The sequence below is a fragment of the Tuber melanosporum genome, assembly GCF_000151645.1.
Source record: "Tuber melanosporum whole genome shotgun sequence assembly, scaffold_154, strain Mel28".
Lineage (NCBI taxonomy): Eukaryota > Fungi > Ascomycota > Pezizomycetes > Pezizales > Tuberaceae > Tuber > Tuber melanosporum.
This window is the reverse complement of record NW_003298813.1, coordinates 165,096-219,187: the sequence shown is the minus strand read 5'-3', so window position 1 is coordinate 219,187 and position 54,092 is coordinate 165,096. Positions and strand designations below refer to the sequence as shown.

The window sequence follows — 54,092 nt, the reverse complement described above, 5'->3', positions numbered from 1 at the left end:
CCCTCCCTTTGGTATGGTTAAGACAACTATTAGATCTAACAGTGTTAGTAATCACAATTTATGAGAAGAATCATAATTGTCAAAAGCCCTTCTTGATGTTACTACCTAATGCACATTTATCCTATAGTATAGTTAAATATAAGAGTTGTAAATAGAATCTTATTATGTTATATAAAAGCTCTAGATTACTGGTATTATAGTTAAACTATTTGAGGACTCAGTGAGGCGGTACCCTTAGCAAGGTGCTGCATGGCTTGGCATCAATACAGCTCTCTACTATCTTTTCTCTTACAGGACAATATATTTTTTTCTTTCTGTTCTACAAACAATCCACAATACCAACAGCCTCAACACAATTACCTCTAAAGAGTATACTATTATCCTGCTATTTCAGATTATACTGAACCAGATACCTTACTGTCCTGTACAAAACTCAGGTAGATACTGAATTTCTTTGCACCAAAAAGCTAACCTATTGATACAGATTACTGACTGTATTGGACAGTTTCTTCAGATTTTAGCCATCTGGGATAACAGGATATGAGTATAGATCTGCTTCAGAGGTACTAACTACAAACCAAGTGGCAGGTCCACCAGATTTCTAAAGGGAGCAGGGGCTGGTACAGTCCCTTCTCTCACTTCATAGTTCTCAGTGTCTCTGCCAAATTCATTTGGCTTTCTCTTATCAATCTCATGACTTGGCTCCTGTTAGGAGTACTAAGATCTAATACCTAGGAACCATCCTAAGTAGGGTAACCCCACTCAGAATCAGAATTTCTGGTCTCTAACACCCTCCTCTGGCCCCCTGATGGGACCTACATGTCATTATACATATTGATCTCAGTTGCATCCTGTGATAATAATGCTACAGAATTAAAGATATCAGGATAACGACATATACATTAGTGCTGTCTGTCTGACCAGATCCTGTTTGCAGAATCTATAAGAGGAGATCTTTGATTAGGTTTGGGAATTGCAATGGAGTAAATCCATCAACAACTCAGAAAGTTACTAGGCTTCAAAAATAGAACACCTTTGACATAGGCTGTAGGTAATGGGACATTTTCATACAAGGAATGTGGTATTAAATATTAAACAATCTCAATGAAGAGCCAATACATTCTCATCTATCCAACGATAATTAGAAGAGTCTAAAACTCCAAAGAATACTATTAAAAAAGGTAATAGACCTTGTAGAGTATTACAACTAGGTCAAAGGATGTATCGTAGTTGTGGGAATTAATCCCAATACTGATTAAGCAAAGAAAACCTGTTACCTAGAATAAGTAAGAGTTGCCAACCCAGAGTTTATCTGCCAATCTGGTAAAATATCCTCTTGCGAATTAGAAGGAAGTTATTCAGCAGAAGACATTTGTTAGTTAGATCAGGAGTTATGGAGGTTTGAAGTCGACAACTTAAGAAGGTTGTATTTATGACTACTCCTGCAGATACAACCCGCAGATGAAACTAATCATTTGTCATGAACGTGGCTTGGCACGAAAAAGGTTTTTACATAACTCATGATTATGAGTCATAGGTATGTTATTGTTTCACACATATGACTCATTTAGGTCATATGACTTATTATGTTATAATTTGTTATGTTTCGTACATGACTCGATTATGAGTCATGAGATGTGTGCCTGGCAAGTATGTCTTGCGAGTGTGCCTTGCGGGTATGCCTTACATATATGACTTCTGTTTTGCACATGACCTCATTATGAGGTTATGGGTTTCACTCATATGACTCAGTCGAGTCATATGACTTATTTATTGTGTTGTGATTGGTTTATGAGTTTTTGCACATGACCTTGCAATGAGGTCAAAGGTTTTAAGAGAGTGACTACTTTGGTTACATGATTAGTTTGTTATGATTTGGTTTCGCACATGTGACCACTTTGGATCACATGACTATGGGCGGGAAGAATACTATATAAGGAGGCCGATGCAGCTGATCAGGATAGGTTCTTTATACTTTGTTCTAAGTACTTTTCCTCGTCCTTGCTGTCGCTTCGTCCTAAGCGTTTCTTTCGTACCCACAGTGAGTCTTGATGCCTGTCACGAATGTGACTTAGCATGAAAAAGGTTTTCACGTGACACATGGTTATGAGTCAAAGGTATGTTATTGTTTTGCGCATATGACCTATTCGGGTTATATGATTTATTATGTGTGAGATTTGTGATGATTTCACACATGGCTCAAGTATGAGTCATGGGATGTGCACCTGATGAGTATGCCTTACGAGAGTGCCTTGCAGGTAAGCCTTGCACATATGATTTATGTTTCGCACATAATCTCATTATGAGGTCATGGGTTTCGCGCATATGACTCAGTCGAGTCATATGACCTGTTTATTGTGTTATGATTGGTTTATGAGTTTTGTACATGACCTTGCTATGAGGTCATGGATTTTGAGCATGTGATCACTTTGGTCACATGACTAGTTTGTTATGATTTGGTTTCGCATATGTGACCACTTTAGGTCACATGACTAAGGGCGGGAAGAATACTATATAAGGAGGTCAATGCGGCTGAGGAAGATACGTTCTTCATGCTTTGTTCTAAGTACCTTTCCTACTTATTACTTTAAACAAATATAAAACATCTTTACAATTTTTATCTTTATTGCAACGTTATTGTTACGCCAAGCAAAGTCCTTCACGAAGGTGAGTTAGAGAAAGCTTACGACAGGCATTCCCGATAGAAGACAAAGGTCTTGTACTATTGGTAACGTAGGCTGAGGCCTATAGCTATCATAAGATAAAGAAAGCAGAAGACAGGAAGAGAAGTATCGTTCCCCATCGCCAAGAACTATCTAGAGAGGAATCGTTACAATGCCTTGGATTCTGGAGGAGATATCTGAATTCGCTCAGTAGTTCCTGGCGTTCTTGGTGTTGAGATCTGCTGGCATTGCGTGGCGGATTACTTGTTTGCTTCTCGTTTTATTGCCTGACAGTTTCTCACAATTCTGTTACTTTGAGGACTTCATCATGGTCGCTTACAAGCCCCTTTCGGTAAAATGTCTTTGCCTTCCTGTTTATTGTCTACTCGCAGGTTTCGCGTTCAATTAGGGGAGAAAGAATATTGTGTTTGGGGGGATCACCCATGTCATTCTTTGGCCCAGCTCCTGGTTGTTGGGTTTTAATAGAGTTCTTAGTTTTCACAATACAAAACGCCCTTGGGTTAGACTAATGACCTTCCCAAGTTTCAACTCGTCATACCGGCCGTATCATTCCTCAGGTGGCAGGGCAGTACCCGTCCAGCCCCTCCTCATTACATTATGTTTCTACAGTCAGAATCCTACAATGTTGTTTATTGCCGTTCCCTTGAAGTTTTTATCCTTGTGGTATTTATGGTGATTCAGTCAGGTGTCTCCTCCTTGTCTCGGCAGGGATGGCTTTGACCCTGAAAAATCTTTAACCCTTGGTATGGTCTTCTGTTGCTACCTAGAGTGGTGTGGGACGATTGGCTGCCAGGCACTCGCATTGTCTGTACGTTTGGGTGGTTCAGTTGTGGATCGTAGTTGATGCTTCACCCATTGCAAGTGGGGCCTACCTTCTGTTCGTCTACATCTGTTTATTCGCCCTTTTCCTTCATGTCGCATCAGTAGTGGTTATCTCTTGCCCATCGTTTGGTTCGTGCCTGTTGCCGGACCTCTGGGGCTAGCTTTAGCTGGCTCTGCTTACTCTCTCCCGACTCGGTCAGACTTCGGTTCGGCTAGGTTGAATGGTGTGGCTGGTGCCGGCACCTTCGAATGTGGTGCTGCCTCCTTTGTAACTCCCAGCTGTAGCTGGTAGGCCCCCCTCGGCTATACGATGTTGAGGGTTAGGCCTCTGTTAGTGTGGCTAAGACCAATAGCTGCCTAATAGGTCTAGGTATAGGCTGTCCTGTGGCTGTCAGATGGTTGATCTGTCTGAGGGGCTGGGGGGGCTAGATGGACTCTATAAGGTCTGGTGTGTGGGGCATGAGGGGGGCTGATTAGGGGGGGAGAGGCATCTGCGAGTACCGGTCAAGCCTGTGTCAGGTTGGGCGAGGTCTAATTAAGTGTTTCCAGTCCGGCTTGGTCTGTTGGGCGAAGCTGTTAAGTGCTGCAAAGCTCCCTGACGGACCAGTTGGCTGATGGCCACTTGTGCTGATAGTGGGTTGCGACCACCTGGTTGGACTTGTTTGGGTCTTGCGTGCTGAGTCTTGTGGGGTTTGTTTGGTTTTCTTGGTTGGGTTTTGGGTACAGCGGGAGGAGGCAAGACACCACCAGTGGGAAATCGGCCCTACTGACCTTCTTGATCTGTCACTACCTCTATGTATTTTTTATGTTTGTGTTGTTTTTTGGAGGACAGGCAACAGGTACAGGTCTTCCTCACCAGTATGCTCTTTGGAGACAACTGGCAAAGTGGGTTTATAGGGTCGATGGCCTGGCATGCGGGTACGAGAGGTGGACATGTGGGTCGCCTTCTCCCTGCCATTGTACTGCCTGTAGGTTTAGTTTGATTTGGATTTTGTTGGTTTTCTACTATGTTGGAGGTTTTACAGGACGGTATTTAGACTGGGTGGCAGTGTTTTTGAGTTTGTTGGACGAGGAACCTGGTTGAGTTAGTCTTTTACTCAGCTTCAGCTATGCTTAGTGCTGGTGGCTTCATACCAGAGAGGCTATGGACTTGGACCGGGGTGGGCGCTGGGTTGTTTGATGGTCTTGTAATTAGTTTCCGTGCGGGTATGACTCGGGGATGGTAGGTGCGGGACCGTAGACTTAGTTAGCTTAGGGTTAGTGGTATACCAGTTAGCGGTATCCCTGTGCCGGCAGGGCTCATCCTATGCCAGTGTTGGCAGTACGAGTTTAAACAAAATTAGATTGAATTCTAAGTACTTTTTCTACTTATTACTTTAATAAATATAAAACGCCTTCATAATCTCCATCTTTATTTGCAATATTTATCGTTATGCTGAGGAATGCTATTCACGAAGAAGAGTTAGAGAAAGCTTACGACAGGCGTTCTCAATAGAATACAAGAGGTCTTGTACTATTGGTAACTTAGGCAGAGGCCTAGCACTATCGTGAGACTAAGGAAAGATAGAGAAGAAGAAGAGAAGTATCATTCCCCATTGCCAAGAACTAACTATCCAAGGAGGGATCGTTACATCATTTCATCAATAAGGGATACTGTTAAGGCTAACTCAGTTTGACTTTAGAATTAGGTTATCAGTCTAATAACTCTGAAGATCAGATAATTACTATTAGAAATAGTACAGTTCCCAATTGGCAAAATAGTAATTACCAAAAGAGGTATAATGGTTTTCAGAGTCTCCTAGTATTCGCACTTCAGAAGAATACCTGATATAGTGAGTTATAGTTAAAGGGGTATATAATTTATATGAGAAATAGATGTAGTCCACAAATACTCAGATATGGAATATAAATATTGAAGTGCCTCTTGAGCGTTTAGACATCATCAAGCAAGGAAGAAGTAATCTTAAAACTTTAATATTGTTTTTATGATTTAATTCTACATTTTTACACTCTTAGTAGTTATAAATGAAACAAGTAATATTCTGAGCCTTCTCAGATAAATCTCTGTCCACGAAATGAATCTTAATTGGCCTTGAGGATTGTGAGTTTATACAGATTGTTTCCACCTAACAGCTCTCCCCCTCAACTCATGTCACTCTGCCTTATCTCCAAAGTGTCCTCACCTTTTTCAATGCTCTAATCAAGTTCTTGGTAGTCAAATTGATTGTAGATTGTTACTCCTTGATCATATATTGCCTCCTCCTAATTACTAGCTTTTGGGACTTGGGTTTTGATAATACTTTGCACCCTCTACTCAGCTTCCAAGATCTGTTTAGTAAGAGACTCCTCTTCTTGTAGTAAGGCTGCTCTGATATTTCGATACTTTAGTAATTTTCCTCTTCCTCTAATACTTCTACATTCTTTCTCTTTGTAAGATATTGTACTAACTTCTCTTTTCTTATCTCAACTAGGTATCTTGCATTCTAGTACTTACACTGTGTACTTTCATATTCCTCTGTCAATTGATATTGGAAAAAATATGCAATATCCTCTCTGTCAATCCATGCCTTTTCCATAATAGGTATTCAAGTACAATTAACTGTTCGCTTATGTTGTATATCAACTAGCTGATTTTGCAAATTCTGAATCTCATAATCCTTCTCATTAAGGTCTATAAGTTTCCTCTTAGCGCTAATTGACAAATTACTGACAATTCTTTTCAGTTTCCAATCAAGTGGATCATTCCTTAGTAATAATACTATTGCTATAAGTTTCTGTTGCTCTATTTCAGATCTATTGTGAGGTATTTGAAGACTATTAATTTACTGTATTGTAAGGGAACTTAATGGCTGAGGATCAGATAATACAGGATTTACAGTTGAAGAATTTAGATTTGTTGAATCAGATTGAGGGTTTGGGGCTTTCGACCTCTCAGCTTGAATTTTTAATAGGATAATATTTCTGTTGACAGGAATAAGACCTATATTATAAAATCCACTTCGAATGTTGTCTGGTGTGAATGAGGCAGGTCGGGCAATCATGAGAATTTCATAAAAATTTTCTTTCTAACCTCCATACTCAGGTCTTTTGAATTGCCAAGTTAGCTCTATTTGGTATTGATATTTGTAAGGACTAAATATACAAACATCTAATAGTTATAGTTAGTAAGTTGTATGAGGAGGGAGGTAGTACAGAATAATTTTGTATAATATGCAGAATTCTAAAAATTGTATATTGACATGACTGTTATGTTCATTAAATAGCAGAAACCAATATTCACTTGTTGCCTTTTGTACAGATAAACTTATAGGTTTAAAGTTTTATTTCAAAAACTCTTTAGCCATAGTTTCATTTGTCCACACATTTTGTGAATGTCTAAATACAATATTCTCTGTATTGCCTTTTATCTTTTTAAACCATTCTGCAATAAATTGTTGAGCCTTTGAAATTATAGTTGGATTCGGAACTATTCCATCCGCTCATATTCCCTCAATAACACTTACAAATTCTCGTGTACTATTTATTTCATTAGAAGTAAATCTTTTGTAAATAATTTATTAAAAGTTTTGATATTTGAATATGGGAAACAAACTTTGTACACAATACTTCAATTCACTATTTTTTCTTGAATTTCTTTTCACTTCTACACTATTTCTGACTGATCTAAATCAAGTAAAAATCTAAGCTTATCAATATTATATATATTCTGAGGTTGAATATTATACTCATCAGTAATAGTTTCTAACTATTTATATATTATAATCCACATTAATTTAAATTACAACTATTCCATATCAAAAAACACTAAAAATAATAATTAATATTAAAAATACTAGAAAGAATAAAAAAAAAAAAATAAAAAAAAAACCTGGATGAAAAGTACCTTATTAAAGAAACTATTCATTAATTGTAAATCATTTCCAAGAATATTGTGAATGAAATCCAGTTGTTTGCTAAACTTGGACTTCACTTCAGGATAACGCTTTTTAAATCCTTGTTCCCACCTTTTTCGAAGGATCTTGTAGGGATTTCTTTTTTGAATGACGCAAGTGGCAATTTTACATAATTACCATATTGTTAGTGGAAATCTGAGACAGTAGCAGAAGTAACATCGATCTAGTACTAATTGCTCTTCTTCTGGATTACACTTCTGTCTTCACTGGCCCTCTTCATCACGGTTTTTATATCCTTGTCGCTTGTGTATCACTGTACTCGGTGCTTACTGTACATTGCCACTGCAATCATTAAACTTGGTGCTTCTCCAATGGTAGTCATCTCGATCGCCATTTGCTCTTAAACTCATACAGGAATTGGAGGCATGATCAAAGTAATTGGTATGACAGAGATATAATCTTTTGTTTCATATGCTTGAACAAGACTTTGATGATTATATCTACTTTACTAACTATTCTCCAATACAAAGAATGCCAAGGTTTGCTGCGCCTCGCTGAGCCCTCACATGGTTTAATCTTTGTTAAACTGTTATTTTACAGCATTTTGTAATGTAAACTGAAATTATATAAACAGGAAATCTAATCATAATAAAAGGCTATCTTGTTACTGGAGCATTTCATTTGTTATAGTAATGCCAGAAAGATACTTGCGTATTAAGAGGGATCAGATTGTAGAGACCTTCAGTGATATATACTTAAGTACGGTACATCATTTTCCAGAACTATCAGACTCATGAAATACTTATATGTACAGTTTGTGCTGTGACATTTTTATGCTCAGTGTGGTTCCCACACGGGTAATCACTTGTAGTATATATATTTCTCTCTCTCTCGCTGGTGGTTTGATGGGTGCGTTGGGATGCCGTTGTTTGCTTTACTGGGTCGTCGTGATGCGTACCGGCATTTTTCACTTTAGGGCCTGTCTTGCGACAGCGTGAATGTTCAAATGGTCGGGGTGGCGGGAATATGGTAAAGGTGTCCCTAGCATGATACTATACTCGGCGCCGTGGCGCGTCCGAGAGAGCAGATATTCCAACCACAGAAAAGTTGGTGCCTTCAGAAGGTAGGTAAAATTACCATAATATTAGAACTCAAGTACTGAGCTGAACAGTAATTTACAGTAAATAGGACCAAGCACTGACTTAACCGGACTTAACCTGGTGCTGTATGTAGTCTGCGATAAAAGTGATAAGTTACTTGATTAATGGCCCTGGTCGCCATACTTGTATTTCCCTCTCATTCCCTCTCTCTCTGAGGGGAATAAAATACCATATAGTGCAAAGTACACTCTTCGTAAAGGGAAAAAGAAAGAAAGTAAAAAAGAAGGGCCCTCACAGTCATAATAAGCAAACGGGAAATAATATGAAAAAGGAGGGGAAAAAAGTTGAAAACGCCAAAGGAGAGTAGTGTAGTACATCGCAGAAATATCCCGTCCAGCTAGAGGAGGTCTAGTCTCCACACACACAGCCGGGAGGAGGGGGAAAGGGAAACATGAGAAGGGGAACAAAAAATAATGAGAAATACTGTACAGGTAGGACACACAAGAACAACCTTCCAAATAAACAGATCCCGATGTTAGGAAAGTAGAGAGTTGAAAGAAACGAAAGCAATTGTCAATGGATCAATCCGCGCTTTCCCATTTCCCATTCCCATCCCCACCTACCACGATTCGACCCCGCAACCTTCACAAACTTGAGTACGATACTTAATTACTCCCCACAAACTAAAAACTCCGCCTCTTCAAACTCCTCCCTTTCACCCATAATGACATCCCCTTCCGCCTCCTTCCTACCAATCGCGGCATGGAATCTCCTGCGAAGGGACTTTGGTATGGCAATTTCCCCCCTAACAACCTCGACTGGGACATTCTCCTTTTCTTCCTTCCCTTCTACCTCCTCCGCGAATTCGCGCTTCTTGCTGGGGCTTCCGGGGGCGATGGTGATTAAAGATTTTAGTGGCTTCGCGAGAGTATTGTTGGACTTGGTAACTGTAAAGGTATTGAATTTGTAGGTTCCGGACTTGTACCCTTCGGGAACGCTCTTGCGGACTCGCATGCCCACGGTTAGGAGGGAGGACTTGATGGGTGTTGGGATGTCGGGGGGGGCGGTGGTAGCAGTGGTGGAGCGGGAGGAAGGGGCAAAGAATGAGGTAATGGTGGATTGGGAGGTGAGGTTTTGACGTTTGCGGGGAGTGGATGGGGTAGACATTTCGTTGAGATGTAGTACGATAGTTTATAAGAGGGTAGATATTTTATTTTTGGCGTAGTATGTTCGTGAGGCGCAGAAAACGGTCGACTGGGTTATGGTAGCGGTGGTGGTGATGGAAGGAAGTACCGTAAGGAAGAGAGTGGAAGGGGGCGGAAGTCAGATAGCAGTGAATGATTAATGAGATTAAAACAGCACGAAGCAGCCAGCTTTGTTTACCCAGCCAAGCCAAACACATGATACAAAGTCCAAGCTCGTTGTCCGGGGAACCTACCGCTATCCCCTGCCAAGGAAAGATGAAGTATCATAAGCGAGTTAGTTACCCGGCCCGGATACTGCTTTCTGGTCTTTTCGAATTGAACACCTAAAAACAAAAGAGCTACCGTACTAATCTTGGCGAAAGGGTTTTTGGCGCAAGCTGGCCTTTTTGCTTCCAGAGCCTCACCATAAATCCAAGTGAGCTTTCCCCAACCTTTCTTCTTAAAACGCGCCTCTCTCGTCCCCTCCCTCTCATTTTCTTGGTTTTTTTTTTTTTTTTCAAAAAAAAAACTAGTTCTCTCCCTTCCCCCCCTCACATACGTTACGTGCCCCACGTTGATCGTTCGCCCCACACTATAAGTACGGTAGTAGGAGACCTCGAAGTCCACTACTCGAAGAAGGATAGGAAGAAAAACGATATCAACCGTTCACATACCGGTATCCCATTCGTGGGAGTCCTGGTGACAGCCATGCGCCCAATATCTGCATCACCAGCAGCCCTAGCGGGTCTGCTCGTACTCTCTGTCTCCTCTTTAGCATCTGCCTCGGCCGCCGTACTGGGTATAGACTTCGGCCAGGAATTCATCAAAGCCGCGCTAGTCAAACCTGGAATCCCCCTCGAGATAGTCTTGACGAAGGACACCAAGCGCAAGGAAGCCGCGGCTGTAGGCTTCAAGCCAGCCAGCAACGGCAAAGAGGGGGAATTCGCATACCCGGAGCGACTATACGGCGCCGACGCGGTCAACCTCGCAGCTAGGTTTCCACACGATGTTTACCCGGGGTTGAAGAAGGTTATGGGTCAGCACATTACGGATGACTCGGTCATGGCGTATTGGGCGAGGAATCCTGCGCTCTCGGTTGTTCCCAATTTATTCCGGTCTACGGTTGCGTTCCAGAGCTCGTCGGCGCCGCCTGTGGATTCTGGAGAGGGGGAGTTTACGGTTGAGGAGCTTTTGGCTATGCAGTTCAAGTCAATTGTGTACAATGCAAAAGCTTTGGCGGGAGCGAACACCAGGATTAGGGATGTGGTGTTTACGGTTCCGGCGTTTTTGAAGGCTGAAGAAAGGAGCTCTCTTAAGCTCGCCGCTGAGCTTGCTGGATTAAAGGTTATGAGTTTTGTTTCGGACGGATTGGCCGTTGGGATCAATTACGCTACTACTCGTACCTTCAATGAGAGCTCGCCTGAGTATCACATTGTTTATGATATGGGTGCGGGGTCGACTACGGCTACTCTACTGAGGTTCCAAGGCAGGAGTGTAAAGGATGTTGGGAGGTTCAATAAGACAGTTCAGGAGGTCACAGTTCTTGGCATTGGTTACGACACTGAGCTCGGCGGAGATATCTTTAACCAGGAGATATTCGAAATTCTTCTAGATGACTTTGTCAACAACCCTAAGGCGAAGGGGCTCCTTGAGGAGGACCCGGACCTCAAGAACACTGTTCGCACCAATGGCCGTGCTGCATCTAAGCTCTGGAAGGAGGCAACCAGAGTCCGACAGATCCTCTCCGCTAACACTGACACTGTTGCTTCTATCGAGTCATTGTACAAGGATATTGATTTCCGCTCCAGCAAAATCACTCGCGCTACTTTTGAGAAGCTTCTCGCCCAGTACGAGGCTCGCATCACCAAACCGATCACTGATGCAATTAGCAACGCTAATGTTGCCTTGAGTGAAGTCAATACATTGATCGTCCACGGAGGTGCTGTCAGAACCCCATTCGTCGGAAAGAAGATTGAAGATATCATAGGAGGTGCTGAGAAGATCTCTAAGCAAGTCAATCCTGACGAGTCAGCTGTCCTTGGAGCTACCTTTAAAGGCGCGGCTGAGAGTGGTGCTTTCAAGGTCAAGGAGATCCGAACCCAGGATATTGGTGCTTTTGGCGTCTCTATCAAGTACAAAAAGGATGCAGAGGCAAAGAAAGGTATGTGATAGTGGGCGATCCTTATAAGGAAGATCAATTATCACTGACATCTCCTTATAGAAACCGTCCAACAAATCTTCCCCTTTTACTCCAAGATTGGCAGCGAAAAGGTCATCCCTTTCTCTCGGAACTCGGAGCTCACTTTTAACACTGTCCACAACCTCCCTCCTAGGATCAACGACCCCAACCAAAAGCCTAGGCAGGAACTGCTCGAGACTATCGAGACATCTAACCTTACCAGCTCTGTCAAGAAGCTTCAAGATGACTTTGGATGTGCGGAGAACGATATTGTTACTAAATTTGGTATTGTGCTCAACCCTAAGGACTCTCTTCCAAAGGTCATTAGATTTTGGGTCGAATGTGGCGTCGAGGTTGCTCCGGAAGCTCCAAAAAGGGATGCTGGTGGTGCCTTTGAGGATGTCAAGGGATTTTTCGGGTATGGAAAGAAGGATGGTGAGCAGAAAGTTTTAAAAGATGAAGATTCGTCGTCGTCGTCGTCGTCATCTACATCCACCAAGTCGTCATCAACTTCATCATCGGTAGCCTCGAAGTCGACTAAGTCAGCGGACTCACAGCCTAGGGCCATTAGGAGAATTGAAAAGATTCCTGTCAAGTATACTATTACCAAGGCCGGATTTCCCAACATTCCGGAAAAAGACATGACGTCTTTGATCCTGAAGTGACTCCCTCCATCTAACCTAGCAATGTTACTTGTTCACTAACATTCACATAGGATCCGCGGATTTGACAAGCATGACAAAGAGCGTAAGGATCTTGAGGAAGCTCGTAACAACCTTGAGGCATATACCTACCGTGCTAGAGGTTATTTGAGTGATGATGCATTCATCGCCGTCTCCACTGAAGAGCAACGTGAGAGATTGGACGCCATGATTAGCGAGGCTAGCGATTGGCTTTACGGTGATGGATATACTGCTGGCCTTAAAGAAGTCCACCAAAAAATCAAGCAGCTTGAGGCTCTTGAAGCCCCCATTTCTAAAAGAAGGACGGAGAAGGACAGTCTCCCGGAGGCCCTCAAAGGTCTTAACAATATCCTTATCTCCATGAAGGGTTTCATCGAGCGTGAGGAATCTCTTGCTGAGGCGCAGTCCGACGATTCCTACTCATTCGACTTGAAGCCGCTGAAGAAGGCCTATGAGAAGGAGAGAGCCTGGGTTGAAGAGAAGAGTGCCGCTCAGGAGAAGCTCCAGCCCCATGAAGGCCCCATATTAACCTCCGAGGAGGTTACTGCTAAGGCTACGGAACTTACCACGGAACTCATCACCTCGATTCATACAAAGAAGGAGCTTGAAGATATGAGGGAAAGGAGTCTGAGGAAGGCAGCAGCAGCAGCAGAGAAGGAGGCGAAGGAAGCCGAGGCAAAAGCGAAAGCTGAAGCTGAGGCAGCCGCGAAAGAGGGGGGCGAGACGGAGGAGGAGAAGACGGAGAAGGTTGAGAGTGAGACCGAGGTAGAGGAGACCGGGGAAGTTGAGGAGAAGGTGGAGAAGATTACGGAGGAGAAGACTACGGAGGGGGAGGAGGTTGAGGAGCGGAAACGTGACGAACTGTAGATGAAATTAGAGATACACGAAGTCTCCTTTTTTTTTGTATGTTTATGTTCATTACCTCATCGTTTGTTGAAAACTGCGGATAAATACATCGTGCTTGTTTTTGGAGCCGTAACCCCTTCATCATAGGATTCGGGAGCTCATTTTGTACCTCCCCAAAAGTAGAGAATCTGAAGAAAGAATGAAAAGTAGTGCAGATCTGGCGAATGATCGTGATGACCGGTTTCGGTGGTGAAGACTATAAAATAGGCTAGCCTACCCGGGTAAGATCCCGTTAGAACTTGGAAGGAATGGAGACCAGCTCACAGGCCTGTGAATCCGCCGAAACAGTTCTTCGGGGGTCTCTCATCACATTGATGAGGTGTATGATAACAGATCTTGGTATTTCGATACACCGAGTGAGAAGAGAAAGTCGTAATGCTTGCCGGATATCTCCAAGCCAAGTTTTATATCAACTCAACGAAACCAGCCCCATAGCGCCAGGGTGTACGAGCTACACTACGTGTGTTGAAATTGGATATGTTTGCTCCCCGGAGCCATACGTGCAGTATCATACAAGTAGCTGGACAAATCCCCCCAGCTGATATACAGTCATCCTTGAACCCCTCCAAAGTGCCTTGATCCACTTCGCCCTTTTCCTGCACGTCACACTCAAAGGAACCTTGATTGTCGAGATTGCCAATACCCGCAAGGGAACGCCCAACCAGAACTCTACCACGGTGGTTGGGATGTTACCTATGCGTTCTGGAGTGATGTGGGTTGATTTTCTTCGGTTGAGAGGAGGTCCTTCTGTGGTGATGCTTCCGGTGTTGTTGGCCACGGCATATATTAGACTACGACCGAAGTGTGTGAACTATGATATGATACTTGTGGGACATGACAGTGGACGCCGAGCTTGGATATTAGTAAGTCATTCGCTTTCCGTATAGTAGTTCTCAGAAGCAAGAGCACCCCTCTCAATACCTTACCTAAGCAGTTTCCCACAGTGCCGATCTAATCGAGTGTAGATCAAATTTAAATATCGGGTTAGGCTGCTTGTGGTTTCGCGGAATTCCCAGTGATGAGTTCTTGTGGCGCGCCCCCTCGGCACATAACTTAGGGACGTTATTTCTACAGCTAACTAGAATTATAATCTATCCATCAGAACATTTTATCGAGAAAACCCGGAGTTAAAGGATTTTAAACTGATATTTGTATCATAGTCGAACTACCGCGCTGACTGCTCAAATTCGACCAGCCGCTACCAAACCCTACCCTGTGAAAGGCTTAGTATGGCAGTTAGAGAACAATAAGGGAGTACTCGAGTACAAAGTTGGTACTGATACCGGTACCGGTATTTCTACACTAGTAGATAGGAGACTCTAAGCTTACTAGAGGCGAGCACTTGTTAGCGGAGCTAGTAGAGTTTGAGTAGTCAATGCGGTATCCCACGGGTCAGAGTTTGATGCCAGCTCAACGTCACCCTTATCCAAGCGACTCTGTAGAGCCAAAATGTCCATTTTGAGTAAATTTATGATAGCATTTTCAGGAAGCGAGAAGCTCTTTTTTAAGTTTATATCTGTGTTAGCCCTACCACAGAAGCAAGGAAGCCAAGAGACGTCCTAGAATTTCGACCCAGTCATACTCCGCCTTTCCTCCCAGTGCCGGAGGCAGTGACAAAATAACCATGAACGGCTCAACCCACCGGATGACCCCCAGCCTCAAGGGGCCATCACAGATACGGATAGACCCCCAAACTAGCAATCTTCCTAATTGCGGGTTTCCAGATGGTATGGCCACTACCAACGTCCCTTAAACATCATCATATAGATCAAACCGCAATATCCCTTATGGTCGGTTTAGAACTCTTAATAGTCTTACTTTACAAACGCTGTTTCCCGAACCACGTACTTGCGTAGCACCTGCACAAACTCCCCCTCTCTTAACCCCCCCACTCACCAACTGGTGATGTGCCAAGTGCTGCGAAACATCCTGACCCGGGATCCAGGCACTCACACACACACTCACCCTCACGCTCCAGACCCTCTGTGATGCATTTACCTCCTCATTCGCACCTCAGATCGGACCCTCCACCCACTCACCTTGGGCAAAACTAGGGGCCTACCTCAGCATCATGTCAGGTCCGGTTAAGCTAGAGGGTGTATTGTATTTTACCTGAAATGGTGAGTGGGGTACGACGCAAGAGTCGTATGCCAAACAGATCCTACTGCGCATACCGGCTATGCCTGGAAGCACCACTGGACTGCAAAACATCTGGCTGGCTACAACCATTGTTGGAGCATACTTCCGTATATGGTATAGTCAACCTCTTGTGTCAGCTCATGATGTGGCCGGTGGTGTGGATCATACCAAGGAAGTCGGTAGCTAGTGCCTTAGTGTATAAATAGAGGGGCGTATCCCCCCAGGTTTTTTCATCAATCAAGTCAGTCATTGCAACAACCACATGCGTCGTAGTTCCGAGTGATATTATATGACCAACCAACCGGCATGATATAAGTTAGAGCCGAAGGGTATAATGCCGGAGAAAGTGGTGGGGGGTGGTATTTTAACACTAAATCCTCGGCTTTGGGGGTCTTTGGGGGAAGGGGTGTGTTCTGTCCAGCTGGTATGGTATGATATGCTTATGGTATGCCAGATGCTTCTGACTGCTGGAAGTTTGTATAGTAGTATTGGACGCGTATATCGCCTACGAGTACATTACGACCAGCTGCGTTGACACCTTTTGTGACGCGGCCGAGGGGTCTCCGTCCCGCATTTATATGATAGTCCTTTTTGTTCCATGACACTCATCAAGGAGGAGCTATCCCTCGACATCTTATGGGAGCCGTCCCTCATAAGAGTGCATAACAATATGACAACGTCCAGCGAATTTTTTTTGACACCTAAATTGGCGGCCCCCCCAGCAAGTTATGCAACCGCCCGTTCTTGCCTCCATCTTCCAATAGGCCATTACACCAAAAGTTTTCGTCTGTCAAAGATAAGCATATGCACAGCCTCCCTCGTATGCAATAAGTAACCCGTACACAATAATACAGCAAATACGAGGAGTCAACTAGTACCACCACCACTGTAACTACCGCCATCACTACTACCATAGCCACTACCATCACTTCCAAAACACATTCACTCATTCATTCACTTCACCCAGCTATGATACCATAGCTCACAAGATGCTGACCGTGCCGCAATATATATGTACCCAATGCATTCATCGCAGTTCCCGTGACGCATACAGACACCTCCGACAGCGATGACTAGAGGGAGGGGGAAAAAAATTCAATCACATTCCAACAATACGAACCAGTTTTTTTCCCCCCATCTCTCCCATCCGCATTGGGATCATCAAGTTGGCTAGTTTAGTTGGTTAGTCGGTACTTGTATCTGTATTCTCTCTGTCTCTCTATACTCTCTTTGCGAATGCGTAAATCAGGCCATAATAGCTGTGAATAGGGTTTCGCGGAAATACGCGTTGGGGAATGGAAGCACAGCATGCGAGTATATATGATAGAAGGCAAGTTAGGTTATGCGGTAGGTACAGTATGCACAGCGTTGGGGGGATGGGGAGGGAAAATTATGCTGTGTTAGGGATGGGTAATGTAGGTTGGTTGGTTGGTTGGCTGGCTGGCTGGTTGGGTGTGTGAGTGAATGTGACGCCCCCGATCGGTGATTAGCGAGTGAGAGGGTGTGAATGTATTTTAAGGAAAAAGGGTTTATCGAGAGGTGGGGGGGGGGATTAAGGTATGATTATTAGTTTTTTGTTTGGTGTTTGTTTGTTTGCTCCGTGATACCTGCCTCTCTATGTTTTTCTTCTTCTTACCCCTCTCCCCCTTTCCTTTCTCACGGCTCTTTCGACCTCGTTAATCCTACCGAGGTGGAGTTTGCCATGCGGCGGAGAGGGGGGATATGCATTTTTGTCGGGAGGATAACTGGTTTTTCTCGAAGAAGTAGCCTCCCGAAATTTGCGGCACACATAGAAAGCATGCACGCACGAACGCACGAACGCTTTCGCAGGTTGTACAAAGCAAGTGAATTATCAATTTTCGGCAGGCCACATCTCCTCTCTCACCCCCTTGCTCTCGCTCTCCACGAGTATGATACTTTATTCTAGCAAAGGGAGGGACCCGCGCCGCTTTTGATGAAAGCAACATGGAATGGGCAAAACAATGGAGGAAAGAAAGAAAAGAAAAAAGCGGATAACAAAGACAGGAGTCTATCGATTGGTCGAGGGAGAGGGAAATGTTTGTCACGATGGAAGCGGCAGCAAGGCCTCCTCATCTCGCTCGAGGTCGCTATACGTGCCATACCATGACTAAAAATCAGAGATTTTGCATCACTATTCGTCGCATCCGTCTGGGTCGGATGGGTGGCCCGTGGGGGATCTGCTGCAAACGGATCTGTGATTTGCTGTGGCGAATCACGTAGGCCTCATATCGTAGAATGCTGTGTCTTCGTGTCTTATTATGGGCCACTCTGAGGCCGGCCGTCGATCCAATATCGTGGGGTTGTACAGCACAGTAGTTTTGACTATGGCTGGGATTGTATGGCTTTCAGGATAGTATCATATCGAACAGTACAAAAAAACTATGGTAGACGTGGCTAGGTTATCGTCCATTAGGTTCTATCTTATCGTAGATACTACGGTCTAACTTCCTCGGATTGCGCTTCGTGGGGTCCGTGAACTCGAGTAACGTGTTTTCCTGGCGTGATACAGGTTATGTAAACCATGACAACTTCATGGTGCACGATGGTAAGTTAGATGAAAACTGTTTGTATGGTCGAGTTGTTGCCAAGCGGGGGCACTAGATAGACAATATCGCATTGTGTTGGTCCATTTTTGGGGCTATCAAAGGCACCCTTTTTACTTGTAGCTCATCCGTCACTATCCTCATCATAATTTACATGTTTGTCTCGAGGCAAGCGTTGTGTCGTGGCTCTAAGTCAATGCTGGGGGGCAAAATTCGGTGTGCATGATCCTCTCGCACGGATGAGGGCAGCGCTAAGCCACACATGGGGCAGCGGTTGCCGGCCGTGCAAAGAAGGATTCTGGCGTCTATGTACGAGTGCGGTGGTCGCAAAGATAGCTTACCCTAACCCCTAGCCCACACCCTCTATCGAATGTGGGCCATGCTGCGCAAGCGGGGGCTGACTGACAAGTAGGAAGGGGTGGAGAGCAAAGCGAAAGTGAGTCTCAGGGAGAGGGAGAAGGGAGAGAAGGGGGGGAGGAGGTGTGGTATCATAGAGGGAGGACAGAGGACAAGCCCCTCAGCTCTGTACTCGTACTCGAGTACCCACCGCTTTTTCCTTTCTTATCCTTCTTCCCTTCCTTATTGAGTCTCTCCCTCTTCAGCTTCTCCTACCTTGATTGAATGGTTTTATATCATCCAGTAACCTGTGAACCAATACCGCACCATATCACCCGGGTATTAAGAGGGACAGTGGAGAGTGTGTACCGCACGCTTGCCCTGTTCTTTTCTCCATCCTATGGCCTTTCTCTGCCGCAAATGATTGTCCATCACTCACGCACCGGTCAGGGTCAGGTCAGCCTCTTATAGTCTTACTTTAAATAGCCCGGTATTTTCCATGTACGTATCATTCAAACATACTCGAGTACCGTACGAGTACATACATATTTTTCATCTCCCTTAATCTTTTCCCCCTTCCCCAATTATTCGTTACCTTGCTGCTAGCTCCCCTTCACTTCGACCTGATTGGCCGTGCTCACAACACCTGCTTCAGTTCCACAGTAGCAAATCACCATTCTTTTTTTTTTTCCTCTCCCTTTTTTTTCACTCTCCCTTGCAGCTCTGTAAGTAAACCTCTTACCCTTTGGGTTGTTAGGCGAGGGGGAAAAAAAAGGAAATTTGATTAATTGATTGATTGATTTGTTTTTTCAGTTGTATCATAGACAGGATCCGAAAAGAAGACAATAGAAAGAAGAGGGAAACAATTTGGAAGTTTTCTCGCCATATGTAAGTTTCGTTCTGTTTTGCGATGATACCTTTTTGTTGCACGGCACATTCCTTCTTTTTACTTTTCAACCGTTTCTCTTGCCCCCCCCCCCCCCCGTTCAGTCTGTCCACCCATCCATCCCCCCCCGCCCTCCACGCTTGCTTTACCCCTCCACGCTCTGCTCGCCGCCTCCCCCACATCTTTTCTCCCCTTTTTATCCTGTTTCCCACCTCGGTTGCCCGCCAACTCTCATCGATTTCTTGTTGCTGGGTGGTCTGTAGCGATCCTCACCCGTCGCTCCCACGAACGCAGGGGGTTTTGCCTGACCTTGTTTTTTTGTTTTTTGTTTTTTTCCTCCCTCTATCTCTTCCACTATTTTCTGAAATTTGAAGGGTTTGTGCGCCCCGAGAGTTCTGTCGGCCTTCAAGATTCGAAGCGCCCCGCAAAATTTATTCCCTGGCCCTAAAACTTTGCATCAATCATTCCTCTAGCATCTTTCCCTTACAAAGTTTCAACGGGGTCAATTATCTAACTAGAGGAAAAATAAATAGCCCTCTTCCCCTCTTCTTGCCCTAGGCCCCCGTCGTCATTGTCAACCTTTGGTACTACCCACTCAGACTGCTGGTTAAAACTACTGCACCACCACTACCGCCACCAGCACTACCACTACCATCACCCTCGCTAAATAACATCCACCGTCAAAGCTTTGCAACTTCAACTTCGCTAACCATTTGAAAGTGCCATCTTCCCCCGAATCGAGGTCACCGAATAATGGCGTGGCAACCGGAAGAGGCACCCATAAGGGAGTTGGCGGGCTATCTCAAAGATAGCTTGAACAGATACAATCAAGCTGCTCAACGGCATGCCAGCGAGGTTTGTGGCCATTTTCTCATTTTTTTCATTGTTATCTATTGATATGCATGCGGTGTGCGTTCTCCGTTCTCGCTGCAGCCCGTCTGATGATTGATGACAGATGCTACAACAAGCCAGTCAATCCCCAGATATCAACAACTACTTGTGCTACATCCTCGTCCACCCTAACCCGCCCCCAGATATGGCGGTTGCCGAGTATCATGTCGTTCGCTGCTCGGCTGGTGTTCTTCTAAAGAATAACATCTTGAGTTCGGGAAGAGCGCTAGCACCGGCATTCATTGACTATATAAAATCAGAGCTTCTGCTTGGACTGAGGGACCCTCATCACCAGATACGGAATTACACGGGCAATGTCATTACTGAGTTGTTGCGCATTGGGGGGGTCATGTCCTGGACAGACATGTTGGCCCAGTTGATTTCGCTTGTGGAGAATACGGATGGAAATACCACTCCGGAAACCCAAGAGGGGGCCATGGGAGCATTGCTGAAGGTTTGCCAGGATAGCAAGGACGAACTTGACGAGGAATACGATGGCTATAGGCCCCTCAATATACTCATCCCTAAGTTTCTATTATTTACGCAACACCCTGTCCCAAAAGTGCGCATGCAGGCCTTAGAGATTGTCAACATATATCTGCCCATGAAAACTCAGTCGATCCTTGTCCACATCGACACACTCATAGAGAGTTTGTTTCGCCTTGGAAACGACGCTGATACTGGAGTACGGAGAGAAGTCTGCCGGGCTCTGGTACATCTGGTTGACATTCGGGCGGACAAGATAGCGCCCCATATGCAAGGAATCGTGGACTATATGCTTGCTCAACAGAAAAATACGGAAGAGCAGGACTTGGCCCTAGATGCTGCTGAATTCTGGCTGACTGTTGGGGAACACGAGCATTTGAGGATCGGACTAGGGCCGTATCTGTCCGAAATTGTCCCTGTCTTGCTGGCATCTATGGTTTATTCTGAGGAGGATAGAGCTAGATTAGGGGGTGGAGGGGATGATGCAGATGTTGAGGATCGAGCAGAAGATATAAGGCCAAACTTTGCCAAGAGTAAGCAAAGGTTACCGAATGGTGAGAGTGTGGAGGTTTTCGACCAACGGAAAAAGTCAAATGGAAAGACCCCGGGGGAAGAGGCCTTGGATGATCTGAGCGATGGAGAAATCGACGAAGAGTACGATTCTGAAGATGATGCTTACGCCGGGATGGATGACCCTGAAGATCGTTGGAATTTAAGGAAGTGCTCGGCGGCAGCCCTGGATGTCTTGGCAACTGTGTTCCATCAGTCAGTCTTCCAGACCATCCTGCCCTATCTGAAGGAGAATATTCGACATCCGGAATGGCCATACCGGGAGGCGGCCGTCCTAGCACTCGGCGCAGTAGCTGATGGTTGTCTCGAAGGCGTCGTCCCGCATCTCCCCGATCTTATCCCCTATCTCATCTCTTTACTCGATGACCCTGAGCCGCTCGTGCGCCAAATCACGTGCTGGACCCTCGGTCGCTATTCCCGCTGGGCCTCTCACCTTGAAAACCCGGCTGATAAACAAAAATATTTTGAGCCCATGATGGGGGGAATATTGAATAAAATGTTGGATGGCAACAAGAGAGTGCAGGAGGCGGGCGCAAGTGCCTTTGCCAACCTAGAAGAGCAAAGCAAAGATCTGTTGAAGCCCTACATTGAACCGATTGTTCGGCAATTTGTGGTAGCAATGGGAAGATATAAGGATCGGAACATGTTCATTCTCTACGACTGTATCCAGACCCTTGCAGAGCACGTCGGAAGTATCTTAGCGGAGAAACCATTGGTAGATATCCTAATGCCCGCTCTTATTAACAGATGGAAGTTGGTCAAGGACGACTCAAGAGAGTTGTTTCCTCTCCTTGAGTGCTTATCTTATGTTGCTACAGCCCTTGGAAGGGAATTCGCACCATTCGCCGGCCCTATATTCCTCAGATGCATCAATATAATCCATCAAAACCTAGAGCTGCAGATGGCCTACAATAACGATCGTGCGCTGGATCAGCCTGACAAGGATTTCTTGGTCACAAGCTTGGATCTTCTTAGCGCAGTAATCCAAGCTTTGGATTCAACAAGTGCAGAGCTAGTCTCTGGGACAACACCTCCATTCTTTCAACTCCTTACTGTTTGCATGGCGGTAGGTCTTGTTTACCCACCGTTTTTAAGGAAAAATTGGCTAATAAACCACAGGATCCGAGCAACGATGTGAAGCAATCATCCTATGCCTTACTTGGAGATTGTGCCATCTATGTCTTCGAACAATTGCACCCATTCTTGCCCAACATCATGGATCTTCTGATTCAACAACTGGGAATTCAGTCCCTATCCGACGCTGAAAGCGATACAGGGTATAGCGTGGTTAATAATGCTTGTTGGAGTTGCGGCGAAATTGCTTTGAAACAAGGTAGATTCGCCAGCCATGGAGTTCAAGCCTTGTCGGCTAACTTTCAAGATTCAGGATCCGGAATGGCACCTTACGTCGAAAAACTATATAATAGGCTGGTAAAAATTATACAAAGACCTGAAATCCCCTCATCTGTAACCGAGAACGCCGCTGTGGCACTTGGCCGCATCGGAATAGGCTCTTGTGATGAGCTTGCCCCCCACCTTGAGTCGTTTGCATATCCATTCCTAGATGCTCTCCAGAAGGTGGCGGAAACGGACGAGAAAGACACCGCCTTGAAGGGGTTCTGTATGGTTGTTGGTCGAAACCCCGAGGCTATGGAAAGCTGCCTGGTGCCCTTCTTCCGAGCCATCGCTCGTTATAAGCATGCCAGCCCTGAATTGTCTGCATTGTTCCGACAGGTAAGATGCATTTGTCCTCCTCACATGATCATAATACCCTTGAACCCTTCTAACTAAATACCTCTAGACACTTATTGGATACAAATCGTTCATTACAGATTTTGACTTGTTTATGAGTGCTATCCCGGCACCGGATCGCGAAGCTCTAAAGTCTAGATACGCCATCTGAAAAGCATATTGGCACAGTTTGAAACTATAGAGTTTCATTGCTTGAAGCTCTCGTCTCATTGTGTTTCATCGCTTTTATCTTGTTGAAAACGAATGGGAAGGTGAAAGATAATAGTTGCAATTATTTTCTGATCTTACGACTATTAGTTGCTCTTCTTGTCATGTTCCTCTCTTGATCATTCGCTTAGCTAGTTTTTCTTGTTATACAATAGAACGGCCGTGACAAGAGGTGGAATAGTTTTCAAATCAAAGAAAAAAAGCTATTTTTTTCGTTTTTTTCGGGTGTTTCTCATGGTTTCGAAATGGACGGCGCGTTTTACAGATTTTCATTTATTCTTTCAAAAGAAACTTCTGGGGTATTTCTCTTTCCTGCATGAAGCAAAAAAAGGATTAAGCATCTGATGGCAAATATGGTACAGTACGGAGTACGTTGTTTCGATGATTTTTTTCCCATTTCTCCGCGTTTATCTCTCTTTTTTTTTTACCCCTTCCTTTCCGCAAAGTATTTCTTTATTGCATCTGCTCTGACACCTTGTTATGAAATCGTTGGGTGTGCAGAAGGATAAGTTAAGTGTAGGATGCCATATCTCTGGATTGAAAGCTTTACAAGGATTTAGAAGCATTTACCCTACCATAGTAGGACTGACGGATATTATACAGTACCTATTCCCTACACTTTGCCCGTATCACATGCTGGAATCATTGAATGAGTAGATGACTAAGGGAAAATACGGGACTTTCGCCTGGTATCAACGTTGGTTGTTTAATAAGAAGACAGTCCAAAAACACATCAAAGTTGGAGTTTCTCGATCCGGCGGAATCCAATGAACTTTATTAGGAAAAACTGCAAGAGAAGGTGGAAGAATAGATTACCCTCAGACCTTCCAGGACATACCATAACTTTCGGGATTTTTCTGCCCAACTAGGACGGAGCAGTGATCAATGCTCTCTTGGCCGCCCAGTGGTACAGTACTTGCCAAGACAAGAGTTTTTGTATGCAAAAGATACATTGCAAATATCTTGAATTATTTTAGATGCCTCTCACTTGCTGTATGTAGATAAAAATAGGCAAAAAATATACAGTACAGTGCATTTCAGACACTTAACTATTTCCTCAAGTCTCGTTGAGCAATAAGGGCAGCTTGAAACTCGCATTTCTAACGTGTTTTTAACCCGCGCCTCCTAACTGAAGAACCTGGATTGGTATATGCCGGAGAGTGAGAAGTCATGATTCCGCTGTGGCTATCGGGCCAGACGTTCGAAAGGCTCGGTATATTGGGAGGGTGACCTGGTTGGGGGGCAAAGCCACCAAGAGCACAGCACAAGTATGATACAGTATAACTTACCGGCTTGAACCCTCAGCCGAGGGCGGTGCTGGCCACGCCTCTTTACTGTTGGAACTGGGTGACGCCGCGTTAGACTGGGAAATGCCGTATCATATGTATGCTGCGCCGGTACTTGTTGTAAGCTGGAAAAAAAAAAAAGGAACGCCCTTGGCATTCATTACACAGTAGAGGCACAAACCGGCTGCGAGCAATTGAGTGTGTGCGCGTCAAATGTTATTTGTTGTTTCGACCAGTTGTAATGGGCGAGAAGACGAGCCCAACAGTTCTAGTGATGCGCAGCTTATGATACTATTGCCATCGGTATATAACATCAGCTGTGCGAACCATTTTGGGGGATGGGGCTTTTTTTTTCTCTTTGCGTGGGGAGATTCGATTGGTTGGGTTAGTAGTGGGCGTTAATGCCTGTTTCACAGGGCTGGATTTTTGATCAACTTTTTGATTTTTTTTTTTGTGGACACACCCGGCTGTTCTGGAATGAAGGTTTGTTCCTTTGTTCGCACTCCTTCCATGAGCAGCAATCGTACTCTCTGGATTGCTTCATCAACTTGTGAATGTTTGCAGAGCCAGAGGGGGATAATTAATAAGGAGCTATCCTGATGCTGTACAATTCTAATGATTATGAGAACCGTCTTTTTCCTTCCTCCAAACCCATTACCTGTTTTCAGCTGGGTGACGACACCAGAGCCTCATGTCACACTCTTCTAAAATGCATGTCTCACCTGCTCGTCGGTGGTCTCGCGGGATTAGCTTTCGTCTCAATCTTGGACGCCAGCTGAGTTCCTCAAAAAGGACTTGACATCTCCTTTTGGGCCCTTTCCTCACTGATTCATAGCATGCCTGTGACCAGCCTCCTATATAGTTGCTAGCGCACACCCCAGTTTGAAATTGCGGTTTGCTCGCAAAGCCGAAGGAGAGAGGGAGTTGCTTTAGGTGTGCGCTACCTTATCCGGATTCCTGGACGAGCTTATAACATGGCTTTCGCGTTCCGGCTGAGTGAGGCTTTATAAATCAAATCAAAACAGGGGAGAGACCAAGATAAGTACTTCCTCGTCCAGTTTTTTCCTTCTTTTGAGGTACGTTCGCCTCCCCCCTCCTCCTTCTGTTTTCCCTCCATCTCATGTTTGTTGCTTAGGATTCCTCCCTTCTCCATCTAGGATTTCAGTTGTTGTTATCACTATTAACTAATTGCTGCCAATGATTGTCCCCAGAATGCACCTGTCTTGGTACAATTGCCAATTAGTATCTACTGGCAATTGAATCGGAGCATAACGATTCGGCACAATGTTCGGAGATTTCGTTGAGCCCGAATTGGATTCCCTTCCTTCCCCTTTTTTCCCCCCTCGCCGCCCCACACTAGATCTTCCCTCAATCCCACGTGGGAAGCCTGTTGTTGGGGTAAAGAGGGAAGGACGGAAGCAAAAAATGGTACACGTTATGCACCGTTCCTGGATTTCGCTTCCAGAAGCTTATGCACGGACTTTCGGCTGTTTATCTTAGTTACAGTATTTTTTCTCTCCTCCGAAGCAGAGGTGTGGGATGACAAGGATTTTTCTTTTGGATTTTTTTGTTTTATCTGGGGAATCGGGATTGCTGGGGTTAGGCGGGTAAGTTGGTGAATCCTGGATTTCGGTAGTCCAGGATGAGGTTACGATCATTTTGCGAACATGACCCACCGAGACCCTTCGATAATGATAAAGTAAGTGACGAATCTGGTCATAAGTGCCTATCTAGTGGCTGGTTAACTCTCGCTTTCATTCGATCCCAAGTTAGACTAGTGATCGCATCACAAGACAGAACACTCACTATGGTCTCGGGGGGGCTTTTTTCCGGTTGCTCATCTCATTGCCCATTGCGAAGCTGAGGTTAAGTACCGGCAACTGAGTCCGTTTAGTCATGCGACCGATGGTTTCTTCCTATATATGGAGGAAGATGTCCTTTTCTGCATTTCCCCCCAAGACTCATTATCTGCTTGTATGGTATTTTCCGGTGTGGTATTCTACAGGCTTTGTGGGCATGCAGTGGTGATCCTTTCCTGAACGGCTTTTTTTTCACTTTCTCTTGGACTACTTTTTTACTAACGGATGGCAAAGTATCAAACAGGAATCATCAAGAAAACCTCCCCACAATATATCTTTTCCAAGTAAAGACTCTTAGAAACGAGCACCAGTATCTAGTTACAGATTTCTTTTACAAACCATCTCCCATGGATAACCATTACGACGCTCGTCATTGGTCGCTCCAGACAAGATACCCCTCTGGTTGGGTTTCTTTTTCTTCCAAATGAGTCACTAATAATCGGATATGAGAAGTTTGTTTTGCGCTTTATAATCATGTTTCTCACAATACCTGGGAATCTTCTGCACGAAGCGTCACGCAACAGGCGCGTCTTCCCGTGACTCACCATTCTGGATACAAAACATCGGGCTAACCATAAAGGTCACGGTCTCACGGATTCTAGGCACTTCGGCTCAAGTTTTCTCCGAAGCTTTACAGATCGATATGCTACCAGGTCTCGGAGACCCATCCATGTAGTCGGAATTGCCATTCAAGCCATATGACCCTGGTTTCCTAAATATGACACTGAGGCTCGAGTTTACCTGCAAGAGACCATTGCATCAGATGACCATATTGTGTTACTCTACCCGGATTGATTTGGCCGTTCAATCGTTAGGATATCGGAAAATGTGGACAAGACGACCGGGGACTTGGCCTCTTACGACAGCCCCATGTTTCTCCAAGCTTTTAAACCCCGCTTACTCAATTTGAGTCCGTCAGTCTGTAGCTTGACGCCAGGGGTCCCTCAGGTATCCCTGCTGCAATTATTCGAGTTCCGGCTGGAACGGGGTTCCTAAAGCCTTTTTATTTGATGAGATCCTATAAACGGAGCTCGATGTTACATTTCCTGATATAGGAGCGAAAGGGTAGGCCAGGAGAGGTCAGCATTTTAACCCCGCTCTCTCAAGTTACAGCGCATTGGATGTGCAGGAATAAAGTGTTGAGAGTTCTATACGGGTCGTCTCTGGTGCCTAGACTGGAGTCAGACAGGCTAACCAACAATCCGCACCAAAAAAAAAAGCCAACATTCGAACGTGTAACCAAGCTCAATGTTTCCGGGATTCCCGGGGTCTGGCATCTCGATCATCCCTAGTTGGGAACTAGGGAGTATCTTGCTCTTGTCTTATCTTGGTGTACACGAGTATCCCGGTATGCGTGACCTGGCAAGAATACACGATGGATAGGCAGAGGCCACTGCAGGTTCAAGTGGAAGTACATCACGACCTGCCGCAGCTAAAGAGGAGGGCCGAAAGGTGGGGGTTGGATAGGAAGATGGAAGCTCGCCGGTGACTTTCGAACCGCTGGTGATGAATGGCTGCATTAGCTTGTCACTATAGTTGGAATATGCCGCAGCAACAACCCAATAGACAGAGAAAGCTCAATGGCAGTCTCTCATTTGCGGGGTTGTTCCCACCGTATCAAGAGACAGCATATTCCCAGTGCCCTCTGGGACATCGGCATTTCCGATTGATCTTACATGACGGGATACCCGGGGCTCCCGGGAAAGCCGTTGAGCTTCCCAATTTTAACAAAATCAACGGCATTACCGAAAGTCTCCGGCACTACCCGCAAAGTACCTTTTATGCGTGAGGGGGTTCAAACAGTTCTGGTGTCGACTAGGCAGCCAGTGTCGCCCCGGGCTCGCATAGCACGGGCCCACTTCAATAACCTAGAGCCCAATATTTTGGGTTGCACGTGGATAAGCCCCGATCTCATCTCAAATGCACATTTAGCGAAAGTCTCTATCATCATTTCGTTACATAATAACGGGGGTGATTGTTAAAAGTCCTAAAGACGGTGTACCATAGCGTTGGGTCAGGACGCTACTACCGGTAGAATAGAGTCGCTTAGACATGGCGAGTATCTCGGTAAGCCTTGGAGTTTGTCAGGCATATCAAAAAGAGAAACCCACCGCAATAGCTTAACGCATTTTAGTCTCGGGCCAGGGAATACGAACTGGAGTCAGTACTGTACTGTACATACGAAGCTCACTATTGCTACAAATATTTTTGTTGCGGGCTAGTTGGGGTTTGTACCTGATTCTCTCCTATCTGGTACATACCTAATCGCTTTTCTGTAACTGTGTTACGTTCCATCATTTATCCGGCGGTCCTGGGAGATTTATTACACCCGGAGACGCCGGTGGGTGGGTGGGACGGCTTGCCGAAGCTCTGGCTCCCCAAACCCCTGTCCGATGCCCGGTCGTGGAGAGCATAAACTACTGTACCTGCTGGGACAAGGTTGGTCAAAAGTAGGCATACTGCTGGCGCGATGATACCTGTGCTAAAGAGATCGATGTTACCTCAGAGAAAAGAGCCCCTCCCTATTTTTCCGACGTCGGACATTTGTTATGGCAACTTCCGAGGAACGACATGGCTACGCTAGCGGAGAAATTTAAAGCGTTAAATTATTCCCATCGTCGGCGTCTCCGTTGTTGAGTTTGCCAGTACGAGCTTGAGGAGCCTACGCCGAAACTTTACTCCACAAGGCGACTTCAACCGCGACAAGGCTGAGAGCCTTATGGAGACTATATAAGGCTTGGACCTTAATTTTACACCCATGTTTCATCTAGTGAAAGATGAATATATCCCATAGTGAGTAACCAGTCGTGTTAACTCTTTCGAAAACTGTCTTTAGAATTCAATGCCGATGGCGTATCCGGAAAGGAATACGGAGTTACATAGCATTTTATGAACAATTTGGAACGAGCCCTTGGTGAGAAAGATCATCGGCTAAACCACGTGCAGAGTTAAAGGGATGAAGCGAATGACAGAAGGTCATTTCCAATGACGTTTTTCCCAGGCTTACGGGACACCCATTGTGCGACCGAACCCATCAAGAATGCCGCCATCGAACAGCCTAGGCACACTGGCCGATGTACCTTTGCGCAACTTTGGACACTGTAGAAATACGCGAGCGGGAACAATGTCACACCTTGTGAGTTAAATTAATAGATATTCTCACTCGATCAGTGACCCGACTGACCCCAAGGCTGAGCGGGAGGCATCCGATTTCTCATTATTTCCCTTCTGTCTCTCAGGAGAGAGGTCCAACGGCTATCGGCTGCAGTTACGGTAACCAACCATTACCCTGCATCGAGATGATGAACTTGCTTCTCGCCAAGGCATGTATGAATGCCTGCGTAAGAAAAGAAATGAGTGTGAAAAAGCAAAAGCAGAAAAGGGCACACTTTTTTAAGCTCATATTCGTTCTTGGTCACTCGTCACGATTCCCGGCCTTCAAACCCAAGAAGCGTACTTTTCCTTACTATTTCTATGGATTGTTGTTTTGAGGATTTTCAAGTCCGAGTTCTCCTTTAGCCTCCTATTAGTGAGACAAAAACTATAGTCAAAAAAAAGGTTACACGAGGCTGTGTGCGGACAGTACATGTGGAACCATTGCAGGCCCAGAGAGAGCCTTTTAGGTTGGTGCAACAAGAAACCCTTGAGCCAGCGTTCCCCGTTCTCACGTTTTTCTCTGCACAATTTACTATTACCGGTACGCGTCGTAGGAGAGAGGTATTCTGATCCCTTCTGTCTCTCCCTCCCTCTCTCTACCCTATAGACAAGAGGGATTCACGTAGCGCTTCAAATACGGCCTGAGACGCCATTTGCTTTTGGGGTTTGAGACAGGAGGAAAACCATCCATTCAAAGGATTCATTTGCACACTCTCTCCCTCACTTCCTATCGAACTCCGGGCGGGAGAGCGTTATCCAGTCGATTTGGTAATAGCCAGTGGTCCTTCACTTGCTCAACCTTAGATCGGAATTTTATTGTCCGTTGACTCTGAGTCACAACCTGTGCCGGTGCCATTCACGGACACCGACTTTTCTTGCATCTCTAGTCAGTGGCTGCTGGTTATGCTTAATTTGTCTGGCATCTAGAGTATATTCCAGAAGCCTTCTTTTATGTGGGTCCCGCTGGCCAGAAAACCAAATCAAACCAAATATTGTTGCGGGAACTGATCCCCATCTGCCTATCTCTATTATTCGTCCGCTACTCTCTCATTCTTTTTTTCCCTTACCTTGCACCACAACGATCAGGCTGCGCCTCTACCACCTTCAACTCAAAAACCCCTAAATACTGTAAACTCTACTAAAGCAATATTGACAACGGACCTCAAATACCTACTCTGAACACCACCGTGGTTTCTTTGAGCCGATAAATACATTTCTTCTTACTGTCACTGTCTGTGTGGCTTGACGCTAATCTGGGTTCTTACTATAATTATATCCAAAAGTTTTCCATCGTCCTTCAACCTCTATACAAAGATGCCTGGGCCAGGTGGGTCGCGGAAAAGCCATACCAAGTCGAGAAAAGGGTGTAAGACTTGCAAGAGGAGACATATTCGATGCGATGAAAGCTTTCCTCAATGGTATGTTAATAGGAGACGTTGAGTTTGGGTTATGTTGCCCTACTTTCGTCTAACTTTCCTGGTCTATATTTCCTTCAACCCCGCTGTTCTATCCCGCTGACAACTATCACTTGGATAAAGCCGTAACTGCACCAAGCACAACGTACGATGCGATTATATGGACACTCCCCATGATGTGGTGCCCCCTTTAGTGGCGGGGGATCCGGATCTCGGTACCTCTCCTCAAGATCAGCTTGAACTCGATCAGTGGGTTAGAAGTGGGGAATACCCGTTCCCGAGTCTAGGTATTGGGAACCAACTATCACCCTCACGATACACACCGACCGATCTTCGGTTGATACACCACATCTCATCTGTTGCGACACAGATGCAGAGTGCTGAGCCAGATAAGTATTCAATCTGGACGAAGCGAGTACCAATGTTTGCCACCCTAGTATCCTCATCAAGCTCTTTCACAGCTTCTTTATTCTATTCTTAACGCTTACAATTTGGCTGGGAGGTTCCTAAGAATTGCCGCGAATAATGACTATGTCATGCACTCGCTTTTGGCCTTGTCTGCTTCTCATCTTTCCTGGCTAACAACATGCTCGGCGACAATGCATCTTGCCTACCAGCATCGGGGGCTAGCCCTGAAAGGATTACAGGAGGCCATCGGGGCATTCTCCAAAGAAAACTCTGATGCCGTGCTTGCAGCGTCAATTCTTCTCTCATGGCAAGCGACTGATTGGTGAGTTCAGTCTGACCACGGGGCACCCGGCGACTCAGTGAACAGCTGACTGACATGTTTCAGGCGGATGTGGGCAAGTCTGATGCAGGGAACTTCGACTGTGATAAATGCCATGCAAGCATGGAAGCATGATAGCGAATTTGGTGAGTTTATGGAGGAAAAGAGGATATTTTCACGAACTCCTTTTCAACCTCAGATCGAGGATCCGGAACGCGACAAGCAGGTTTTAGAGCACGTCTACGAAGCTTTGAAACGCCTGGAACCTTATGTGAGCGGCAAGGTTGATGAGACAAGAGGGTTGAGTGATTTGATGAACTTTATCAAGAATTTACAGAGTTGGGTGCCTATTCACTCGGCCGAGGATCAGTTTGAGTTTATTCACCCGCTCCGCGCTTGGCTCTTTTTCCTTCCGATAGACTTCCTCAAGCGTGTTAAGAGGGATCCTAGTGTTATGATTCTTCTGGCTCACTTTTACGGTGTTGCCCTGGCTGTCGAACCCCTCTTCCCTGCTGTGGGTGCAGCATACTTTGGGACCATGTCGGTTGGGCCAGTTGAGGAGATTCACCGAAATCTGCTACGGCAGCGGGATCGCATGGACGCCGGCGAGCTTCGGTGGCCCATCAGTCTTATGGAATTCCCCCTCAACATGGTTCATGAATTCAGACAGAGGATGGGGTGGAGGAGGGTCTGGGACGCGGAAGATAGTGAGGGGGGTGATATCGATATGGAAGGTGGTGGTCAAAGCCCTAGGGTCTTACATGCACCACTTTGCACCAACTTAGATGGCTTTGATGTTAGTGCCTTTGCAGGTTTCGGCATGTCGCATAGCCCGACTTCAGCACCGCATTCAGGCACATCTACATCGGGCGGGAGAGGGAGTTGGGATGCCTGAGACTATGAGCTGGTCATAGTTGAGGGAAACTGTGTCTTTTTGAGGCATGCTTCGAGAGGGGAATGGTTTAAGGTGTTCGGTAGAGGATAGGTGGCGAACCAGTATAGCGTTAGAATTTTCGGATTTCTTTTTTGGTTTGGTGCTCCATTGGTATCGGAAGTTGGGAGAGCACCATGGATGGACGAGATACTAGGGTTATATTTTTATTGTTTTTACACTGGGAATACTCCCGGAGTGGAGACATTCCTCACGGCGAAAATGGGTTTTTTTTTCTTTTACGAGAGGGGGCTAGCTTCTTTTTAGAAGTTCTTTGCTTTCCTCGGGTGCTTTTTTCTTTCCATTTTTTATTTCCTCCCCCCCCTCCTCTCCCCACCCCCCTACTTCTTATTCGTCTCCTTTTTTCTCTCTCTTGGGTTTCTTGACTAAGTATGAATATCCTTTTGTTTGGTTGTCCGTTAATTGCTCAAACATCAATTGCCTAACGCATCTATCTCTGCGTGAGTGAAACATTGTCACGACCCAGCTTGGTTTTCAAGGACCCAAGAGGCTCAGATTTAGCCGATCGATTCCATAAACGCGGGCGATTTACCATCGAAGATCTTCTAGTGACCCTTACTGGTTTAGAAGTCCGTGTGCGCCGGCCAAGGTTTTCCCACTGGGGGGGAGGGGGGTTAGTGGGTGGGTGGGTGGGTGGGTGTTAAGCTTCTTTTGCCGACCACCCTCTACCGGTACCCTAATCTACAAGTATCGCAAGCACTCATACAAGTGCTCAGTACTCGAGTACGAGTACAAGTGCAAATAGAACGGCGCTATTGCACTCCTCAGTTGAGTGACCGAGGGGGAAGGGAGAGAGACGCTAACTTGTGCAGGTTTCGTCTATTCCTGAAGGTGCAACCTCCAATAGGTCATTTTGCGAGCGTCATCAGTTCGCTACGCTATTGTATTATTCTACACGCTATTGATCGGAAACTAAACATGTCTTAAAATGGTCTACAATACGGTACTTTATTGTCATTCGTTCACTCGCTCGCTCACTCATCCAGCCCTTCAAGAAAATGATATTATAGGCCCTTGAGTTCCGGGACCTGGAAATAGATGGACGGATGGGGGGTGGTTGTCTGTCTATCAATCAAATTAATCAATCAATCAATCCAAGGCTTCATTCAGCTAAAAATTTGAGGGCGACTTCCCTGTAAAAAAAACGAGGATCGACATGACTTTTGATCTATTACAGATGGTTGCTTTTCTGAAAATGGTAACCCCATCGTAAGTTACTGTAAGGATTGTACAACCTTGAGGGTGACGGAGGTTAACTTTGCATTCCTGGTCGCCATCATAAGCATCACCCTACCTACCCGAACCGCCCATAACGTAACATCCCGTACTGTTACTGTTACAAGTTCGTACCTGTGCCACGGATGCCATACTTATCATGATGAGTGACCCCAGTACTGCGCGCTAAGATATTCTTAATACTCGTACCATACGGGTTGGAAATTTTTTCTCCGTCATTCTTATTATTATTATTGGCGACTATTAGCGTCTATACGTGAATAACCCTAACTTAATTATACGAGTACTTATTATAACCTAATTTACACTTATGTACACTTATCATGACGGTCCTTTTTTTTCTTTCCCCTCCTATCCTTCATTTCTTCCTTCCACTTCTCTTTTAGCAACAACCGGACAAGCACCTTGACTTATACAATAAAAGAAACAGATGCTACATGCATACACACTTACATACATACATACATACATACATACATACATACGATAGCTAACTTAAGTCCCACACTTGCATATTTTTTCTAAATTTGCATGTTTTATTTTTACAGGAGGATGGAGGGAGCATGCCTAGTTGGACCTGAATCCCGTGTCCTATCCTGTCCTGTCCTGTCCTGTCTCATGGGCTAAAGGTCACATATTTTTTTTTCTTTTTTTTTTCCTTCCCCCCCCCCTTCCTCTCTCTCCTCTCCCTTCCTGTATTGGAATAATCATTCGGATTGGTACATACTCCGACTTATCGCACTTGTTCTGTTTGTCCGGTTATCTGTGGGCGAGAAAAATGAAAGGAAAAAAAAAAGAAGGGAAAAAAGAATTTATTCGGGTCAGGGGTTTTCTGTTTTCTCTTTCTTTTTTTTCCTCACTTTTTTACTTTTGACTGTGACAGCGCGTGGGGCGAGGAAGAAAAAGGGACTCCGTGTTCAACTTGGGCGCTTCGTAGCTTCGGTGCGGACATAATTTATCACTCGGTGGGAAATTTTCGAGCTTTTGATTCTTGTTTCGAGTCCCCCTGGGAATGGCGGTGGCGATAAAGCGCATGTGACGGACGGGAGGGGAGGATGGGGGGTGCTCGTGTGGGAATTAGTTAAACCTGAACGAAGGTTCTCTCAACTCTCTGTTCGTGTCGTGACTCTGGACTCGGTGGCCCCTAGATGTACTGTATTCGAGTACTTTGTACTGTACTGTACTGTACTTGTATATCATAGGTGAGCTTCTATCGCTTTGTGTGTATGCCAGGTGGTTTTGTTATCTTCATCCTTTCATCCTTTTTCAACCCTGCGCTATTCCAATTTTTCCATTCCATCGTCCGAGCCGTTGTCTCGCACGTGATTTTAAAAGCGGAACATAAATGTTGCAAACGGGACCGCGCTGACAAAGCCGCAGAGCCTCCTCTCTTCCTTCCCCCGCCACCTGTCAGGGTTGCAATCTTAGTTGCTGGTGCCGTTTATTCGTTCAAACAAACAACCTGCATTTTCTCTATCACACACACACAACACAGCACAGCACCCCACCCATCAACCAACTCGAGGTTTTGATATTTTTTTTCTTCACCACAACTCACGGTGTAAACTGAAGCTAACTCGGATCTCCGTCTGTCTCTCACTAGAATATGTCTGGCGGTTGGAACACTATTGAGTCCGATGCAGTATGGTCTACCTCAGTGGGAGCTTCTGGGTTTTTTTTGCTGATGACTCTTTTTTTCTTCTTCCTCCCCTTCTTTTCCTCATAGGGAGTTTTCACCTACCTTGTTGACAACCTTGGTGTCAAGAATGTCCAGTTCGAGGAGATGATTGCGCTGGATGCGGATTATCTTAATCAACAATCGTTCGTTTACCTTTCCGTTTTTCTACTTTATCTTATCTCGCTTTGTTGTTGTTGATGGATCACTTCTTAGTCCCGTTTATGGCGTCATCTTCCTATTCAAGTACCCTGTCGGCCAGAAGAAAGCCGACGAAGCGGTAGATGGTCAGTACGATTTCGCCGCTTCTGAGAATATATTTTTCGCGAATCAGACGATTCAGAATGCTTGCGCTACTCAAGCTATCCTCTCGGTGCTGCTCAATCGTGGAGATCTTGATCTAGGCGATCAATTGAGAGAGTTTAAGGAGTTTACTCAGGCTTTTCCCGCAGAGGTTAGTTCATGCTCATAGCCGTTGTTTAACGGGGATTATTGTGCTGACGGGTGTGTAGCTCCGCGGTGAAGCTTTGTCAAATTCTGGTAGGTCGGGATCCTTGTTACATTGGACTTGTGCGATGATATTAATTGGTTTTTAGAGTTGATCCGTGGCGTTCATAACTCTTTCGCTCGTTCTAGTCCCTTTATTGATGAGGGCACCCGTGCTGCTACCGAGGATGATGATTTGTACCATTTCATTGCCTACACTCCTATCAACGGTATCCTATACGAGATTGACGGTCTACAGCCCTCTCCCATATCTCACGGGAAGTGCACGGAGGAACAATTCCCAGAAAAGGTCATTCCGGTCTTGCAACGGAGGATAGAGAGGTACCCTGCCACCGAGATTCGGTTCAATTTGTTGGCGATGGTACAGGACCTGAGGATCAGGGCCGCCGAGATCGGCGATGTTGAAACGGTTGCTCGGGAGGACGAGAAGAGGAAGATGTGGATATGGGAGAATGAGCTTCGCAGGCATAACTTTGTCGGGTTTGCTCATGAGGTCTTGAAGAGAGCTGTTGCGAGTAAGCTTAGGGATGGCAAATACGATGAGTGGATAGACGAGGCGAAACAGAAGGCTAAAGACCGAATGAGCGAGAGGAAGAAGGTTAGAGGCGAGAAGGAGGATATTGCTTCTCCTTAACAGATGGCCGCTGTTGTTAACATGGCAATTCCATACTGGTACTCAGAGGGTACCGCAGTTGTCACACTATAAAACCAATTCTGGAAATCAGGGTTGTGATGCATGTTCATAACAATAAGTGGTGATGGTCGTTGAAACTTCGTTTTGCGATTGCTGGAGATTGGGGAGGTTGGGGCAAGCTGCTGTGTAACTCGCCTTACTCCCTACGCCCCACGCCCGGTAGCCTTGTGTCATACCAACAGCTTTTCAAGGTTCAGATGAGATCGTGGGGTAAATTTGTATAATACCAGGGCCCCGATACCATCATAGGGCGGACACTTGCGCCGGTAGCTAGCCTATAGGTCACACACGATACCAGCTGATCAGGCCCCCCCCATATTATACCAGAAGCATAGGATTAAGAGTTTGCGCAACCACCCCGAGGCGGCTCCCCATGCTACCTTCCCTTCTTCACGATGATAACCTTCCGCTAGAACATACGACACCCTCCTTCATGGGTGGGGTGCAGGATGGTAGGTAAGGTTGTGTACCATAAGTCGGCCTTTTCCGGCAACTTCTGCTACTAAGCCGAGTGATTATTTATGAAGACTTCATAATATAACCCGTGCTCTACGTTGCTATAAGTTATCTCTCACCTTGCATAATTCATAGAGCCACTTCTGGCCTCATGCTCCGTCACTCGGAAACGAGAAACCGAAAGCTCGTTCAGCGCATGCAGGCTCACCGGGCTCGAAATCTACGGCCGGATAGCTAACTGTCCATAACGAGGCAATGAATCCTTTTCCATTCTTGCGCTTTGCAGCTACGGTACGTGGATACCATACCCACGCAGATGGGAAGGGGTGATGTGTGAGCTTGTTTGGGCTTCCCCTCCATCTCCGTCAGAGCAGGCAGGGTAGGGCACCATGCATGTATGTAGGCAGGCTAAGAAGCGTCGAGTATGTTATGTCATCAATTGTGTGCGATTCAATGGTTCACTACATGTCCTCGGATGACTGTTGGATAAGGTGGATTGGAAAGAAGGAAGGAAAAAAAGAGTGATTTTAAGCAATGTGGGATCATGGTCACACGAGCCCGAAAGGCAATACAGTAAGGCGGGAAGGGGGGAAAAAGAAGGTAAAAATAAGATAAAAAGTGGTCTTATGACCGATCGAGATCCTGTTGCAGGAAGGAAGGAAGGAAGGAAGGAGATTGGGGAGGAAGAAAAATAATTACAGGTTCGTGGTGTTGAGGTGGTTTCAGAGCGGGCTGCTGGCTTGCATGTTAGGGGTAAAGGGAAGGGAAGGCCAAGGGAAGAAGATGTTGATGTTGTTCATTGCAGCCTTAGTCAACTTTTGAACCCGGAGCCTCAGCGAGCCTTAAACCCGGGAAGGCAAAGTGTGATAAACCCATGCCATACCGCCGGCAAAGTTCCACATATCTTTTTTACACAAGCTTCTCTCTCTTCCTACTACCTTGCGTCCTCTACTTTTACTCTCCTGTCAATTTTCCGGCAAACAGAGAAGCTGAATCCGTTACGATGCTTGAGACGATTTACGTTACTAGACATGGCGTGAGTTCTTTGATCTTATTGTTTGGCTTTTGCTTTTTTCTGACCGGTGGGGGCGGTAGTTTCGCAGCAATTGGTCGACTGACGGCCAGGGGAATATCTCTGATATGATCAAATCTCCTACCGGCGTCTCCTCTGATCCCCCGCTCTCTGCTCACGGAGCTGAGCAGGCGAGGGAGCTCATGGCGCACCTTGTGAAGCTCGACCCTAAAATCGACAGAATCTATAGCAGCCCATTTTACCGCTGTCTGGAGACTATCAACCCCACGGCGGAAGCTTTGGATCTAGGAATTCTTGCTGATAACGGTATCGGGTGAGCTCTCGATCCCTCGACACCTACTACTACACTACCGTCCGCCGCACTTGCCCCGCGTTTCGTGCTAACTGAGCTTTGCCTACTCGGAACAGGGAATGGTACGGTGTCGCTCGATTCGGTAGGCTACTCTCCCTACTCTCTCCACCTTCCTGATGTGCTCACGAGTTTTTTGTTGGCAATTCTTTGCTGCAGAACACCCGTCCCCCGCTAGCCCCGAGTTGTTGCACACTTTCTTCCCACGTGTCAGCCTTAGCCACGTCCCCACTATCATCCCATCCACTAGTGGTGAGACCATCGCTCAGCTTCACGATAGGACTGCGTATGCCCTTGCCAGAATTATCGCCGACATTGATCGTGGTTGGGCTGAGGAGGGGAAGGGACCTAAGGCTATTATCATCTGTAGTCATGCTGCGCCTAATATTGCTGTTGGGAGGGCTCTCACTGGTCGGTTCTCTGCGATCCCGTTGGTCCTGTGGACGGAGCTTACTAGGCTGAGCAAATAGGTGATGAGAAATTTGACGTGAAGACTGGAACTTGCTCTCTTAGCACTTATCGCCGCCGCAAGGTTCCTACCAGCCCGACCATAGTCCCTGCTCCGTCTGACGCGTTTCCCATCCCGGATATAGCCTGGCGTGGTGGCAACGGTGTCGGGGGTGGATGGGACAGCGTCCTCAACGGGGATTGCGCCTTCCTCGCGAACGGCGAGGAAAGGAATTGGTGGTTTTCGGATGAGGAAGCTTGGGACTCCGCCGTCGTCAAGCCGAAGCCCGGTGAGGCTCCTGGGGGGTCTGCTTCTCAGGCGGAGCGTACGGAGGCAAAGATATAACGTCATAGGGGAATTTATAGACGAACGCGATGATACCTAGCTAGAGAGTGAGCTTGGGTGATGAGGGCGTTATGGTTATATTTTTTCTCGGGGTTCTCGGATGCTAGAAAAATACCATAATATTATATTTCCATGACCATCTTTTTCATGTTTTACCTTGTTCTCTTGAGTGGAGAAAAGTGATATGAGACACTGGTAGGCGCAGACATACGAAACCAAGAGCTAGTGATTTCTTGCCTAACCTGGCATATAATTGAAATGCAGGGACAGGGTAGGATTAAAGTTAAAGACCCCGGAGACATTCGGCCATATGATGGCTTAGCCCCTTGGATCGGGTGATTAGCACATGGGCCTGCCTCTTGCCTGCCAGTACGGTAATTGATTGCTCTAAATTGTAAGTGTGCCATGCCGCTATCTACCGGCTGTCCAGCCCACCCCCTTACAGTGCAATACCCAGTTGGCCAGCCTTCATTACCGTCTGCAGTGTGGCAGGCCATCCGGCCCAAATGTCTTTCGTGCTATTTATTTATTTGCCGGCAACAGCCCAGCACGGGAACACGGTCTCAGGGTACCGGTAGTTGACGTCCCATGGGAGGGCACCCATGTATCGTAGTCGGTAACATGAAACAGCATTATATTGCTGGTTCCATCCTCTGCCCATGAGCTCCTAGGCGAGTGATTAGGCGTGACGCCTTGAGGAAGAAAGGTGAGGATTGAATTGAGGAAGGTGTGGTTTGGGAATTTTCATGGTTTATATATACATAATATTATTAGGGTGTCGTTATTGGTGTAATCCTGCTGGTGGTTCTTGGTTTGGTAGTAGGGGGGGAGGGGGGACGGCTGTCATCGGAGGGAGATATCGTATCATAGCGGAGACTGTGATATCTGGTCTCGAGTCAGTAGGTGTTTGGACACCAGGAGTGGTAATTTTCTCCCTTTTGCGGTTGATGTTATCGTGTCGGAATATAGTAAGTAATAGAACCTCGAGCTGGATGAGGTACCAGTACCCCCTCCGCCCTCCCTCAAAATTGGAGGGGGGGAGAATTTTTTCTTTTCTTTTATTTTCATTCCACGCCCGAGTTAGTTGATTAGTAACGGCTTGTTTCCGTGGGAACGTTTGGTTATTCCATGGAGCACCTATAAGATAGCTACTTAGCTTATGATAGATGATTTATCGTAGCTGCGGCTAAACGCCCGAGAGACTGGTTAACACCAGTGAGGGTTAGTTAGTGAGAGTTTATGATGTGGTATCATATGATAGAAGTTTTGAGTCCGCAATTAATGGGTTGGGTAGGGTAGAGTATAGTAGGGGGGGTTGAATTGGAGGAATATCTCACTACACAGGGGCGGGGGTACTAACTTTCGGTCGACTCAGACCAGCATGGTTGTGTGTGTATGTATGTATATAAACCGTTTATTCTGCTCCTAGCACTGGGCGGGCCTAAATGGGGTTCACGCTGCACTTCCTTGCAGGCCCAAACGAAAGAAGCTTCACCCCCATGTCTCCCTCCATCCCAAGCAGCGTTTTGTTCCTCGTACAGGAAACCCATCCTTGCCCTCCGGGGCCCGGTGGTTGTTGAATTCAATAAGATCCTATGACAAAAGAAACTCACTCCTATCCCCTCGGTCAGGTGGTCATGTACATAATGTCGTGAAATGCTTCATAACGGAAACTCAGCCCTGCTTCCGGGCCTGGTGGTCGTATGAGAGATGTAATAAAATCCTCCGACTGTAATAAAGGAAACCTACTCTTACTGCCACCATGGCTTCGAGGTCATCTATATCAGAAAACAATCTGGTAAAATAGCATTGCCCAGCTGACTTTTTGGACACCTCTTTGTATCTCATGATTCCTTGTTTAATGGGTGTTTCCTGTAGAAAGGTAGGTTCTAAGAGTATAACTGTACAGAAATATTTTCTTCCAAAGATAAAGATTGTAACGTGTTCAGACTGGGGTAGAACATGTATTATTAGGAGGCAGTGGTAATGGAGAGGATTGACTACTGGTATAATGAGGGCTTTCTATGAGAAGATAGATCTTAAGAGTATGACTGAACTGAAATGTGATCTTGGGAAGATTAAGAGAAATAATAGTGTAACGGAATCCTGTTGTTCTTTACTAATATAAATAACTTGATGTTAGTACTCACCTACTTAGGTCTCTTCCTAATAGCGCATATTTCCTCCACCACTTAGTTAGTACTCAATTGAGTACATCTTCTTTGTTTGCTTAGTTGTACCCTTTGCTATGCTAATACCTAGTTGGGTATTTGAGAAATATTGTATCTATTGTACTAACTGCAGTGATAGTGAAGTAACAATAATAGGCAAAATATATCTTGAAGACTTTTTAGATTATACAAGCTTGGGCACTCTTCTGATAGGAAGGCTGGATCTACCCTTTTATATATACTTTATCATTACATGAGTACTGTCTCATACCAAGGAAATCTAAAGAATGTACTAGGATACACTAGTATAATACACAGTCATGTGGCTGTGTCACATGACCAACACAACCTCATCACTGGATAGAAAAGGAATAACATATTTTCCAACAGTATTCCATTAAATAACTGTTACTACTAGATTAGTACATTAGTAGCGACCTCCTGTTTTACCTTGTTTGGATTCCATTACTAGTTTTGTTAGCTTCATCCTGTTATATCAAGTCTACTCCTTTATGACTTTAATTGATTTTCTTTTGCTACTATGTTGGCACTGTTGAATGTTTCCTTTGAATATATTAGTATTGTTATATTTCTTAATTACAATTTTGTATATTTGAAGAGACTACAATCCCTTAAGGATTGAGTTTCTCAAGCTTCTAAGGAATACCCTTCTGAATATACTACAAGTTAAATAGTTACTTTATAGTTTCCTCAGATCTGCTAATATTAAAGTATAATTCTATAAACACTTCTCCTCCTATCCTAATAGTGTTCAGGAATGTCACGAACGTGGCTTAGTGAGGAAAGGGTTTTCATGTGACGCATAGTTATGAGTCACAGGTATGTTATTGTTTCACATATATGACTCATTCGGGTCATATGATTTGTTATGTGTGGGATTTGTGATGCTTTCGCACATGGCTCAAATATGAGTCATGGGATGAGTGTGCCTTGCGAGTGTACCTTGCGAGTATGCCTTGTGGGTAAGCCTTATGCATATGAGTTATGTTTCGCACATATGATTCGGTCGAGTCATATGATTGGTTTATGAGTTTTTTGTACATGACCTCGCTATGAGGTCATGGGGTTTGAACATGTGACCATGTGGGTCACATGATTAGTTTGTTATGATTTTGTTTCGCACATGTGACCACTTTAGGTCACATGATTAGGGGCGGAAGAACACTATATAAGGAGGCCAATGCGGCCAAGGAGGATAGGTTCTTCACGCTTTGTTCTAAGTACATTTCCTACATATTACTTTAACAAATATAAAACACCTTTACGATCTTTATCTTTACGACAACGTTATTGTTATGCCGAGGAAGGTTCTTCACAAAGACGAGTTAGAAAAAGCTTACGATAGACGTTCCCGATAGAAGACAAAGGTCTTATACTATCGGTAACGTAGGTAGAGGCCTAGAGCTATCGTAAGACAAAGGAAGAAAGAGACAGACACAAGAAGTATCATTCCCCATCGCCAAGAACTAACTATCCAGAGAGGGATTGTTACAAGGAATCTCTTTGAGATTCTTGAGATACTTGGGAGTAGGTTATAAATAGTCTTAATATCTTAACAATAGAGTTGAGGAAACAAAATAGTAAAACTTAATATAATTAAGCCTACAACTTCACTTAATAGGTTCTTTAGTTTGAAGCGGTAGTTGGTTGTCATAGTTATTTTTTATTACTACAATGTATTTATAAGTATCAAACTCCTATGAGCTTATCTGATCTGCCTTTATATTGATCCTCAAGATTCTCTATAGTAGGCTAGCCAGCTCTTTAGTGTTTTGAATTTTCCAAGACTGAAGTGCTTTAGCTACTGAATTTCCAATACATCTATATGACTAAAAGCTTTTCAAATTATGGCAATATCAGTAGTAAACTGTCATGTCTATAGGGAAGTTTAATAAACTAGTAAACTCTACCAATATATATTCCATCACTATGGATCGAGTACAGTTGTTAAGTAAAAGCCAACTCTAGTGTGCATTGAGAAGATTCGGATCAGAATTTTTAATATAGATGAAAATTGTCTAGGTAGGTTTTTAAATTTTTTTTTCATTGATATCTACTAAGAATTCACTAGGAGAAACAGTAAAGATAGGGTAATGGAGATTTGTCATAGAGCTTATATTGTTAAGATCACTTCTCTGTTGCTGGATGATAGCTGGAAAGGTTGAGAGGAGGAAAAGTAGAAGTTTCTTGTTTATTTAATGTATTTTATGACTAGCTAAGAGTCACAAATGTGGCTTGGCACAGAAAAGGTTCTCAAATGACTCATGATTATAAGTCAGAGATATGTGATTGTTTTGTGCATATAACTCATTTAGGTTATATAACTTATTAGGTTATGATTTGTTATATTTTGTACATAACTTGATTATGAGTTCCGGGATGTGCCTCTGGTGAGTATGCCTTGCAAGTATGCCTTATAGGTATGCCTTGTACATATGATTTATATTTCTCATATAACCTCATTACAAGGTCATGGGTTTCGCACATATGACCACTTCTGGTCATATGACTTATTTATTATGTTATAATAGGTTTATGAGTTTTTGCACATAATCTTGCTATGAGGTCATGGGATTTGAGCATGTGACCACTTTAGTCACATGACTAGTTTGTTATGGTTTGGTTTTGAGCATGTGACCACTTTGGGTCACATGACTTGGAGTGAGAAGAGTACTATATAAGGAGACCGGTATGGCTGAGGAGGATAGACTCTTCATGCTTTGCTCTAAGTACTTTTCCTCATCCTTACTGTCACTTTGCCCTGAGCATTTCTTTTGTACCTACAATGGGCCTTGATGCCTTAGATTCTGGGGGAGATATCTGAGTTCGCTCAGTAGTTCCTGGGGTCCTTGGTGTTGAGGTCTGTTGGCGTTGCATGGCGGATTACTTGTTTGCTTCTCTTTCATTGCTTGCTGGTTATCTCACGATGCTGGCACTTCGAGCACTTCATCACAGTCACTTACGAGCCCCTTTTGGTAAAATGTTTTCAGCTTCCTGTCTATAACCTACTCGCAGGTTTTGCGTATGATTGGGGGGGATAGAATATTGTGTTTGGGGGGATCACCCTTGTTGTTCTTTGAGCTAGCTCATGGTTGTTGGATTTTAATGGAGTCCTTAGTTCTCACGATACAAAATGCCCTTGGGTTAGACTGATGACCTTCCCAAGTTTAACTCATCGTACCGGCTGCGTCATTCCTCAAGTGGCAGGGTAGTGTCTGCCTAACCCCTCCTCATTATGTTGTGTTTCTATGGTTGGAATCCTACGATGTTGTTTATTACTGTTCCCTTGGAAGTTTTGTCCTTGCCGCATTTACGGTGGTTCAGTCAGGTATCTCCTCCTCGCCTAAGTGGGGATGGCTTTGACCCTGAAAGGTTTTACCCCCTGGTGTGGTATTTATTGCTGCCTGGAGTGGTGAGGAATGATTGGCTACCAGGTATTCTCCTTATCTGAACATTTGGGTGGTTCAGTTGTGGATTGTGATTGGTGGCTTCACCCATTGTAAGTGGGGCCTACCTTCTCTTTGTCTGCTTCTGTTTGCTCGCCCTTTCCCTTCATATTGCATCTGTTGGGGGTGCCTCTTGCCCATCGTTCAGCCTATACCTGTTGCCAGACCTGTGGAGCTGGCTCTGCCTACTCTTTGTCAGCTTGGTTGGATTTCAGTTTGACTGGGTTGGATGGTATGGCTGGTACCAGTACCTTCAGGTGTTGGTCCTGCCTCCTTCGTGGCTCCTGGCTGTGGCTGGTGGGCCCTCCTCGGCTGCGAGGTGCTGGGGGTTAGGGCTCTGTTGGTGTGGCCAAGACCAGTGGCTGCCTGATAGGGCTAGGTATCAGCTGTCCTGTAACTATCAGATGGTTGATCTGTCTGAGGGGCTGGAGGGCTGGATAGGCTCTGTGGCATCTGGTGTGCGGGGCTTGGGAGGGGCTAATTAGGGGGGGAGAGGCACCTGCAAGCACCGGTCGGGCCTGCATCAGGTTGGGCAAGGTCTAATTAAGTGTTTCTGGCCTGGCTTGGGCTGTTAAGCGAAGCTGCTGAGTGCTGCAAAGTGCCTGGACGGACTGACGGGTTGATGACAACCTGTACAGATAGTGAGTTGCGACCACCTGGTTGGACTTGTTTGGGTCTTGCACACTGGGTTTTGTGGGGTTTGTTTGGTTTCTTTGGTTTGGCTAAGTGTTTGGCAGGAGGAGGCATGCCTCCACGGGTGGGAGATAGGCTCCACTGACCTTTTTTGGTCTGTTACTACCTCTATGTATTTCCTATGTTTGTGTTGTTTTGATTGGAGGACAGGTAGTGGGTACAGGTCCTCCTCGCCGGTATGCTCTTTGGAGGCAACTGGCAAAGTGGGTTCATAGGGTCGAAGGCCTGATATGCGGATACGAGAGGTTGACATGTTGGTTGCCTCCTCCCTGCCATTGTGTCGCCTGTAGGTTTAGTTTGTATGTTTGTTTGTTGGTTTCCTACTGTGGTGGAGGTTTTGCAGAATAGTCTTCAGACTGGGTGGTAGTGATTTTATATTTGTTGGATGAGGAACCTAGTCGGGTTGGTCTTTTACTCAGCTTTGGTTACGCTTAGTGCTGGTTGGCTTTATACCAGAGGGGCTACGAACTTGGACCGGGGTAGGTACTAGGTTGTTTGATGGCCTTGTGATTAGTTCTCGTGCGGGCATGACTCAGAGATGGCAGGTGTGGGGCTGTAGACTTAGTTAGCTTAGGATTAGTAGTATACTGATTAGCGGTATCCCTGTACCGGCGGGGGCTCGTTGTATGCCGGTGTTGGCGGTACAAGTTTAAATAAAATTAGATTAAATTCTAAGTACTTTTCCTCCTTGTTTTACTGTTTGTTGCAATGTAAAGGTTTGGTGTCGATCCAATCAGAGCCCTTAATTTCTATCTCACAATAGGATTCAAGTCTTTAACTTCGATCACCTTTCGGGGCCATAGTTGTTATACCTTCTGCTACATTTGCTGGAGGTGCTTTCTTCCTTTTACTTATCTTTTCAGTTGTTCGTCTACGTAATTGCCTCCTTACGGTCAATTTCAATAGCTAAATCAGCCTCCGCCCCCTCCGCCACATCTGCTTTACATTCATTGATGGTTCTGGCTTGTGCCGTTGAGAAGAACTTCGACCTAGAGGCCGAAGTCTCTTGCCTTCGGTATCACATCTCTGTCCTCTCTCAGCGACTTCATTAAGCTGAGAAGGAAACATCTACCTTGTCGGCAGCCCTAGCCTCCGAACGTGATACTGTTCGCAGTTTGGTCACGATTTTGGTAGCTAAAGCTCCTACAGTTATCCTCTCATGGCCTGTCTTCTCGATCAGTTTGGTTACTATGGTGGTCTTGGTTGGAAGAAGTGGGCTAGACTCTGAGAATTCTCAGAGTCTATGGGGGAAGTTCCCTCAGGGGAATATTGCATTGGCGGGTATCCTAGCCACTGCTACAGCTTCAGTTGTAGGTGGCGGTGTAGGCATTCCGGTTCCTGATTCATCGGATCCGGTTAAGGCACTTGCTCCTGTTATGGGTGGGGTAGGTCCTGGTATGGTAACACCAGCTGTAGTGGTATCACCCTCTTCAGGGGGGCAGGTGCCTGAGTCCTCAGTAGCTGAGCCTGTGGCTAGTCGGGGTAATGTCTCTGGTGGTATACCTCCTGTAGCGGTTGGTGGTGATGAGGATAGCCCATCCACCCCTATTACTAGACCTGTGCCAAGGGGTGGGAAGAGGAAGAAGAACAAGAAGCAACGGGTCAAGCAAAACTAGACCTTACCTGTGCCACTTGTCCTGACTTGGAAGGGTCATTGCCTTCGTCAGTTCATTATTGTGTACCCACCACTATGGAGTCTGGGGCGGGTTTGTCGCAAGTGGAGGGAGATGAGGAGTCTGAGGAGGACTTAGATTCTTAGGTGTGTTTGGCCAGGTATCGATTGCTCGGGGACTACATTATCCTGGCTGCTTCCACTGAGGTTTCCAGATTGTGCTGCTACTATAATGCCTTCTGGATTCTCTATGACGGTTAGTACCCTCTAGGCTAGGAGGTCCTCATCCTGTAAGTTGGCTTTCTCTCAGGTCTATACGCTTGGCTGTTGGACGTTTCTTTATTTAGGAATGAGAGCGAGTGCTGAGGCAGTCATTGGGATGTCCTGAGATCATTGAATAGGGACACTCGAGTAGGTTTATATTGTGGAGGAGGGTATCGCGTGATCACATTCAGGTGGCAGTAGTGGACATTTTGTATTTGTATGGGTAACTTGGCTGGCGGGTAGGCTGGACTGAGGAGGATTTTTCTTTACCATTTATGTCTTTGTACTTAGTGTTCATGTTGGAGCATGGTGCGGGCAGGTTTGAGGTATGGGGTTAGAGGTTTAGTTAGTTTGTAGTTGTGGCATCTGGGATGTGACAACCTGGGGGCCCAGTCCTAGAGCTCGTTGTATGCAAGTGTTGGCAGTACGAGTTTAAATAAAATTAGATTAAATTATAAGCACTTTTCCTACTTATTACTTTAAACAAATATAAAATACGTTTACCCTCTTTATAATTATTACAACCTTTATTATTATTACGCCGAGAACGCTCTTCATGAAGAAGAGTAAGAGAAAGCTTACAATAGGTGTTTCTGATAGAAGACAAAAGTCTTGTACTATCAGTAATGTAGGCAGAGGCCTAGTATTCTCATAAGACATGAAGAAGAATGAAGAAGAGAAATATCATTTCCAGTTGCTAAGAACTAACCATCCACAGAGGGATCATTACATTTCATAGCGTCACTTAGAGAGATGCTAAACAAATATAAGATGGCTTACTTTAATCCAGATAGGGAAGGAGATATTGACATCAAAGAATACAACCTGAATCAAGGGGAATTTAGCGATACCATAGATCATGTTTCAGTAGACTCCTCAAGAACAGAAAGTCCAGTAACACCAGAAAACAGATTACCGGTTGATAGCTCACCTGCAGGAACTCTGCAACTAAGAAGAATGTTGGGATCAGCAGTACTGGTGCCACTTGCCCTGGCCCCTTTAGCACTAGGAACCCATATCTTAGGCATGACAGAAAGTGTCACGAATGTGGCTTGGTGAGGAAAAGGTTTTCACGTGACACATGGTTATGAGTCACAGTTATGTTATTGTTTCATACAAATGATTCATTCGAGTTATATGATTTGTTACGTATGGGATTTATGATACTTTTGCACAGGGCTCAAATATGAGTCATGGGATGTGCGCCTTGCAAGTGTGCCTTGTGGGTATGCCTTGTGCATATGATTTATGTCTCGCAGATAACCTCGTTATGAGGTCATGGGTTTCATGCATATGACTCAGTTGAGTCATATGACTTGTTTATTGTGTTATGATTGGTTTATGAGTTTTTACACATGACCTCGCTATGAGGTCATGGGTTTTGAGTATGTGACCACTTTGGTCACATGACTAGTTTGTTATGATTTGGTTTTACACATGTGACCGCTTTGGGTCACATGATTATGGGCGGGAAGAATACTATATAAGGAGGCTGATGCGGCTGAGGAGGATAGGTTCTTCATGCTTTGTTCTAAGTACTTTTCCTCGTCCTTACCGTCACTTCGCCCTGAGCATTTCTTTTGCACTCATGAGAGGCCTTGATGCCTTGGATTCTGGGGGAGATATCTGAGTTCACTCAGTAGTTCCTGGAGTCTTTGGTGTTGAGATCTGTTAGGTATTGCGTGGCGGATTACTTGTTTGCTTCTCGTTTCATTCCCTGCTGGCTATTTTATGATGCTAGTACTTCGAGCTATTCATCATGGTCGCTTATGAGCCCCTTTTGGTAAAATGTCTTTGGCTTTCTGTCTATTATCTACTCGCAGGTTTCGTGTTTGATTGGGGGGATTGAATATTGTATTTGGGGGGATCACCCGTGTCATTCTCTGGGCCAGCTCATATTTCTTGTTGGGTTTTAACAGAGTCCTTAGTTCTTATGATACAAAACGCCCTTGGGTTAGACTAATGACCTTCCCAAGTTTCAACTCATCGTACCGGCCGCATCATTCCTCAGGTGACAGGGTGGTACCCGCCCAGCCCCTCCTTGTTACATTTTTGTTTCTATAGTCGGAATCCTACGATATTGTTTATCGCCGTTCACTTGGAGTTTTTGTCCTTGTAGCATTTACAGTAATTCAGTCAGGTATCTCCTCCTCGCCTCCGTGGGGATGGCTTTGACTCTGAAAAGACTTACCATCTGGTGTGGTTTTTCATTGCTGCCTGGGGTGGTGTGGGATGATTGGCTGCCAGACACTCGTGTTGTCTGTGCGTTTGGGTGGTTCGGTTTTGGATTGTGGTTGGTGGCTTCACCTATTGCAAGTGGGTCCTACCTTCTGTTTTTCTGCTTCTGTTCGTTCGCTCTCCCCCTTCCTGTCGGGTGGGTTGGGGGTGCCTCTTGCTCATCGTTTGGTCTGGGTTTCCGGACCTGTAGGGCTGGCTTAGACTGGCTCTGCCTAACTCTTTTCTGACTTGGTTGGACTGTGTGGCTGGTGCCAGTGCCCTTGGGTACTAGTGCCGCATGCTTTGTGGCTCCTGGCTGTAGCTGGTGGGTCCCCCTTGTCTATGTGAGGCTGGGGGATAGGACTCAATTGGGTGGCCAAGACCAGTGGCTGCTTGATGGGGCTAGGTATCAGCTGTCCCGTAGCTATTGGATGGTTGATCTGTCTGAGGGACTGGGGGGGCTGGATGGGCTCTGCGGCGCCTTGTGTGTAGGGCTTGCGGGGGGGCTAATTGGGGGGGGAGAGGCATCTGTGAGCACCAGTTGGGCCTGCGTCAGGTTGGGCCTGCGTCAGGTTGGGTGAGGTCTAATTAAGTGTTTCCAGTCTAGCTTGGACTGCTGGGCGAAGCTGTTGAGTGCTGTAAAGCTCCCTGACGGACCGGTTGGCTGATGGCCACCTGTGTGGATAGTGGGTTGTGACCACCTAGTTGGACTTGTTTAGGTCTTGCGTGCTGTGCTTTGTGGGGTTTGTTTGGTTTCTTGGGTTTGGTTCTGGGTACGGCAGGAGGAGACAAGGCGCCATGGGTAGGAGATAGGGCCTACTGACCTTTACAGTCTGTCACCACCACTATGTATTTCCTTTGTTTATATTGTTTTTGTTTGGGGGACAGGCAACAGGTACAGGTCCTCCTTACCGGTACACTTCTCGGAGGCAACCGGCAAAGTAGGTTCATAGGGTCAATGGCCTGGTATACGGGTGCGAGAGGTAGACATGTTGGTTACCTCCTCCCTGCCATTGTGTCGCCTGTAGGTTTAGTTTGTGTGTTTTGTTTTGTTTTCTACTGTGACGGAGGTATTACAGGACAGTATTTAGACCGGGTGGTAGTGATTTTTTTTTTTTTGATTGTTGGACGAGGAACCTGGTCGGGTTGGTCTTTTGCTCGGCTTCGGCTACGCTTAGTACTGGTTGGCTTCATACCAGAGGGGCTAAAGACTTAGACTGGGGTGGGCGCTAGGTTGTTTGATGGTCTTGTAATTAGTTCTCGTACGGGCATGACTCGGGGATGGCAGGTGCGGGGCCGTAGACTTAGTTAGCTTAGGATTGGTGGTATACTGGTTAGTGGTATCCCTTTGCCGGCGGGGGCTCGTCGTATGCCAGTGAAGGCGGTACGAGTTTAAATAAAATTAGATTGAATTTTAAGTACTTTTCCTACTTATTACTTTAACGAATATAAAACACCTTTACGATCTTTATCTTTATTGCAACGTTATCGTTACACCAAGGAGAGCTCTTCACGAAGAAGAGTTATAGAAAGCTTACGATAGGTGTTCCCGATAGAAGACAGAGGTCTTGTACTATCGTTAACCTAGGCAGAGGCCTAGTGCTATCATAAGACTAAGGAAAGAAACAGAAGAAGAGAAGTATCGTTCCCCATTACCAAGAACTAACTATCCAAGGAGGGATCATTACAGAAAGCCAGTTTTAGTTATTCATGATGGTAATATGAAATATGATGATAGGACAAGGAAATGGCTAAGGGCTAAAGGTGAAGGAACAAGAGATATACGAAAGAGCTGAAGATAAACTATGAATATTCCTAGCACAATACGAAGGATATTTCATGGTCAAAGGATACGGAAAACATCATGATAAGATCAAAATACCCTATGTAGAATCACTATTAAAGGAACTCACTGGACAATGGATTGTGTCCTTCCCAGATGGACGGAAGCAGAGGGACTGAGTCACATATGATGAATTCAAGGCAATCCTTTTCGAACAATTTGGCCATCCTAATACCAAAGAAATGATAAGACGAAAGTTGGAAAAACTCTAAGAAGGAAAGCAAACATTTTCAGCATACTGGAACAAATGTCAACTACTGGAATACGAGGCAGAATTCAACAATGCTACCCTCTACAGTATCCTATTAAGGAACTGTATTGAATGACTATCAGCATTATAAAGAAATTCCAACTTAGCCTTCACGACATCGGAAAGGTTCGCAAGGTGGACCATTAACAAGGAAAGTAGACTAGTAATAGTTCAAAACAACTCAGAGAATACTATAGCTATAAGATGGTTGAATCATCCAGGAATGTGGATGGGACCTTGAGACTACAAGTAACTGGAAGCGAGAGTAGTGTATTGTCACTAGGCGTACCAATAGAATTGGATAAAGTAACGGCAGGACAAGCTTTATACCTATCCAAGAAAGAATATACGAGAATGATGAATGGAAAACATTACTTGAGAAGAGAAAATGCGAGACATAAGATATGGGAGTATCGGAGTAGACCCGACAACAGATACCAAAGAACAAAAGTAGCTGAAAACAATCACTTCCAATTTCAGAAGAAGAGTAACATCCATGAAATGATTGCCAAGAATTTATTGGCAGAAAAAGATGAGAGTTTACAGTAAATGGTGGTCCTGGAGACCTAAAATGGCTACCTGGAAAACCCATCAAGTTAGCAAACTATTATATGACACTACATGTATAACTAGGAGAAGAAGACGGAGATTGTAATGTGTTCACAAGGTGCTAGTTATGTTATCAGTAAGAGGTATGATAGTTGGCAGGTAGCCTGTTCTACCAGAGAGGAGGCGAGAGCTGAGAACTAAAGAAGGCTTTGAGGGTGTACTAAGAAAACTATAAAGTAACTATTCAACCAAGTATATTGAAATACTGTCTGTTGAAGTCTGCTGTTTCCATTGTAGAATCAGGCAGTCTTTAAATAAACAATTTGGTTCATGTCTAGCATAAACGAAACAATTCAAAAGTATCAAATGATACATTTTAGTAATAAAACTTAAGTATCAAAATAATACTTAAAACAAAACAAAAAACAATACTATTAACTGAGTACCTGTACCTGTTACAGAGATTATATAATAATTAAGATGAAGACATTTAACGAAAAGCTTGAAGAAACAATAATATAATCAATGCTTGACTCAGGGGCTATAGAAGATTTCATCGACAAGGAAATCTACAACAAATACAGTCTTTACACCAAGAAAGTGAAGAAAGTGAGAGATGTCTACTTAGTAGATGGAAAGCCAAGTGCAATAGGTTTTATAACTCATACGGTAGAAGTACCTATAGATATTGACAGCTATAGGGAAATGGCAACCTTTCAGGTAGCAGATTTCAAAAACCATGAGATAGTGCTAGGGATGCTATGTTTATGAAAATACAACCTAACAATCGATTAGAATAAGAACAAGATAACCATCACCTGCGAATAATGTATGACACAATGTCTCAACAGTGTGCCAGTGGTCTATTCAATGCCAATACGGGAAGTGGAAAAAGAAACTTTGCATGCAAAGTTCGTGGAAATATGACAAGACAAGAGAGTCCATATACAAAAACTCGACTAAGAGGCAAAAGTGCCTATCAACAGTTCCAAAAGGGCAGTGGGACATGACCTGTATGCCAGTGAGAGTACCAAGATACCTGCCAATAGGTAGGCAATAATAGTGACAGGAATAAGCATTGGATTACCAGATGGCACTTGTAACCAGTACAGGTACTTGGTTATTGGTTTTGTTTTATGTTTTGTTTTAAGTATCGCTTTGATACTTGGTTTGTTTTAAGTATCGTTTGATACTTGGTTTTGTTTTATGTTTTGTTTTAAGTATCGCTTTGATACTTGGTTTGTTTTAAGTATCGCTTTGGTACTTGGTTTGTTTTAAGTATTGTTTGATACTTGGTTTTGTTTTATGTTTTGTTTAAGTATCACTTTGATACTTAAGGAGTTTTACCAAAGAATATCAATTGATACCTTTGATTAGTTTCGTTTAAAACAGATTTGTGTATTTAAAGACCACCTGTTTCTACGATAGAAAAGGCAGACTTCGACAGACAGTAATTCAATAGACTTAGTTGAACGGTTACTTCTTTGTTCCTCAGTACACCCTCGAAGTCTCCTTTAGTTCTCAGCTCTCACCTCCTCTCTGGAAGAGCAGGCCACCTGCCAACTATCGTATCTATTATCGTTATCGTGATTAGCACCTTGCGAAC

The 54,092-nt window shown here is 45.0% G+C and overlaps 5 protein-coding genes; all 5 read left to right on the top strand.

Moving 5' to 3' along the window:
- Nucleotides 1-10,391: 10,391 nt before the first annotated feature.
- On the top strand, nt 10,392-13,161 carry GSTUM_00002998001 (uncharacterized protein; the record flags this gene model as incomplete). The annotated part of the gene is made up of 5 exons (XM_002836619.1): nt 10,392-11,844; nt 11,905-12,297; nt 12,388-12,523; nt 12,578-13,085; nt 13,156-13,161. The coding sequence occupies 5 exons, from the start codon at nt 10,392-10,394 to the stop codon at nt 13,159-13,161; spliced, it is 2,496 nt and encodes an 831-aa protein (XP_002836665.1).
- A 6,686-nt stretch (nt 13,162-19,847) lies between these two features.
- On the top strand, nt 19,848-23,900 carry GSTUM_00002997001 (uncharacterized protein). XM_002836618.2 has 6 exons: nt 19,848-20,231; nt 20,332-21,313; nt 21,395-22,389; nt 22,443-22,656; nt 22,711-23,057; nt 23,125-23,900. Exons 1-6 carry the CDS (start codon nt 20,130-20,132, stop codon nt 23,224-23,226), a joined length of 2,742 nt encoding a protein of 913 aa, XP_002836664.1. The 5' UTR covers nt 19,848-20,129; the 3' UTR covers nt 23,227-23,900.
- Nucleotides 23,901-30,897: 6,997 nt separating this feature from the next.
- Nucleotides 30,898-33,089, top strand: GSTUM_00002996001 (uncharacterized protein; the record flags this gene model as incomplete). XM_002836617.2 has 5 exons in its annotated part: nt 30,898-31,001; nt 31,122-31,421; nt 31,501-31,728; nt 31,792-32,521; nt 32,557-33,089. The coding sequence occupies 5 exons, from the start codon at nt 30,898-30,900 to the stop codon at nt 32,626-32,628; spliced, it is 1,434 nt and encodes a 477-aa protein (XP_002836663.1). The 3' UTR covers nt 32,629-33,089.
- A 2,309-nt stretch (nt 33,090-35,398) lies between these two features.
- Nucleotides 35,399-36,863, top strand: GSTUM_00002995001 (uncharacterized protein). XM_002836616.2 has 6 exons: nt 35,399-35,438; nt 35,517-35,555; nt 35,640-35,734; nt 35,805-36,042; nt 36,101-36,128; nt 36,185-36,863. Exons 2-6 carry the CDS (start codon nt 35,520-35,522, stop codon nt 36,727-36,729), a joined length of 942 nt encoding a protein of 313 aa, XP_002836662.1. The 5' UTR covers nt 35,399-35,438; nt 35,517-35,519; the 3' UTR covers nt 36,730-36,863.
- A 953-nt stretch (nt 36,864-37,816) lies between these two features.
- On the top strand, nt 37,817-39,513 carry GSTUM_00002994001 (uncharacterized protein). XM_002836615.2 has 5 exons: nt 37,817-38,281; nt 38,341-38,591; nt 38,687-38,712; nt 38,787-39,038; nt 39,098-39,513. Exons 1-5 carry the CDS (start codon nt 38,249-38,251, stop codon nt 39,418-39,420), a joined length of 885 nt encoding a protein of 294 aa, XP_002836661.1. The 5' UTR covers nt 37,817-38,248; the 3' UTR covers nt 39,421-39,513.
- The last annotated feature ends 14,579 nt before the right edge of the window (nt 39,514-54,092 follow it).

Bases quoted from the DNA above. Each gene is read 5' to 3' on its own strand.
- GSTUM_00002994001 (XM_002836615.2), top strand. From the start codon at position 38,249: ATGCTTGAGACGATTTACGTTACTAGACATGGC. The intron at 38,592-38,686 runs GTGAGCTCTCGA...TACTCGGAACAG, and splicing joins CTTGCTGATAACGGTATCGG to GGAATGGTACGGTGTCGCTC. The intron at 39,039-39,097 runs GTCGGTTCTCTG...CTGAGCAAATAG, and splicing joins TGTTGGGAGGGCTCTCACTG to GTGATGAGAAATTTGACGTG.
- GSTUM_00002995001 (XM_002836616.2), top strand. From the start codon at position 35,520: ATGTCTGGCGGTTGGAACACTATTGAGTCCGATGCA. The intron at 35,556-35,639 runs GTATGGTCTACC...TTTTCCTCATAG, and splicing joins ACACTATTGAGTCCGATGCA to GGAGTTTTCACCTACCTTGT. The intron at 35,735-35,804 runs GTTCGTTTACCT...ATCACTTCTTAG, and splicing joins GATTATCTTAATCAACAATC to TCCCGTTTATGGCGTCATCT.
- GSTUM_00002997001 (XM_002836618.2), top strand. From the start codon at position 20,130: ATGGCGTGGCAACCGGAAGAGGCACCCATAAGGGAGTTGGCGGGCTAT. The intron at 20,232-20,331 runs GTTTGTGGCCAT...GATTGATGACAG, and splicing joins CTCAACGGCATGCCAGCGAG to ATGCTACAACAAGCCAGTCA. The intron at 23,058-23,124 runs GTAAGATGCATT...AAATACCTCTAG, and splicing joins TGTCTGCATTGTTCCGACAG to ACACTTATTGGATACAAATC.